This window comes from Dipodomys merriami, unplaced genomic scaffold, assembly GCF_024711535.1.
Source record: "Dipodomys merriami isolate MVZ:Mamm:240054 unplaced genomic scaffold, mDipMer1.0.p SCAF_239, whole genome shotgun sequence".
NCBI classification, from domain to species: Eukaryota; Metazoa; Chordata; class Mammalia; order Rodentia; family Heteromyidae; genus Dipodomys; species Dipodomys merriami.
The window spans coordinates 1,676,424-1,748,512 of record NW_027203815.1 but is presented as its reverse complement, the minus strand read 5'-3'; the positions used below and the strand labels follow the sequence as shown (position 1 = coordinate 1,748,512).

General features: G+C 36.9%; 1 non-coding gene and 1 pseudogene across 1 annotated transcript; one reads left to right on the top strand and one right to left on the bottom strand.

The window, feature by feature from the left end:
• Positions 1-7,711: 7,711 nt before the first annotated feature.
• LOC138835471 (U6 spliceosomal RNA) lies at positions 7,712-7,808 on the bottom strand (annotated as a pseudogene).
• A 45,844-nt stretch (positions 7,809-53,652) lies between these two features.
• Positions 53,653-53,759, top strand: LOC138835470 (U6 spliceosomal RNA). The gene has a single exon (XR_011374639.1). It is a non-coding gene; the product is annotated as a U6 spliceosomal RNA (small nuclear RNA).
• The last annotated feature ends 18,330 nt before the right edge of the window (positions 53,760-72,089 follow it).

The window sequence follows — 72,089 nt, the reverse complement described above, 5'->3', positions numbered from 1 at the left end:
TTAAAAATAAAACCAATAATATAGCAATTAAGAATTCTTAGAAGCCATTGGTTAAAAACTTTGTAAAAAGATGCCCCAAGTACTCAAGGAATATAGTTTGATGATACTATTTAAATACTTAAACTTTATCAGAGAAGCAAAAAGTTTAAAAACTGTTACAAAGTAAAGTAATAAATCAGAATATATTACTGTAATAATTATTAGATGGATTTTTAGTGGTAGTCAAATATGTAAGAAATGAGGCAATATGCCATTCAGTTGCACTTAAGTGAGAAAGAATTTTCTAGGTCTTTTAAAATATATCATAAGTTTAATGAAGAAATTATTCTGTTGCATCATATGATAATCAGATAAAGATTATATTAGAGCAAAATACAGATTTTTTTATGTTAATTTGGTTTTTGGATGTTAATGTATGTAGTTATTTTGGTTTTGGGAATTTCAACTTGGGGTATTGTTCTTACTAGTCTGGCATCATATAAGTGGTTAATATTAGGATAGGGGTTCCCTTTCCACAAAAACATGCACCTGATCTGTCCTTTTAGCCTTCTCATCATCATTGGCATCGGAGTTGCACACCAACTTGTCTAGCGTCCTACCTTGGATAGCCTGGATCCTGTAGTCCTTCCAATGTTAGTCTCTAGATCGTGCAGGATGGTGGAAATAATCCAATGCACTCAACTATAGCTTGAGAAGGAAGTCCACTAAACTTTGTCCTGGTTTCTGTTCTCAAGCCTCCTGAGTAGTTAAGAGTACAGATTGGAGCCCCTGGTGCCAAGCAGTAACAGTATTTTTAAAGCAATTAGACATATATATGACTTAGGCTTGTGATTACCTCAGGAAAAGAATAAAAGACCACTGAAGTATAGAGGAGAAACAGAATTTTAACTAGCTACTCAGAGGGTGAGTCAGCTTAGCTAGCTACTCAGGAGGCTGAGATCTGAAGACCACTGTTCAAAACCAGTCCAATCATGAAAATACATGCGATTATCTCCAAAAAACCAGAAGTGGAGCAGTGGCTCAAGTGGTAGAACACTATTCTTGGGCACAGAATTTTAGGGCAGGAATGATGAATGCATGAATGAACACATGCACATGCAAATGTGTGTACAGGCACATGTGCACGCGTGCACACACACACACACATACAGATGAGTATTTCAATGCAGAGTTTCTTTAATTTTTTACCTTGCTGTATTTATTTCCCTGTATTATTGACAAAATCAGCTAAGCACCTATTTACATACAACTCATCATGTTTCTCTAAAGTCTACTCTCCTTTCGTAAGCCTGCTTTTATTTGACCCAAAGTAAATTATTCAGGAGGTCAATTCATCTCCCTCAACTCTGTAATGTTAGATGGATGTTTAAGTTCTTCCTAGCAATATAATTTTGTGAAATCCTGCCTCAAGCAGCATATTTCTTTCATGAGAAGGGAAGCCTCTGAAAAAAAAAAATAAATAATAGGTTTTTCTCCTCCTGGCAAGCATCTGTAGTTTTAGTACCTTCATATAATCCATTATCTGTCTGTGTATGCCAAAGACGTCTGTGAAAACAAAAAGACCCTTCTCGGTGCATAGCATTCATATACCATCAATAGATATGAAGGTATGTTTTTATTATTTTGAAAATATCATACAGAGGATTTACAATTACATGGGCAATTACATGTGGCCTCCTCCTTTGTTTCCCCTTCTTATCCCTTCCCATCTCACCCCTCATAGCCTCCCAATATCCCCCTCCCCCCGCCACCAGCAAAGTTGTAAAGTTTGTTTTTTGACATAACATCTTGTACACCTCATTGTTGCAATGGGTCCAACTGTATCCCTATTTAAATGATTTGTCTTTTCACTTCCCCTCCACAAATTATACCAACAACAAATACAGTGAAAACAGGGGTTATATCGTGGGGGAGGGACATACAAAGCAACAAAAAATCATCTTATAAATATTTTAGAAACAATCGCATAAAATAAAAAAATATTTAAATACTTATCTTGGGGTTCTTCCACCTAACATCAATTAACCTTAGCTTTTCTGATTGTCTCAGATATATACTATTTATTGCAAATAAGGGAAACCATGGAGCCTATGTTTTAGGGCCTGGCTTTCTTCACAATATAATTTTTTCCCAGACTTTCATTTTCCAAACAAATGGGGCAATGTCATTTTTTCTGATGGAGGCATACAATTCCATTGTGTATATATACCACATTTTATTGATCCATTCATATACTGAGGGGCATCTGGGTTGGATCCATATCTTAGCTATGGTAAATAATGTTGCCATAAACACAGTTGTGCTGGTAGCTTTAATATGGTCTTGTTTGTGATCATTTGGGTAAATGCTCAAAAGTGGGATTGCTGGGTCATGGAGGAGCTCTATGTGTTTGATCTTGTCCAATGCTTTTTCTGCATCTATTGAAATACCCATGCAGTTCTGATCCTTGCTCCTGTTGATGTGATGAATTATATTAATTGATTTGCGTATATTGAACCAGCTTTGCATACCTGAAATGAATCCTGTTTGATCATGGTGTATGATTTTTTGGATGAATTGTTGAAGTCGATTGGCCAAAATTTTGTTGAGAAGTTTTGCATCAATGTTCATCAAAAAAATAAGGTTCAATTTTGTTAACTTTTTTGAAGAACCAACTCTTTGTTTTGTTGATTCTTTCTATAGTTTCTTGTATTCTAATTCATTTAATTCTGATTTGATTTTAATTAATTTTTTCCATCTACTGGATTGGGGTTTATCTTGCTGCTCTTTTTCAAGGAGATTCAGATGTCTCATTAAATTGTTGGTTTCAGATCTCTCCAATTTTTTTCATGTAAGAACTCAGAGCTATAAACTTTGCTCTGAGTCCTGCGTCCCAGAGGAGCAGATAATTTCTGTGCTCATTTTTTGAATATCTTGAACATTTGAACTTTGTTTCTAAGGTTTTCCATGACCTACTGGTGATCCAAAAGTGTGTTGTTCAGCCTACATGAGTTACTGGACTTTCTTTTGGTGTTTTGGCTTTTGGTGGTGTTGAGTTCTTATTTTATTCCCTTGTGGACTGAGACAATGCAAAATATGAATTCAATGTTTCTGAATTTTGACGTTTGATTTGTGACCTAAAATGTGGTGCATTTTGGAAAATGTTCCATGTGCTGCAGAGAAAAACGTGTACTGTGATGCTGCTGGATGAAATATTCGCTAGATGTCTACTAAATCGGTTGATCTATGCAGCTGTTTAGACCCGCAGTTTTTCTGTTTAGTTTTTTGCTGAGATGATCTATGTAGTGTGGATAGTGGTGTATATAAGTCCCCAACAATTAATGTCTTTGGATCTATGTGAGATTTAAAGTTATATTTTTTGGATAAATTTGGGTGCTTTATTGTTTGGCAAATAGATATTTAGAATTGTAATATCCTCCTGAAGGAGAGATCCCTTAATTAATATGTAGCAACCTTCTTTATCTCTTCTCACTAATTTTAATTTGAAGTCTATTTTATCTGATATTAGAATTGCAACTCCCACCTGTTTATGGGGGCTATTTCCTTGGTAGAATTTATTTCAGCCTTTCACATTAAAAATGTGTTTGTTTTTATGGGCAAGATGTGACTCCTGAAGACAGAAGATAGAAGGATCTTGCTTTTTAATCCAACTAGAGACTCTATGTCCCTTAATTCGAAAGTTAAGTCCGTTAATGTTGAGAGATAGTATTGAAAGGTATTTGGGAGTTACTGCCATTTTATCCACCTTCTTGGGGGTTGCAGCACCTGGGTTCTTCCCATGGTTCTTGGATTCTGTTTGGGTTTGGTTTCTTGGCCTTTATTGTGGTCTTGTTGGTTTTCTATATGTAGGAAATCTTTAAGAATCTTTTGTAGGACTGGTTTGGTGGAGATATATTATTTCAATATTTATTTGCTATGGAAGACTTTTATTTGACCTTCAGCTATGAAGGAGAGTTTAGCTGGGTACAGTATTCTTCGTTCATAGTTGTTTCTCTCTGTGGCATGGAATACATAATTCCAGGCTCTAAATTGTCTCTGCTGAGAAGTCTGAGTTGATTCTAATTGGTTTCTCTTTATAGGTGATTGTACTTTACTCCTTGACAGATTTAACGATCTTTTCCTTGGTCTGAATTTATCCTGTGTGGATTGTAATGTGACGATGGGATTTCCTGTTGTCGTTTGGTCTATTTGGGGTTCTAAAAGCTTCTTGTATCTGAATAGACCGTTTTTTTTGCATGTTTGGGTAGTTCTCTGCTAGGGTCCTGTTAAACAAATTTCCTAGACCATTAACTTCTGTCTCTAGGTGCTCCTCTACACACATTAGCCTCAGATTACGCCTTCTGATGGTGTCTTCCAAGTGTTGAATAGATCTATCATATTTCTTGAATTTATCTTGGAGGGTTGTATATTCTTTCTCTATAATATCTATGCTGTCTTCAATGCCCGAGATTCAATCTTCTGCATGGTCTAACCTACTGTCAAGACTTTCTACTTTGTTTTTTATCTTTTCCTTTTAATTGGTCGGCTTTGATGGCTTCGAATTCTTTGTTGGAGCTTTGTTTTAGATCTTGTATGAACTTCTATACTTCCTTAATTTGGTGTTCAGTGTTTATTCGCAAATCATTTAGTTAATTGGTTATGGTTTCCTTGGACTCCCATTCCTTCTGTTGGGCTCCATTCAGCATTCCCTTTGTGGTTTCCCTGACTTCTTTCAGCTGTCTGTTTATGGATTCCATGAATGTCTCTAGTAATCTTTGTCTATTCTCATCCCATTCTCCCAATTCTTGTATTACTCTTTGATTAGCTTCCTCACATTCATGCAACTCCTGTAGTTCTCTTTGTTCTCAGACTGCTCATGCAATTTCTTTCCTTCTCTTTGATTGTTCTCAGGCTGCTCACACAATTCCTTTATTTCACTTTGAGTGTTCTCAACCTGCTCACGCAATTCCAGTATTAACCTTAGAGTAGCTTCCTCATGCCCATGAGCTGTTTTGATCTTTGGTTTGCCTCCTCTCTCTTCCTATTATGCTCACACTGAGTCCTTTGCAGGTTTTCAATCTTTTCATTCACCATGTTTGCCAATAGTGTTTGTAGAGCTTTTTGGGAACTCTCCTCTGCATTATTCATTATCTGTTCTGTCACCTGATTATTTTGAATGGGAGTTGAGATACCCGGAATTGCCATTTTTCTTTTGTTTTTCTGGCTTGTTCTTCCCATTTGGTATGAAAGCAATGCCAGTTTTGTACTAGAACACCATTTTAAGGCAAGCATCATCCAAAGTCCTGTAATTGCACAGTCAAAAGTCTGCAGATACAATCTAATTCAAAAGATACAGTCTATTCAACATCAAAAATTATGTATTAATGGGCTCAGAACAGCAAAGAAGAATTTTACAAACCAGAAATTATTAGGTTTAGGGAGAATGGTGGGAACTTCACTAGCTGCTTTACTAGCTTTGACCTATTTCTTCATTGTATAGGAAAAGTGTGATTCAACTAATTTCAATAGTATCTGTTAAGAGAATTATCAAGGATTTAAATTATTGTCTGTAATTTGGTCAAAGCTATGTCTCTTTATGTAGGCTACTAAAAATGTATTTACTCATTTCAAGTAAATACATAAATTCTATTTCCATCTTTTTTAAAAAATAAAATTCTGTTTGCTCTATAAATTGATCAGAGGCATGGATTTTTGGCTAGCTATGTCATTGCACATCTTTGTCACACTTCTCTCTCTTTCATGGTTCTCATAGATAATATGATTGTTCCATAATTATCCTAATTTATTTTGCTTTTATATTTTTGGTTTCATCATTTCACTTTTTGCTCTGCCATTTCACAAATTATTTATATAGAAGGCATTATTTCCTATTTTTTCATTCCTAGAATAAGCTACACATGAAGAGATCACTCGTCCTCATTTTCAGTCTGTACCTTTGAATACGGAGGAACATCTTTCCTCTGCACTCCATCAATTCCCTACTCTCCAGTTAGAATAATTTTGAATAGTAAAATGTGAAAAAGAGAAAATAAATCGTGGTGAAAAAACATATACAGAAAATTCACCAGACATTTCGGACCAGTTCAAACAATGTGAACTATTAGGGAAATACATGGACACCTCATTCCCACTGGCACTCAAAGTCTCTGGTTTGGCAATTCTTAGGAAGATGAGGAACAAGATAAAAAAGTAAGGAATGGTATCAATTACAAGAAAAAAATGGAGAAGGATCTAAGCAAATTTCTTCATTGGACTGCTGCAAATATTCGGCTTACTACAGTGCAGAGACTACTTTCCAAAAAGGCCACTCATGTGAATACTAGGGATGATGATGAGTGTACCCCTCTTCATCTGGAAGCCTACAGTGGAAACTTAGACATTGTCCATGAGTTGGTGGCTCAAGCGGCCCATGCAATAACTGTAGATGACTGGACAACCCTGCACAGTGCACATACATAGAATAATACCAGAGTGGCTTCTTTCTTACTTCATCATGATACAGATACCAAACAGATACAGATACAGATACAGATACAGATACAGATACAGATACAGATACAGATACAGATACAGATGCCCAAACTAAAAGCCTCTTGACCCCCTTACATCTTGCTGCGGAGAATTGAGATAGCAAAAATATGCTGGATCTCCTTCTAAGAAAGGTTATATAAAACCAGGCCTGAAGTACAATTTAGAAGAAACTGCATTTGATATTGCCAAAAGGATAAGTATATATATCATTATGTCTATGAAGTTGTGGAAGGCTGAACAAATTGTTCTCCTAAGTCCTAATGGTCTGGTTAAGTTTCTTAAATTTCAAAAATGCAAGCTTATCCTTTGTGTCCATACAAAATAATTTCACAATCCAAATAAGAGCAATATCTTTTTTGTCAGACATGGGGCATGAACTCTGGGAATGGGCACTATCCCTGTGGTCAGCTCAAGGTGAGCACTCTACTGCTTAGGCCACAGCTCCACTTCAGGTTTTCTAGTGGTTTATTGGAGATAAGAGTCTCACAGACTTTCCTTCCTAGGCTGGCTTTGAACCGTGATCCTCAGATCTCAGCCTCCTGAGTAGCTATGATTACAGGCATGAGCGACAACCTCCTGGCAACACAAATAACTTACTGGAAAAATTCATGGATTCAGCGGAATTCTTCCAAAAGAATTGCCTGCATTGGATGTCAAAATGTATTCAAGTGTTTTTGTATACATGTATAATAATTCATACAGAGTTTGTGATTTTTTAATCAGAAATAATTTTAGCTTTATCTGTTGAAATGAGTAATACAGAAACTAAAGTATTTCTGGTGCTTTTCTGAAAAAGTATATGTTAAAATTTCCTATATTCTATGTTTGTATAATGTTCATAATGTATTTTATTCTCTCCTAGATATACTTGAATTTTACATTATTTAAAATATATAGGTTCAATAATGTGTCCTTTCAGATTGCATTCCATATAGAAACAGCTTAAGATTCCTTTTTGTCCTAGGTCCTAATAATTTTCTCTGGGATAAAATGACAATGTTATCTAATTTCAAAAGTTTTGTGAAGTTTATGCTATGCAAACGCCTTTCTTTCTAAGGTGAAGATTTAATACACTGATGTCAAACTAAATTTAATTATATGAATTAAGTGTATTGTTACACTTATAATTTTGTAATCAACTTTTTAATAACTGTTTTTCATTTCTTGCATCTGAAGAATGAAAAATATGGAATACTTCACAAACTTTCATATCATCCTTGTGCAAGTGCCATGTTAATCTCTGTATTGTAATTTGTGTATACATACTGCTGAAGCATGTAGTATTCTCTAAATTTAAGTAGTTAATGATGCAATCTTTATAGAGGCTTATATCTATGGGTGCCTATTATAACAAGGAAACCTTATGGTTCCTAACAATGCTATTTATCTTATTTCCTTAAAATTCTGTGAATAGTGGGGAAAAATTATATTGTCCAGTTGATTTATCACATTTGAAATCTTTTTTTGTCGATGACTATTTTAAGTCTTTTTCACTTGGAATTTGATCGTACTTTCAATTATTTATATCTAGGTCCGAAGGTGCTGGCTTTCTCAAATTAGCTTTGTGGAGCTAAAGGATTCAAAGTAAGCCTTGCTTAAGAGCTACTTCTAAATTCTTTAGCTGACATTTTCCCAAATGAGGTCTTACTTGCACAAAGGTCTACCTAACCCTTTACCCTTCTTCCATGTAGGAAAAGACCAACCAGACTATGTTACCCTGACAGCATAGATGGTCCTACTTGAACAAAACTAATCTTAGTTATAAGGGATCATAGAGAGATGAACAGTTCAGGCAGAACTGTTCAGACTAAAAGATATTTTATCAAAATACTATTGGTTATTATACCTACCATTTCAAGAGTAGCTAAAGCCAAGAAGGTGAGAAAATTGTTCATATGCATGTTAACAATGTCCTTTCCTGCCTACCTTCCAACCAAGCAGGAACTTACATTATTGCCTTTCTATCACCAAATATTTTCATAGTTTCAGGAGAAGTCCATATGTCTCTCCTTGTTATTATGCCTTAAATTGGTAATGTTTTAATCACAGTGTTTCCTCTTGCCTCCAGGCTGTAAATTTACAAATGGTAAAGCTTTAGGTCTAACTCTATCAAACAATGATGTAGAGATAATTGAATATTACTTTAAAACAGAGTTGCCTTTATTGCAGTAACCACAAGTGAACAATGCAAAATATGTGACATTTATTATATTACATATAGTTATATATTTTATATTTATATGTGCTGATTTTGTATTTCACACTGTGAAACTTACTAGAATTAGATGATAATTTGACAAATAAATTGATATTTATTTATTCAAGTAAACAGGATTGGAATATACATAATTAGGTTTAAAATATATATTAGAATAGAAAAAGTATCAATGCAATGTCTTTGGTATAAACTTGTGGTACATTCTAACTGTTCTTGGTCTTCTGAATTCACATGGCCAAAAAATTTTTGTTTTCCTCTAATCTATAAGGGATTTACATTGCTGCTCTGTTTATTGTTTTAACTCACTGGTCCCAAATTGTTTTTCTCCATATTTCTGAAGCATTCCTACAGATTATGCCCAAATTTGCTGATAAGATGTCTAAAAATATTCTTCTTCTTCAGTACCCATGGGTCACAGGATCCCAGATCCCAGTTACCTGTGTCATCAGATAACAGGGGCAAGACTTCTCACCAAGGACCATGCAACATGCCAACACAAAGTAATTGAAGACCCATCTCAGTTTCTCATTTCTTATATTTCAGGGCCCCAATTCCTTGAGATGCAAGAATTAGCAGTAAGCAATTTCAAAATGCAAGGCAACTTAAAATGAAGGATGAGATCACAAAATTTGAGAGAAGTATTATCATTCAAACATTCATCTTATAGATGAACAGCCCATATGATTGAACAAGATCACAAAGTGCCATAAGATTATTTTTGATTCCCCTTCCCTATGATTAATGAAAGATTTTAGTCCAGTATAAGTGGGCTAAAAAATAGCTCCTGAAAGGATAGATCCATAATTGGTCTACCAAGGCCCGGAAAAATTGACTTAGAAGTCAAATGTAATTCAGAAAAACATTGAGAAGTTCCTTAGTGCTTCAAAACATTGGGCCTTCAGTGCAACATGGTTCTGCAGAATGAAAATATCACTCTCAAACCAATGCTAATCTACATTTAATCTCCTGAAAGTGTATTCCTTTTTAAAATCACATTAGCCAAAATAACATTTGACAAATAGTTGATATTTAGTGACATTACAAGTTTTTCAAGTGTAGGGAACAAGTTACAATAGAGTTGAATTATTTACCCAGCACTAATGCCAAACACGTTCACCCATTCATTAAAGTGTAGAAATAGAACCACACACAACTTGTGTTGTTAAGTAGGGGCCTTCCAGAAGTGCATTAAGTAGATCAGCCTCTGAAATTTCCAACCCAAACTTTAGCTAATAAAGTAAATTTCATCATTTAATAAGGTACATTTTAAAAAGTCACAAATAGTTGCCTTATCATATGTTATTTTATGTTTCCCTATCTGTCTAAAATAGTAAGAAATGTTATTGTATGCTTACCCTATCTGTCCAACATAGTAAGAAATATGACTTTAAGTCTTGAATATGGGTTCTCATCAGAGATATGACAAAAATAAAATCTGTCTTCTATTTCTATCATATTCCTCTATAAGAATAAATTTTAGTTTTCTTCTTTTCCGAAAACTTATAGGTAGTAGAAAATATTATCCCATGTAAAATAAAACAATCACAAGATTGTACAAAGCCATTTATAAAAATTGGTAGTTAGGAATACATTCTAAGCCATTTTTAACATTCTTTTTGACTAAAGATTAATCTTCCAAATGGATGAAATAAAATCATGTTTAGGTGCTTCATGTCTCCAGACTTGCAAATTGTTACTGCCGATGAATGAATTATGGAAATATAAGCTGACAACAGTTCAAGCATATGCAGGATTGAAACTCCATGGAATGTATATAAACCTTTCAAAGTATTAACAGATAGTTTAACAGAATGACTATCAGGAAGTTGAAACCAGAGCGGAATTATAGTAAAGGCATAGAATGAATTAAAAATGAATAAGGGGCAAGTACAGCTAGAATACTCAATGTACACACGTGATAAAGGAAGTGGTAAATCAAAACTAAATCTTGGAGAAAGGGTTGCTTGAGAATGATGGAATGAGTGACTCTGATCCAGGAGGATTGGACAATTAGATCGACAGGTTTAATTGTAACAAACTGGCATAACCTTTTCAAATTCAGTTAAAAAACAGAACAAAAAACAAAAACACACAAAAATCACAACCAAACAGCAATCTCTAGGGTGTATGAAAATGACCTCTCAAAATTTTAAGCAGTTAATGAATAGCAGTCTTGAGAAAGCAAACAAAGCTGTTCAAAGAGGGAAGTTTGGGATAGGGGAGAATTTTTAACAGATTTAAATAAATTGTCTAAGGTTATAAATCACCTACATCTGCTGAAAATAGTATTTTTTTAAACGAGTTCTCTGTCTGAACTGGATAATCCATTCCTCATGCACACTTGATAGCTTGTGAAGATAGAATGGCAGAAACAAGAAAAAGAACCCACTACTACACTGGAGAGAAAACAATCTTCTATCTTTTCTCTAATCTCTCTTCACTACCCTTTTTTCATACTTTTAAGTCAATTGATTTTGAATAATATTTTCCTTCTTTCTTCTGGTAAAATAATTGGTCAAAGTAATTGATTAAATATTATTTGCCATTTTTTCAAGGAAATAGAAGAGTCAATCCAAAAATTCATATGGAACAATAAAGGACCCCTCATAGCAAAAATGATACTCAACAGAAAGAACAGTGCTGGAGGAATATTCATACCAAATTTCGAACTCTACTATAAAGCCAGAGTAATTGAAACAGCTTGGTACTGGCACAAGAACAGTCCTCAGGGCCAATGGAGTAGAATAGAAAACCCAGAAATGAACCTTCAGACCTATAGCCATCTAATTTTCTATAAGGGAGCTAAAAAGTGGAATGGAAGAAAGACAGCTTCTTCAGTATATGGCAAAATCGGTTAACTACTTGTACAAAACTAAAACTAAATCCTTATATATCACCCAGCACCAGAATCAACTCCAAATGGATCAAAGACCTCGGAGTCGAATCAGACACTCAAACCATTACATGATAGAATAGGAGAAACCCTAGGTCTCCTTGGTGCAGGCCGAAATTTTCTTAATAGAGACCAGGAACACAACAAATCAAAGAAAGGTGGGACAAATTGGATTGCGTGAAGTTGCAGAGCTTCTGTAAGGAAATGGGCATAGCTAGCAAGATCAATAGAAAGCCCACAGATTGAGAGAAGATCTTCACTAGCCCATACAATGGACAAGGGTCTCATATCTAAAATATACCTGGAACTCAAAAAAAATAAATAAATCCCCCAACAACAAATCCTCAAAGAAACAACTGCCCAATAAATAATAGATCCCAGGAGAGGAATTGAACATAAAAGAATGACAAAGTTCAGGTTAACTTTTGCTTTCCTTTTTACTGTACAAAAAAGTCCCTGATTTTTCTGTGTGTTTTTACTCATATAAAACTTTTTTGTAAACTTCTGGTTGAAAGTATTACAAAAGAAAACAATATGCCATTTGAAGGCCAGCATACAACAAATGGAAATAACTTTGTTTTAAAAGTGTTCTACTGCAAAGAAACAAAGATATGGAGGTTTTTAAAGTGTCTTATGGATGGATTTTTCACTCCTGAGATGATTCTCTTGTTGCAGGAGTCAGTTATCAATTCCTTTTGTCTGGTCCTGAGTTTACCATAGCAATACGGATTCCAAAAAAGCAGGATACAGTTGAATATGATCAGCAAAAACAGCCTCTTCTCAGATCAATACTCCTTTAAGGTAAGTCCCAAAGAAATACCCAGGGTTTGTATTGTTTGCTTGTTTGTTTATTTTGAGCTTTTTCTGGGGCAGGAACTCAGAGGCTGGACCCTGTCCCAGAACAGTTGTCTTTCTTTCCCACCTACCTCCAAAGCTAGTACTCTACTGCTTGAGTCAAAACTCCACTTCTGGCTTTTTTTGTGTTTAATTACAGATAAGTGTTTGACAGACTCTCCTGACTGGGTTGGCGTTGAACTAAGACAGTAAGAAAGCTAAATGATATCAACTGTATGGACTTCTCTTTTGAACCAAGAAATGTTAGATGAAGTTTATTATAAAGCTAATTAATATTTGACAATTTTTAAGCGAATATGTTCAGCGAAGTATCCATAACTTAAATAACTCAGTAAAAGTAGGTGCACTGAATCATTTGGGAATATTACTATTGAATTCTTCATTCCTTTATGAGAAACTTAAAACCATATTTGCACTTTTTGTTGGTTGTGGGGATTGAACACAGATCCTGGGCACTCTCTCTCAGCTCTTCAGCTCAATTTGAGGGTTCTACCACTTTAGCTACAGCACCACTTCTGGGTTTCTGGTGGTTAATTGAAGATAAGTGTTTCATGGACTTTCCTGACCAGACTGGCTTTGAACCACAATCCTCTGATCTCAACCTCCTGAGTAGCTAGGATTACAGGCACGAGCCACCAGCACCAGGCTCATATTTGCATTTATGTGCAGTTAATGTCACTCTGGAGACAAAGAATGGAAATCTGAATCAAATGATGTGACATTGCAGCTTTTCAGAATAATTGAGGTAGCAATAAATATGTCCTCCTTTTCCATTTTGTTACATTAACGACTCATGTGCTATGGGACCCTTACATTAGCATCCTCATTCATTTTTGTAGGTGTATTTAATATCAGGAAATGTTCATAGAGAAATGTTGAAAGACTGAGATTTTTAGAAAGCAAAGGAGATCAGGTATGAAAGAACAGCATAGAAGGAGATACATTTATTACACAGAGATTAAGAACTAGCCAAAGAGATTTAGAATGCTACAGGCAATGAGGAATAAGCCTAGTTGTTAACTAGCTCTTCAGTAACTAAAAATGGTTCCCTACAACAGTTTCTGCTATACCTTAGTTACTATCATTTTTTCCCTTATATCTGGAGTTATTCCTTCTCTTCTGTCACAACTGTTAATTACCTTTTGCCTTTTTGGTGCCATGACTGGCAAAAAAGTTTTCCAAATCTCATTTAGACTACCCTTCTCATTGTGATTAGCAGTGAACCCACTCAAAAGCCAGGAATCTTTGAATATCCAGAATTAATCTTCACCTCACATCTTAGCACATTCCTGGCATTAATTGCCGTGACCTAATAAACAAAAGCTTTTTGTTTTTTTTTTTTCAACACAGGATCCTAAGATAGGTAAAGTACATGAATTAGCGACTATTGTCAGGTATCAGTATGGAAGGAGCAATTATATATTCCAAGTATGGGTTCTTTATTTTGCATTTACTAAGTAAATATTCATTCTTGTTGTTGCTGTTGTTGTTTTCGCAATCCTGGGGCTGAAAGTCAGGGCTTGGGAACTCTGCTTTTTTTTTTTTTTTTTTTTTTTTTGCTCAAGGCTAACCCTCTACTACTTGAGGCACAGGACCACTTCTAGTGTTTCTTTTTCAGTTTATGTGGTACCTAGGAATTAAACTCAGGGTTTCATGAATGCTAGGCAACTACCATACCATGAAGCCACATTACCAGAACCCTAACTGACTTTTTAAGATGGCATTAAATTTTCATTCCATAACTATGTATCATAATTTTAGCCAAAAATTTTTGCTAGAAAAGGGCATTGAACACAGTACTGAGTCTAGTAAGGTGAGATGGAAAATGAATAACTGTCATGGTTTAGCTAAGGCAGAGAGGGACTTACTTCATGGAGCTGGCGCAACAGACTGAGTGAGGCAGCTAACCCACAGCCCACTTCCTGAATGAGAAGGCCACCTTGGTTACAGCCACATGGGGATGTTGGGCCACCTCCTCCAGCACCCATTCAATCAGTTCCTGAGAGAGATAGAGAGAAAGAAAGAAGTTCAGAATTACACTTAAGCCAGGTGCCATTGACTCAGGCCTATAATCCTAAGTAGAATAGAGGCTGAGATATGAGAATCGTGGTTTATACCCAGCTCGGGCAGGAACACCTGTGAGACTCTTATCTCCAAAGAACCACAAGAGAACTGGAAGTGGCACTGTGACTCAAATGGTAGAGTGTTAGCTTTGAGCTTAGGAGTTCGGGGAGCTGTCCCAGGCCCAGAATTCAAGCCCCATTACTGAAAAAAGTGGACTTCCCGCCACAAAAAGTGGACTGAATAGCACTCATTGTCCTAGGGTGTATGGCAGGGAAGTCATGCCGAGCTTCCTGTCAGCTGGGAGTCATGAGTAGTTCACCAGGCTTCCCTGTGCCTCAGTTTCCCCAGCTTCAAAACTGAACAAATTGAAGGATCCCCTAGCTCATGAGGATAGGGTAATAAAGAAAGAGAGCCATGTTTTGATTCATACTCCCAAACCTGTCATAACATTAATAACACACACCATCTGAGATCTTTCCCGGTATCTTCCTGTCATATGCTCACAGAATTACCAAGAACCGAATCTGACGCCCCCTCCTTCTATGCTTGGCCCTGATTTAGAGATCCCTCTGTATTAATCCATTTTTTCCTCACAAGTGTTCCATGAGGAGATTGAAGTCCAGTGGTTGAGGCCCAACCCAGAGCTTCACCTCTCGTCAAGAATGGGCTGCCGTGGACTGAGTTTGGGACAATACATATAAACCAATGACTGAGCGTGGCACTACATGTCTACCATCTCAACTACAGAGGACCGGGCCTGGTGTCTCATGCCTGTCACCGATAGGAGGACCGTGATCCAGCCCAGCCTGAGCATATATTGTCTCTATCTCAGAAATGCCCAAGACAGAAAAGCTTGGCTCGCATGGTAGAAGACCTGATGGGCAAGCCTAAGGACTTGAGGTCAAACTCTAATATACCTAAAAGAACCAGAGTCCCAGCGAGAAGCTCATTCCTATAATCCTAGGTACTCAGGAGGCTGAGATCTGAAGATCACAGCTCAAGAGTTAAAATAGGGTTGGCCTCCTCCATTAGAGTTCATCATGAGAAGACCCAGAGTCTGTCCTATGCTGTTGCAATCCATACTAGCAGGACTCATATCCTTATTAAGTGTTGGACATGCTCTCTGTCCTCCTGGGAGGCCACCCCCTGTAGGTTGCACTCCAAGGTGCTCCAAGCTCCCACTGCCACCAACCAGGACCAAGGGAGTACACAGCTCCAGGGCACACAGATCCCTCGTTCTTGTAATTTAACAGTGCTGAGACCCCTTCAAGCGTCTCACTCTTCCAGGCCCCCAAACCTCAACTGTGAAAACCATGCACACCCCAAAGTTATTTGTACTTACCTATGGATGTTCATTCCATTCATGTTTAGTGTGGTTATTCCTTGTACTTTTGTTTTATTTATTTCTTTACCATTGATTTTACTGTGATGACACCCATTCCATTTATTACATTGATTACATCCTACCACATGGCATCTAAATTTGTAGATGTTTTCTCCATCATGCCTGACACCCAGGACTCTCAGAGAAAAGGAAAAAAAAAGTTTCACACTTTGCTTCTTACTCCATGATCCAATTGTTGGTAGTGCTGGCATCTGAACTCAGGGCCTAGCAGGACCAATTGGCAAATAGTTCAAGGTGACCACACCAGCCTGTGAGCAACAAAGGGGTTAGGTCATTCCCAGGATATGACATAGATCCCCAGGGTGGGTCACAACAGTCATAAATTTGTAATTCAAACATAGGATCTATATTTACATATATGTGTGGACAATATCTTTAATTTGGTGTAATTCTTATTTTCTGCCTTATGGAAGTATTGTGTATTTTACTGAGTAAGGTGACAGATATAACAGTGCTTACATGGATGACAACATATTGAGATGTCTATAGGGTTTCCTATGCATTCTCCATCCTAGCTTAGACCCAGGACTTTCACAGAACAGCTGAATCGATGGGCTTCTCACATCAGGATCCATCTTTTGGCAATGTTGGGATTTGAACTAAGAACCTAGCTGGCCCAATTGGGGAAAGGGTCAAGGTGAGGACACCAGCCTTAGAGTAACAGAGATAGGCTGTTCCAAGGACCTGACATTGAGTCCCAGGGAGAGCCAGATAGTCGTAAATTCATAATTTAAACGTAGGATCTATATTTACATACATGTGTGGTCAGCATCTTGCATTCGGTGCACTTCTTATTTTGTGTCTAATTAATGGAGTTATTTCTATTTTACTGAGTATGGTGACAGGTATAACTGTGCTGACATGGATGATAACCTGTTCCAATGGTTATAGTGTTGCCTATGCATTCTACATCCTTGTTGAGGCCCGGGAGTTTTACAGGAGAGGAAAACATGTGCAACGACTGGCTTCTGACAACAGAATGAATCTTTTGTCAATGCTGGGATTTGAACTGAGGTCTGGGTAGCTCTGTTGCATTTTGGAAAAGGGGAAGCTCACCATCCTTGAATATTAGAATTTCAGGCCTGGTCCAAGGCCTGATTTGAAGCCCCAGTACTGGACAAAATAACAAGCCCACCTTTTTTAAACATAGGATTTCTCTTTACCTACAGGTATTCTATGCATCTTGCATTCATTGTAGTTATTCTTTTTATTTTTGTGGCTTAGTCATGGATGTATTGTGTATTTTATTGAATATGGTGATAGATATAATTGTGCTGACATGGATGACAAGCTATTCCCATGGCTATAGAGTTGTATCTACAGAATTGTCCATCCTCGCTGAGACCCAGGACTTTCACAAGACAGGACAACAGGTGGATCTATTGGCTTCTCACATCAAGGTTAATCTTTTGGTAGTTCTGGGATTTGAACTCAAGATCTAGCAGGCCCAATTGGTGAAAAGGTCATGGTGAACACACAGCCTGTGAGGCACTAAGGAGCTTGGCCGTTCCCAGGACCTGAGATGAAGCCCTGGTGGGGGCCAAAATAGTCATAAATTCATCATTTAAACAGAGGATCTATATTTCCATACATGGTTGGGCAGCATCTTGCATTCTGTGTAGTCATTCTCTATATTTTGTGTCTTATTCATTGATATATTTTGTATTTTCTTGAGTATAGGTTGACAGATATAACTGTTGTGACCTAAATGACAACCTATTCTCATGAGTATAGAGTTACCTATGCATTCTCTATCCAAGCTGATACCCAGGACTTGCACAGCAGAAAAAAACTGGTGCAATGACAGGCTTCCCACATCAAGGTGAATCTTTTGGCAGTGCTGGGATTTGAACTCAAGGCCTAGCAAGCCCAATTGGTGAATGGGTCATGGTGAACACACAAGCCTAGAGCCACAAAGGAGTTGGGCAGTTCCCAAGAACAGAGATCGAGCCCCAGGGAGTTCACAATAGTCCTGAATGTATCATTTAAACATGGGATACATATTCACATCTGTGTGTGGACTGCATTGTGCATTTAGTGTAATTATTCTATTTTGTATGCTATTCATGGATGTATTGTGTATTTTATTGAGTATATGATGACAGGTATAACTGGGCTGACATGGATAACAACCTATTCCCATGGCCACAGGGTGGCCCATGCATTCTCCATCTTAGCTGAGACCCAAGACTTGCACAGGAAAGGAAAACAGGTGCAACAATTGGCTTCTGACATCAGGGTGAATATTTGGTACTGTTGGGATCCTAAGTCGGGGTCTAGCAGACCCAAGTGACAAACTGTTCCATGTCACCAGCCTGTGAGCCACTAATGAGCAAAGCCTTTCCCAGAACCTGAGATGGAGCCCCTAGGTGGGGGGCATGTGGAAGGGCACACAGCAGTCATCCATTCCTAAGTTGAAGGTAGTATGCAAATAAGTACATATTTGTATAGAATAGGAGAGATGATGACCTGTTATGGAATCCAATCCACCATGTATCTACCAATTCTTGGAACTTACCAGATGACTCCATTTCATGGCTGTGATTTTATTGTCACGCTTTTTCAACACTTCTTTACAAATAAACAATACCCCATGATTCTTGCCTATCATTTCCTACTCACATCACGCACGAGTTACTCATTCAAGTATGAGATCAATACTGGTCCAGAAACCAGTATCTCATGATTTCCTGCCATTGCCTTCTCATAGCGTTGCTGAATTCAAGGTTCAAGTGTGGAAAACATACTCCTTATATACATTTTAAAGCTTAGATTTATACTTCCATACAGATGTTCAGTCCATATTGTGTTTGGTGTGGTTATTCATTTTATCTCTTGTTTTATTCATTTATTTACCATTTATTTTATTGACTCTGATGACACCTATACCATTTATTACATTTACATACTATCACATAGCATCTAGATTTGTAGATATGTTCTCCATCATGCCTGACACCTAGGACTCTCCCAGAAAAGAAAACATGTGTCACACTTGGCTTCCTAATCCAAAATTAAATATTTGGCAGTGCTGGGATCTGAACTCAGGGCCTAGGAGGCCCAATCCATAAATGGGTTACTGTGAGCACAGCAGCATCTAGCCAACAAAGCTGTCAGGTAGTTCCTAGGCGCTAAGATTGTGCCACAAGTTTGGCCCAAACAGCAATACGTAGATAAGAAGATGGTAGTATACAAATAAATATATATTGGTAAAGAGTGCCAGAGAAGTCTCTCTATGATTGAATGACATCTACTACGTTCCTACCAACTCTTAGGTATGTACTATATTGCCATTGAAATAATATTATACTTTTCATGCTTAATAAACTATTAATTAAGATGAATCAGCATCCTAGGATTATTGCATCCAATTTTAGACTAGACAAATTCATGAACTACTCATTCAATCGGTATTCTTAGGGATAGGAAAGAGTCTCTTGTGGTCTCCTGCCATTGGTAGGTGTAAGGATCAGGATTTGAACCCAGAGCCTATGTTGACATGTTGGCTTATGGCTTCCCTGATAGCCTGCCAGCCATCAGCAATGGCAGGTTATGTCCACTTTGCAACCGTGTCATTCAGACCTAGGATGGTCACCATGCAAAGAAAAAAATTATAAACCCACCCAGCCCTCTACAGATTGCCACTTTTTCTGCTGTCCCAGTTTTTTTAAATTCCTGCAAGCCCTCTGGGCCTAGGGTCCCAGGATAGGCTATGGGTCCCAAGGCTGCACCCCAGCCTAGGGAGATCAAAGCTCAGGCAGAGTTGCCACAACCTGAGTGTAAGCCCTGTGGTTGGCAAAAATAATTAATTAATTAACTAACTTAAAAAAATAAAGCTCACTTTTTTGGAATTTCTTCCAGTTTTCTTTCCTAGCCTGGGATTTGAACTCAGGGTCTTGCTAAATCCGTAGAATTGTGAGGGAAGGTGCAGAGTTGCCAGTACTTGAGTTCAAACTCCATGCCAAGTCAAAAATATTTAATTAAGTCACTGAACTCAGCAGGCAAAGGTAGCTGTGGACATGGGAGGGATAGGATGGTAGGGGAAAACAAAGGAGGAGGCAACAATGCTCAACAGGAAATGTACTCATTACTTTGCTCATGTAATTATGACCCCTCTGTAAAACATTTTACAATAAAAAACGTACAAAAATTAATTTAGTGCTGAAGAAGCATTTTGGGGGTAAGTGAAGGATGTCTGAATAGCTGTACAAAATTATACACTGCTTATTTTTAATGTTCAGTATGTAATTGAGTAAACATAACTGCTTCCAATACAAATATTAAGTCACTGTCTTGGAACTGAGGCCAGTATGTCTGGCATTGATAGGATTTGAGCTCACCATCCGGGTAACTCTTTTACACCATTTGTGAAGGGAAAGCTCACTGTTCTTGAGGAAAAGAAATTCAAGCTAGAGTTCCCAGGGCCTGAATTAAGGCCCTGCAAGGGAAAAATATTTTTTTATACATGTGTAATATATGATATATATACATATGTATGTTTATTTCATATTATGATTATTATTATTGATTTTGTATTATTTTATTTTTATTTTATTCATTTTATTGTTTATTGTATTTAGTATTATTATACACACAATTTTAATTATATTTTGTACATCTATTATAAAATTATACCCAATTATTTAGGATATTGACTCATTTTTATTCATACTTTATTGTGTTTAAACATGATACATAATTAAATGGAGTCATTTGTCACAGTCATCACATATATAGAGTCTGTTTCAGTATGAGCTTTGTCTTATTTATCTTTGAAAAACTTCCTATAAGGACTTCTTTAGATGATTTATACTCAGAAGCCTTTCCTTGCGGATCGGCAAGTTGAGGGATAAAATTGGAATGTTGGGGCTGGGAATGTGGCTTAGTGGTAGAAAGCTTGCTCAGCATGTATGAATGCCAGGGTTTAAATACTCAGTACCATATACTCAGACAAAGCAAGAAGCTGTGGAGTGGCTCAAATGGTACAGCACTAGGCTTGATAAAAGAGCTCAGAGACAGTACCCAGGCCCTTAGTACAAGCCCCAAGTTTAGCAAAAAGAACAGGCCAGATATCGGTGGTTCACACCTGAAATCCTAGCTTCTCAGGAAGCTGAGATCTGAAGACCACAGTTTGAAGACAGCCTAGGGAAGGAAAGCCTGTTATACTCTTACTTCCAATGAACCACCAAAAGACCCTATTTGGAGCTGTGGGTCAAGTGGTAAAGGGTTCACCTTGAGCTGGAGGGCTCAGCGACAGTGCCCAGGTTTTAGTTTGGGACACACAACAGGAAAAAGAGTGAGGGATAATCAAAGTACTTTTCCTATTTGCTAATTATGGAGAACATTTTCTGGAAAATGAAAGCTGTTGTACACCAGAATGGAGTCAGAGCTCAAGATTCAAGTGTAGCACATCCATATGCCCAGCCTCTCAGACTCTAGCATTATAACCTTGTTTCCTACAGGGTTCTGAAAGGTCCATTGTTGAAAGGCTTAATATACTCCCAAAGCCCTTTGTGATAAGCAGTTGATTTGTGTTGAAAAAGCTGTTTTTAAGAAAAAAAATCAATAAAACTGATGGAACACTGGCAAGAGTAACTAACAAAATAAGAGAGGAGACCCAAATCATTAATATCAGAGATACCACAGGAAAAATTATAACAAACATACAAGACATCCAAACAATCATAAAGAAATAGTTCCAGACTCTACTCACAAAGGAAGGAAAACCTAGCAGAGATGGAATTACTATAGAAATACAAATTACTAATCCCCCCTTTCCTTTTCACACATGCTTCTCCACCATGTATGGTGGGGGCAGCAGTTCAGTAAATAAACGTCTTTTCCTGCCTTAATCGTGTGTGATATTCTCTTCCTACGCTAACTAATGAAACCTGCCTATTTCATATATCTAACATATGGGACCATGACTCAGATTGGGTGTTTGAGTTGGAAATGTTAGAATTTCCTAACCACCATTTTCTGTGAACCAAACTGCCTTGAGACACCACGCAAGACTTTTCCCCAATACCATTGCTGGCCTTCACATTCATGTCCACACCACTTCTCTACTCTGGTGAGTGAAACTAGTCTCTATGGCTCTCAGTTGCTCAATCTCTTTTCAGATATGGCACCACACCAGAGAGCTCCTAAAGGCTGTTCACCTCCAAAGCAGAGGATGATTGGTTTGGGGGGCTTGGCCATTTCTCTCTAGTGGGCTCTGGGAGAAGTCAGGAGGCCACTTCTGCCAGGTCATCTCTCCTTCACTCACCAGACTGACTCTCCTACACATTTAATGGTGTGTTGGGAGTCATGCCTGAGCTGTGAAATCCCTTTGAAATGCCTCTTGTGCTCACTGGGTATCAGAGCACCTAATATTTTATGCTGTTCTCAGATTTAGACAATTTTTGCTGCTGCAATGGTACATGATCAGAAGTCTGTTTACTATCAAGCTCTTTTTGCTCTCTGCTATTCATGTCCAACTTTCTATATCTCTCCCTATCATTTCTACAACTATTTGTATTGTGCTCTGAAGAGTGCGACATGGGCTGGGTCCAGGGGATCCCCTCTAGGTTCCCTCTAAAAGGCTAGCCAAACTAGGCTTCATTTTTTGTTCAGGCTTTCTTTGCATTTTTTAAAAGATATTTGCCTTCTTGAATTCACCATATTGGCCAAATGGTGGGTTAAGGGTTTAGCTGCCTCCAATCCTTACCCTTCCTCCAAGCTTACTTCTCCTCCATTCATCTATTCAAATGTGCCTTGCTAACAAGTCGCTCTTTTCACAGACCCTGCTAACTGAGGCCTAACCATCTGACGTGCTTTGTTACCAAAGATGTCTTATAATTGTTGTCAAAAATTTTAGGTTTTGAGTTTTGCCTTTTTTGTTTTGTATTGTGTACTCTAGTACTGACTACGTGATTCTAAAATATTGGTATATCTGTGCTAAGATTCTCCCATCTAACAATTTTGTCATTGAATAATATTTGGTCAATTCTTGATAAGGACCAGGTAAGCTCGACTTATTCTACTTGATCTCATTGTTGCATTAACTGGAAATAACAAAGGGCTTTTGTAGCAAAGATTGCAATTCAAAGCCAGCCAGGACTGAAAAATCTCTAAGACTCCATCTCCCAACTAACCTGCAAAGAGCCAGTCTGGAAGCATGGCTCAAGCCTCTTATCTCTAACCAGCAAACACTGCAAGTGTTATATAACTCAAAATGGTAGAGTGCTAGCTTTTAGCAGAAGTGTTCAGGGAAAGTGCCCAGTCCTTGAGTTCAAACCTCCTTGAATACCAACTGGGACAACCATCCCAGCAGTGAGCACCCTTTTTCATAATTATCAAAAGGCTGTAATGTAAGGTCTGAACAGGGACATCTCTCCTTCTTGGCTAAGTTTCTGCCCAATATCTGTTACATAGATAACTGGCAGACCTGGAAGCAGTCACCTTCCCCTCCTGCTGGGTTCCATCCTGGGCGACCTCGGGTCACCAGCCTCCCATCTGAACTTAGGAGGGTCTCAGACACTGAGGTCACACCCAGATCCATTGTGGCATTACCTTTCTACCATCTGGCCACATCTCTTCCTGTCCTTGGCCTAGATAAGTCCTGGCCCAGACATGGGTTGCCCCCCTTCTTTTTCAGCCATGTTTCTCCACCATGCATGGTATGGGCAGCAGTTAAGTAAATAAAATTCTTTTCCTACCTGAAAAAAAAGAAATACAAATTGCCCAAACAGAACCAAGAAGAAATAAATCAATTAAACATGTCAATATCTTACAATGAGATAGTAGAAGTAATCAGAAATCTTCCAACAAAAAAAATCACAGGAATTGATGGATTCACTACAGAATTCTTTAAGATTTTTAAAGAGGAACTAATACCACACTACTCAAGCTCTTCAGAGAAATAGAAACAGAGGAAGTAATCCCAAACTCATTCTATGAAGCCAATATCACATTCATCCCCAAACCAGGCAAAGACACAACAAAAAATCAACTACACACCAATCTGTTTGATTAAGACATATGCATAGCTCCTCAATAAAATTGCAGCCAACTGAATCCAGAAACATATATAAAAAATCATACAATATGACCAAGTAGGCTTCATCCCATAGATGCAGGGATGGTTTAACATATGTGAGTCAATAAATGTAATCCATCACATCAATAGATCCAAGGTCAAGAACCACATGATTATCTCCACTGATGCAGAAAAATCTTTTGATAAAATTCAGCACTCATTCATGTTAAAAGCTCTGAAAAAATATGAATAGAAGGAACATTTCATAAGACAATAAAAGCCTTATATGGCAGATCAAAGGCCAATATTATACTTAATTGGGAAAAACTACAACCAATTCCCCTAAAAACAGGAACAAGGCAAAGATGTCCACTCCCTCCACTCTTCTTCAATATAGTTCTGGAATTCTTAGCCAGAGCAATAAGGCAAGCAAAAGATATTAAATAGATCCACATAGGATAGAAAGAAGATAAACATCTCTTTTTGCAGATGGCATTATTTTATAAATTAACGATCCCTAAAGCTCCATCTCCAAACTCTTAGAGCTTATAAACAAATTTGGCAAAGTAGCAGGATACAAAATTAACTCACAAAAATCAGTATCCTTTCTGTACAGCAACAATGTACAAGTAGAAAGGGAAATCAAAGAAAAAACTCCATTTTCAATAACCTAAAAAAAAGTATCTAGGAATTCACCTAACCAAAGATGTAAAAGGTGTATTTCATGAAAGCTATAAAAGGCTAAAAAAGGAATCATAGAGTTTACCAGGAAATGGAAAGAAATGGGAAAAATATTTATCAGCAATATATCAGACAATGGTCTAATATCCATTATATATGGTGATCTCAAGAAACTAACCCTTCACAAACCTAGCAAACCAATCTTGAAATGGTCAAGGGAGCTAAAGAGAGACTTCTCAAAAGAAGAGATAAAAACGGCAAAGAAACCCATAAGGAAATGTTCATCATCCCTGGCTCTAAAGGAAATGCAAATAAAAACAACTCTGAGAATACCACCTTTCCCCAATCAGAATGAATGGCCCACATCCTAAATTCAGCCAATGACAAATGCTGGAAGGGATACAAAAAAGAAACATTACTGCATTGCTAGTGGGAATATATACTAATACAACTTCTTTGGTAAGCAGTCTGAAGGTACCTACAAAAGCTAAATATTGACCTCTCCTATGAACTGGCCATACCACTCTTAGGCATCTACTCTGAACAACAGGAACCAGTATACAAAGACACACACACACACACACCTATGATTATTGCAGCACTGTTCACAATAGCCAAGATTTGGAAACAACCCAGATGAGCCATAAGTGATAAGTGGACCCAAAAATTGTGGGACCTATATACAATGGAATACCTTACAGCCATTAGAAAGGACAAAATGATGGTATTTTCAGGGAAATGGATGGAACTAGACCAATTTATTTGAGTGAGGTAAGCCAAGAACAAGACAAACGGCACAGGGTCCAACTGATACGTGGATGCTAAGGCCAAAATGCAAGAAGGTATGACAAAGTAAACAGGAATCAAGAAACAAAGGACAGCCACTCATTTTGTTGTATCACCATTAATGACTCCATGTTCTTGACCATTTAGATGGTGGAAATATGCACGCAATGAAAGGAAGCCCGGAGGAGGAATAAAATAAGTAGGAAATGGAACAACATACAACAAAGGGGCCCATCAGCTGCACTGGTCAGAGAAGAAAAATAACTAAGCAACCCAAATACAGTGATGGGAAGGGAGGAATGAAAGAGAAAGAGGGAATAGCCTACATTAAGCAAAAGGAAAAAATGTAAACATCACCTGAGGTGGGAAAAATAATTTGGATTGTCAAAGCTCATAGAATTTACAAACTTTATACCATGAAAACAGTAATTTGCCTTGTCAAGGTTAAAATGTGTCTGTGACTTTAACTAAGAATCACAATTCCACAGTACTTTGAAATATGTGAAATATATGTAATCACCTATCTCAATTTTTACAAAAAAGTGTGAGAAGGGAAAGGTAATGAGGGATGGGTGACAATGTTGTCAGACACCTTGTATAAGTATACTGTTTTGTAGAATAGGAACTTCTTTGTACAACTACTTAAAGATAATAATAATAAGCGTTTTAAAATAAACATTAGGATGAAAATAAAAATTTCAAGTATAAAATAAGGAATTAAATCCAGTTGGAAGGAAATTTTCTTTGGGGAGAGTAATTTAGTTTATTCTATAGCAAGTCTCACTTCAGAAATAAATTCAAAAACTAGACCTCAGGTAAGTGAAATAAGCTAAGAAATGGAGTTGAAAAAAGAAAGAAAAGAAACTCCACCCTTCTTTCTTGCCTGGACAACTGGTGTGGGAGAGCAGGAGGGGAAGAATGCCAATTGGCCACCAGGCCAGAGAAGTGTAGGCTTGTGGATAGTGGAGAAACCTAAAGAGAAGAAAGAAGTGATGGAAGGGAAAAAAGGGAAATGAAGGAAAGATCAATAAAGAAGGAGGGAGTAAGGGAAAAGGCAAAAGCCTTACTATTGAAGTTTTGAGCGTGGAGATGATAATTAGTGGGGTTGGTAGTTTGCAAATCAATTAACTACGTGTGGGGTTCCCCATTGGACGTCTGAGATTTTGTGGTTGGGGCGGGCCTTTCACTAAGTGTACATCCCAGGACAAGGTAACTGCAGGCCCATTTCTAGTGTAAATAAAGTTATCTTCAATGTGCCTCATTGGATTGTCTTGTGTTTTAATCAATATTTAATAGACTCAAAGGCCACGAGTTTTGTAAAATATTATAAGGTCATAATAATTTTGAAAAACCCAATGGGACAATGATATCACAATGGCAATATGACGTCACAATATCAAGTTATAATAATATTTTGATGTTATAATTAGTTGGTGATGCCATAATGGTGATAAGGTCACAATAGGTTTATGATGTCACAATAGGTCACAATAGCTTTATAATGACAGTTATGATATCAATTATGATGTCTGTTCCTCCCTGGAGAATGTTACCCTGCCCAGGTAGGAAAACTCAGCCCACAGAGGAGTGACTTTCTTCACCAGGTAAACAGAGCCAGAGGCTCCCCCTCCTTACAGAAGACTAGACATACAATTGAAATTCAGCAAACATAAACCCTGAGAAACAGTCCAAGCTGGGCTCTGTGAGTGTCTTAGGAGCTAACACCTCAGGAAAAAGCTACTGTTTGCTGAAAGGCCTCAACCCTACCTAGAACCTAGCCTCATCACAGCATCTCCAAACTAAAGGAAACAGCCAACTCCCTCTTTTGTGATACTCAAAGCAAATCTCCTACTGAACTAGCCTGGGAGGAGGATCACAAAATCATGTCTAATACAGAGCAGTTTCTGCCTGCCCAAACAGAGTTAAGAAACCAATCAAATACCACAAGCAGACCAGAGACTCCATCAAGAGACTAGTTAGGGACACAGAGGATATACAGATCTTCTTATTCACCCCCCCCCCCAAAAAAAAATCAAGGAACTCTTTTTTGAAACTTTTCTTAAACTTTTATTTTTATAATGTGTTTTCTGTTAATCTTTTTTTCTCATAATTTTTATTTTTGGTGTGTTTGTGTGTGTGTGTGTGTGTGTGTGTGTGTGTGTGTGTGTGTGTGTGTGTGTGTTTAGTCTTTTTTTACCTTTTGGTCATTTTTTATAGTTTTCATTTTTTTCTCTTTCTTTCATTTTTGTTTCTGCTCATCCCCAGACATATACCTGTCGTCAATTATTGGACCTTATTCCCCATTGTGTACATACTTAATCCAGAAATTTATTACTCAATTCACAACTTCTTAGGCTTAACTGCTTTAAGAGCAGTATTATCTCTTAAACCTACATAATTATCAAGTAACTAATTTAATTTTTTTAAAATTTTTCATTTTTATGTTTCCTTTCTATCCCTTCTCTCCTCTCATCCAATCCTTTTCTATTCTCAATATCATTTCTTTAAACTTACATAATTTTAAGTGTTTCACTTCTTAAATTTAATTTTTTTTTCCAATTTTCTTGTTTTTATTTTAATCTCACACCTATCATTCTGTCCAATCGATTTCCCTATCTGAGATTAGGATTTGGTAAAGTTACTCTCGTTTTACCTCTCCACATCCCTCTAGTCCTATTGGTCCCCACATTTCTTCCTAAAGATAATAATTTCTGGTTTGCCAAATCATTTTTTGCTGTTTGTAGCCCATTAACACATAGTTGTTTGATGTTGAATAGGTTGTATCTGCAGCAATTTTGATTGTGAAACTACAGGACTCCAGTTGATGCTTGCCTTAAAATAGTGTTCTGGTACAAAATTGGTGTTACTTTCATACCAAATTGGCAGACCAAGCCGAAAACCACAAGAAAAATGGCAAGTCTAGGTATCTGAACTCCCTCTCATGATAATCAGGGGACAGAATAGTTAATGAATAATCCAGAGGAGATCCCAAAAAGCTGTACAAACACTATGGGTATACATGGTGAATGAAATGATTGAAAACTTGCAAAGGACTAGTTTGAGGATGATAGGGAGCCAGAGAAGGCAAACCAAAGATTAATAAAGGAATCTTGTAAGCATTAGGAAGCTACTTAAGGATTAGATTAATGCAGGAATTGCATAAGCAGGTTGAGAAAAATAAAAGAGAAATAAAGGAATTGCGTGAGTAGGCTGAGAACAGTCATAGAGAATTATAGGAATTGAGTGACCCTGAAGAAGCTAATCAAAGAGTAATACAGGAATTGAGAGAGCAAGATGAGAATAGAAAAAGATCAATAGAGGCATTCATGGAATCCATAAACAGACAGCTGAAAGAATTCAGAGAGATCACAAATGGAATGCTTAATGGAGTACAACAGTAAGACTGGGTGTCCAAGGAAACCATAACCAGTCAACTAAGTGATTTGAGAATAAACACTGAACAACAAATTAAAGAAATAAAGATCATACAAGATCTAAAACAAAGTAGAAAGACTTGACAGTAGGTTAGACCATGCAGAAGATCGAATCTCGGGGATTGCAGACAGCCTAGATATTATCGAGAAAGAACATACAAGTATCCAAGAAAAATCCAAGAAATATGATCGATCTATTCAACATTTGGAAGGCACCATCATAAGGAATGATCTAAGGATAATGGGTATAGAGGAGCAACTACAGAAAGAAGTTAATGGTCTAGGAAATTTATTTAACAGAATGCTAGCAGAGAACTTTCCAAACGTGCAAAAAGTTAGGCCTATTAAGATACAAGAAGCTTTTAGAACTCCAAATAGACCATAGCAGAACAGGACTTCCCATCGTCATATTATAATCTGCAAAGGATCAATTCAGACCAAGGAAAGGATCTTTAAAACTCTCAAGGGAAAAGAACAATCACCTATAAACAGAAATCAATTAGAATCACCTCAGGTTTCTCAGCAGAGACGATTAGAACAAGAAGAGCCTGGAATGGGGGAATGCCATGTGCTAAAGACTAACAATTATCCACCAAGAATACTGTACCCAGCCAAACTCTCCTTCATTACTGAAAGTCAAATAAAAGCTGCCCATAGAAAAGAAAATTTGAAACAACTTATCTCTACCAAACAACCCCAACAAAAAACATTAAATGTATCCTGCACATAGAAATCCAACACGACCACAGTAACAGCCAAGAAACAAAATCCAAGGGAATAAAATTAGAAATCAACACCAAAAGCAAACAAAGAAAGTCCTGTACAACATGGAGGCAGAAAAACAAACTGTTGAATCAACTGTGGGTCATGGAGGAGATTAGAAAGGAAATGCAAATGTTCATGATATTCAACAAAAATGAACACACAAATTACCAGCTCCTTTGGGACACAGCAAAGGCAGTACTCAGAAGCAAGTTTATAGCTCTGAGGTCCTACAGCAACAAATTAGAGAGATCTGAAACCAACAATTTAAAAGACATCTGAACCTCCTTGGAAATGAGCAGCAAGATAAAACCCAATCCAGTGGACAGAAAGAATTAGTTAAATTAAATCAGAATTAAATGAATTAGAACCCAAAAACACCATAAAAAGAATCAACAAAACAAAGAGTTGGTTCTTCGAAAAAATTAACAAAATTGACAGATCCTCAGCAAATCTTATCAGAAAAAGAAGAGAACACACCAAATAAACAAACTCAGAGATGAGAATGGAAACATCATGACAGAAAAAACCAAGAGTCCGAAGAGTATAAGGGAATACTTCTCAAACCTTTATGCTAATAAGTTTGAGACCTGGCAGAAACGGACCTTTTCCGAGCCAATATCAACATGCCAAAACTCAGCCAAGATGAATTATATCAACTTAACATGCCCATATCAAGCATAGAAATAGAAACAGCAATAAGAGACCAGGATCATATTGATTTACAGCAGAATTCTACAAGGCCTTCAAAGCAGAGCTCCCACCAATATTTCTCCAACTCTTCAATGAAATTGAAAGGGAAAATTCACTACCGAATTCATTCTATGAAGCCATTATAACCCTCAACCCAAAACCAAGCAGGAACTCATCAAATATAGAATTATAGACCCATTTCTTTGATGAACATTGATGCAAAATTTCTCAACAAAATTTTGAACAATGGACTTCAAGAATTCTTCCAAAAAATCATACACAACGATGAAACAGGATTTATTTCAGGGATGCAAAGCTGGTTCAATATATGCAAATCAATTACGATAATTAATCAAATAAAAGAGCAAGGATAAGAACCACATGTTAGGGCTGGGAAGGTGGCTCAGTGGTAGAGCAGTTGCCTTGCATGCTTGAGGTCCTGGGTTCAATTCCTCAGCACCACATAAGCAAAAAGAAAAAAGCCGGAAGTGGCGCTGTGGCTCACGTGGTACAACGCTAGCCTTGAGCTGAAGACTTGAGGGACAGCGCCCAGGCCCAGAGTCCAGGCCCACGACCAGACCCCCCACCAAAAACAAAAGAACCACATGGCTATCTCAATAGACACAGAAAAAGCATTTGACAAGATTCAACACTCCTTATGATGAAGGTTCTTGAAAAATTAGGAATCCAGGAAACATTTCTCAATACAATAAATGCAGTATATGACAAACCTACAGCCAGCTTTATACTTAATGTTGGAAAACTAATCCATTTCCTCTTAACTCAGGAACAAGACAAGGATGTCCAATCTCTTCACTTCTCTTCAATTTAGTATTAGAATGCCTACCTACAGCAATAAGAAAAGATGCAAACATAAAATGGATCCAAACAGGGACAGATGATATAAAACTCTCCCTATTTGCAGATGGCATGATGTTGTATTTAAATAATCCCACCAACTCCACTCCCAAATTATTCATGGTGAGTCAAATGGTTGGCAAAGTAGCAGGGGAAAAATTAACTCTCGAACATCAATGGCTTTTCTGTATGCTAACAATGAGAAAAGCATGGCTGAAATAAGGAAAACAACTCCATTCATAATAACCCCACAAAAAATACAACACTTAGGAATTAACTTAATCAAAGAAGTGAAGGATCTTTATGATGAAAACATTAAAAACCTGAAAAAGAAAATCAAAATGGAAATTAGAAAGTGGAAAAGTCTCCCAAGCTCCTGGATTGGAAGAATCAGCATTATGAAATTGGCAATAATTCCCTAGGCTATCTACAAATTCAGTGCGATACTTATTAGTATCACAAACTCATTCCTCAAGAAAATAGAAGAGGCAATCCAAAAATTCATATGGAATAATAAAAGACCCCGAATACCAAATTTCAAACTCTACTAAAAACCATTGTAATCAAAACTGCTTGGCACTGGCACAAGAACAGACCTCGGGACCAATGTAATAGAATTGAAAACCCAGAAATAAACCCACACTCCTGTAGTCACCTAATCATCAATAAGGGAGCTAAAAAATAGAATGGAAGAAAGAGAGCCTCTTCAGTAAATGGTTCTGACAAAATTGGTTAATCCGTTGTAGAAAACTAAAGCTAGATACACATATATCACCCTGTACAAGAATCAACTCCAAATGAATGAAAGACATCGGAGTCAAAGCCGACACATTGAAAACATTGGAGGACAAAGTAGGAGATAACTTATGTGTGAAGTGTGAAGTGAAAGTAGTTTGGAAGATTTCATATAAATTAGTACATGCTACTTTAGCATTATATATATATATATATATATATATATATATATATATATATATATATGTATATATATAAATTCAAATCTGTTATTTTATTTTATTTTTAATTTTTATTTTTTGTGAACATACTGTGCAGAGGGGTTACAATTACATGGGCAAGATAATGAGTACAATTCTTACCAAGCATTGCAGCCTCCTCCTTTGTTTAGCATTCACATCCCTTCCCAGCCTCCCCCCACACCCCCCACCCAATTCCCCTCCCACCTGAACAATATTGTAAAGTTCGTTTTCGACATGACAACTTGTACTTCTCATTGTTGCAACAGGTCCACCTGTATCCTTAAACGATTTGTTTTTCCCCATCTCCTCCACAAATTATACTGACATCAAATATAGTAATATAGTGGGGGAGGGACATACAAAGCAACAAAGAAATAATCTTATAAATGCGTTAGAAACAAATGCATGAAAGAAAAAAAACATTTAAATACATATCTAAGGGTTAATTTTCTACCATCACATCATCTGACCTTTTCTGCTTGACTCATACATATACTAGATATTGCAAATAAGAGAAACCATGGGACCTATGTTTCTTTGGGTTTGGCTTACTTCACTTAATATAATTTTTTCCAAGCCTTTCCATTTACTAACAAATGGGGCAATGTCATTCTTTCTGATGGAGACATAGAATTCTATTGTGTATATATACCACATTTTCTTGATCCATTCATCTAGTGAGGGGCATCTGGGTTAGTTCTATATCTTAGCTATGGTAAATAATGCTGCAATAAACATAGTTGTGTTGGCATCTTTAGTGTGGTCTTGTTGGTGATCAATTTGTTAAATGCCCAAAAGTGGGATTGCTGTGTCATAGGGGTGCTCTATGTGAAGTTTTTTGAGGAAACTCCGTACTGCTTTCCAAAGTGGTTGAACAAGTTTACACTCCCACCAACAATGAAGTAAGATTCCCTTCGGTCCACATCCCCTCCAGCATCTGTTTTTGTTAGAGTTCTTGATTTTTGCAATTCTAACTGGGGTGAGGTGGTCTGTCAATGTTGTTTTGATTTTCATTTCTTTTATGGCAAGGGAGGTTGAGCATTTCTTCATGTGTCTATTGGCCATCCTTCTTTCTTCTTCAGAGAAGTTTCTCTTTAAGTCTTTAGCCCACTTATTTATTGGGCAGTTGTTTCTTTGAGGATTTGTTGTTGGGGATTTAATTTTTTGAGTTCCAGTTATATTTTAGATATGAGACCCTTGTCCGTTGTAAGGCTACTGAAGATGTTTTCACAATCCGTTGGCTTTCTATTGATCTTGCTAGCTATGTCCTTTGCCATTCAGAAGGTCTGCAACTTTATGCAATCCCATTTGTCCAACCTTTCTTTGATTTGTTGTGTTTCCTGGTCTCTATTAACAAAACTTCAGCCTGAGCCAAAGAGACCTAGCATTTGTCCTATTCCATCCTGTACTGTTTTCAGAGTGTCTGGTCTGACTCCCAGGGCTTTGATCCATTTGGAGTTGATTCTGGTTCAGGGTGATATATAAGGATCTACCTTTAGTTTTCTACAAGTAGTTAACCAATTTTGCCCACACTATTTACTGAAGGGGCTGTCTTCCTTCCATTCTATTACTTTAGCTCCCTTATCAAAGATTAGTTGGCTATAGGTCTGTAGGTTCATTTCTGGGTTTTCAATTCTATTCCATTCGTCCTGAGGTCTGTTCTTATGCCAGTACTAAGCTGTTTTTATTTCTATAGCATTATAGTAGAGTTTGAAATTTGGTATTGATATTCCTCCAGTAGTGTTCTTTCCATTGAGGAGCATTTTTGCTATTCTGGGTCTTTTATTGTTCCATATGAATTTTTGGATTGGCTCTTCTATTTCCTTGAAGAATGACCTTGGAATTTTGATAGGTGTCACATTGGGAAGTATTACCATTTTCATGATGTTAATCTTTCCAATCCAGAAGCATGGGAGGTTTTGCCATTTTCTAAGTTCTGTATTGATTTCGTTTTCAAGATTTTAAAGTTTTCATTATAGAGGTGCTTCACTTCTTTGGTTAAGTTAATTCCTAGGTATTTTATTTTTTGAGGGGCTATTACAAATCGAGTTGCTTTCTAATTTCAGTCCCACTTTTCTCCTTGTTGGCATACAGAAAATCCATTCATTTTGGGGGGTTAATTTTATACCCTGCTATATTGCCAAAGCTTTGTATCAGCTTGAGTAACTTGGGAGTGAAATCTATGGGAACCTTTAAATACAAGATCATATCATCTGCAAAGAGGGATACTTTTATTTCTTCTTTCCCTATTTGGATCCCCTTTAGGTTTGCATCTTGTCTTATTGCTGTGGCAAGGCATTCTAATATTAGATTGAAGAGAAGTGGAAAGAGTGGACATCCTTTTCTTGTCCTGAGTAATGAGGAAATTTTTTTAGTTTTTCACCATGAAGTATAATGCTGGCTGTAGGTTTGTCATATACAACTTTTATTGTATTGAGGAATGTTCCATGGATTCCTCATTTTTCCAAAACCTTCATCATAAAGGGGTGTTGGATCTTGTTGAATGCTTTTTCTGCATCTAATGAGATAACCATGTGGTTCTTATTCTTGCTCCTGATAATGTGATGAATAATATTAATTGATTTGCATATATTGAACCAGTTTGAATCCCTGAAATGAATCCTGTTTGATCATGGTTTATGATTTTTTGGATGAATGGTTGAAGACGATTGGCCAAAATTTTGTTGAGAAGTTTTGCATCAATGTTGATCAAAGAAATGGGTCTATAGTTCTCTTTGTTTGATGAGTCCCTGGCTGGTTTTGGGATGAGGGTTATGATGGCTTCATAGAACGTGTTCGGTAGTGAACTTTCCCTTTCAATTTCATTGAAGATTTGGAAGAGTATTGGTTTGAGCTCTGATTTGAAAGCCTTGTAGAATTCTACTGTAAAGCCATCTGGTCCTGGACGTTTCTTGGACGGGAGGTGTATTATTGCTGTTTCTATTTCAATGCTTGAAATGGGCATCTTAAGCTGTTTTAACTCATCTTGTTTTGGATTTGCCATGTCAGTGTTTGCTAGGGAAAGGTCCATTTCTGTCAAGTTCTCAAACTTTTTAACATAAAATTTTGAGAATTATTCCCTTATAATGTTCTGAACCTTGGTTGTTTCTGTGGTGATGTTTCCATTCTCATCTCTGAGTTTATTAATTTGGGTGTAATCTCTTCTTTTTCTGATAAGATTTTCTAAGGGTCTGTCAAGTTTGTTAATTTTTTCGAAGAACTAACTCTGATTTGTTGATTCTTTCTGTAGTTTTTTTTGTATTCTAATTCATTTAATTCTGATGTAATATTAATTGTTTCTTTCTGTCTACTGGATTGGAGTTTATCTTGCTGCTCATTTTCAAGGAGGTCAGATGTCATTAAATTGTTGATTTCAGATCTCTCCAATTTGTTGATGTAGGAGCTCAGAGCTATAAACTTGGTTCTGAGTACTGCCTTTGCTGTGTCCCAGAGGAACTGGTAATTTGTGTGCTCATTTTTGTTGACTAGCATGAACATTTGAATTTCCTTTCTAATTTATTCCGTTACCCACTTTTGATTCAACAGTGTGTTTGTTGTTCAGCCTCCATGTGTTACCGGACTTTCTTTGGTGGCTTTTGGTGTTGAGTTCTAATTTTATTCCCTTGTGGTCTGACAGAATGCAAAGTATAACTTCAGTTTGTCTGAATTTGGACAAGTTTGCTTTGTGGCCCAAAATGTGGTCTATTTTAGAAAATGTTCCATGTGCTGCTGGGTGAAATATTCGGTAGATGTCTGTTAAATCTAGTTGATCTATTCAGTTGTTTAGATAGTACTTTTTCTGTTGAGTTTTTGCCAAGTTGATCTAACTAGTGGGGAAAGTGGTGTGTTAAAGTCCCCAACAATTAATGTCTTTGCATCCATTTGGAATTTGAGGAAAAGTAGGGTTTTTTGGATAAATTTGTGTACTTCGTTTTTTAAGAACGTGGATATAATGAGAATAGGGGGGGGATAGAAAGGAGATGTGAAAAACTTAAAAGTAAAAATGCTTAATATATTATATAGGTATAAAGAGGTCATACTGCTATTAAGGAATTTAAGTCTAAGAGGTTTAGAAATTAGTAAGAAATTTGTGCATTAAGTGTGCACACAATGGGGGATAAGGTCTAATAATCGACTACATGTATATCTGAGGATGTGCAGAACAACAATTAAGTCACACAAAGAAGAACGAAAGAGAAGAAAAGGTGAAAAAATAAGAAAGAAAGCAAAAAGATCAGAAGTTCAGTAGAATTAAACAAAAAACAAAAAAAGAGAAAGAAAAACGCACACAAATATACCCCTAAAATAAAAATTATAAGAGGAAATAAAAGATACTAGAAAGCAATTTTTTTCAAAAAAGGTAAAAAATTAAAAATTAAAAAAAAATTAGAAAAAAATTTTTATAAAAGGTACAAAAAAAGAAGAAAAAAGTTCTTTGATTATTTTGGAGAGGTGGGAAAAATCCTGTATCACCCTCGTGTCCATAAACATCTTCTTGTTGGAGTCTCTGGTCTTGTTATGGTGTTTGATTTTCCTGTGGCTTGGTTTGTTTCTTAAGTCAGATTGTTTGAACAGGCAGAAAAATGCTTTGCTTTACCCAGGATTTTGTGATCCTCCTCCCAGATTAGTTCAATAGGAGGGAGATCTGCTTTGAGTATCACAAAAGAGGGAGATGGCTTTTTCCTCAAGTTTGGAGATGCTGTGATGAGGCTAGGTTCTAGGTAGAGTTGAGGCCTTTCAGCTTTTCCTGGGGATGAGCTTGTGAGAAACTCACAGATCCCAGCGTGGAGCCACTCTCAGGGTTTATGTTTACTGAATTTCAATTGATTGTCAAGGCTGCTAAAGGGAGGGCCAACCTCTGGCTCTGATTACCCAGTGAAGAAAACCACTCCTGGCTCTGGCGACCAGAGGTGGGTGACTTTTCCCTGGGTGGAACTGAGTCTGGCAGGTCAGGTCAGGTTCTTCCTACCTGCTAAATGACTCTAGTTTTCTTCCAAGGCCTGAGTTGGAGCTAGCAGCTCTGCCGAGCTTTGTCGGTATCCAAGATGGAGATCTCTGGTAGTGGGCAGGGAGTGGTTGGTGGCCTTCCCTCCTCTGCTCCCTGAGAAGGAGTAACGAAGTTAGGTTTCTACTCACACCGAGTCTTGGTTCCTGGGTTGTCTCTGGTCTGCGAACTGCAGGATGAAGATGTCTGCTCCTTGTCGGTTCTTGTTCTGCATCTTGCCCCTTCGTCTTGGACTCTCTGTGTTGCTGACACAGCGGCAGCTTCTGGCAAGTGCTCAGATCTGTCTCCTTGCCTGGATTTTCCCTCTGTGGCCTAACTCTCTGTCCTGTGATTGCAAAGTTTGTGTGATTCTCTGGCTTAGTACTGTTCCCTGGAACTCTAAAACTGCTTTCTATGCGAGAGCTTGTTTAGTATCCAGCTTCTCCTCTGCCATCTTCCAGGTTTTAGTCCTTTTTAAATTACTGCCTGCATAGTGTTCTATGAGATGAACTTTTCTTTACCGTATCATAGGAAAAACTTATTCTAATTCCAACTTGGGCTGTAGCTAGTTTATTCCCTCCCATAGAAAACTATCTGTCCAGTCTTCTTTATAGGTCAACAAATGCTCATTTACTTGCAGAAGTCTGCCAGTGAGTCAAACCTAACTCACCCAAGTGAGGTGAATTCCTCTCCCATGTTTCCCTTACATTAAAAATGGTAAATATGTGCATGTTTAGCCATGCACATACTTTTAAATGGAAAGTGTGGCTCCTATTTTCCATAATGTGAATTAAGCAGAGGAATCAGGATAAGAAGTGAAAGTGCCTTTGAAAGAGTCTTTGACCTTGAAAATTTTCCTGGGTATGAATTTTTGGAGAAATATCCCCATTCAAAGAGGAAGGACGCATTTTTTATATTGTCCTGGTACTTGGGTTTGAACTCCTGGCTTGAATTTTATCTGGGATTTAATTTTCAATGTTTGGACTATACCACCTGACCCCCACCTTTACTTCTTCCTTTTAACAACAATGGAGAAAAGAATCTCTTAGGTTTGTGTACTTGGAATACCTTTGAATTGCAAATGTCACATTTGAACCTACCTAGTAGCTAGGTGTAAGCCACTGGTGCTCTGCTAGAACTCACTTCTTAAAAATAAATCATCAAAAAAAGAGAAAAAATAGTTTTTCAATTACTTGTGTGTTGTCTGATAAACCAAATCACTTGCTACTGGAAGATAGAAAACATGAAGTTAAAGAATAATATGGAGGATGGAAACACAAGGAAAGAAGAAGGAAAGGAGGGTAAATGAGAGGAGGGGAAGGGAGGATGTGAGAGGAGGGGGATGCTGAGTAGAATTGTCTATAAGGTATTATTAGACAATCAGTGCCTTTGAATTTATGTAGCCATAGCTTTATATTTTTGGTAGTAATAAGTTGGAATATAAAATACCAATATACAGGTAATAACCTGTTAGTGTGCTTCCTTCTGCACCAAGGGGTGACACCGTGATGTACTGTTACAAAGAAGGCAAGAGTAAGCAGTTTAAATGATTCTCAGAAACTATAATTTACATGCCCGGAATACTCCCTTGTATGGTGAAGTCAAGCATCACTCATTCCCTAATCTAGTCTTCCTCTCAACAAGAATAGCACAAACGGAAGAGGAAGGATATACCTGAGTAATGATCATCTCTCTGTTTTCCCTCTTCCTTGGCCTCTCAAACAATAAAGTCAAAGGAGACTTAACCTGAACTAATGGAGGAAATGGGAGGAAAAACTTCAGTTTAGCTTAATGTGAAAGTTTTAAAATACTTGGGGTAGTGTTTCAAATACTGAAATAATATGTTTGTAATTAGTAATAAAAGGTAACTCTAAATGTATTGAAAAGTTAGAAGACTAAAAGGCTCATTCCATAATGGAATCTACATAATTAAGCTGACTCATGTTTCTATCATCAGAAATTGAAGACTGTTCCTAACCTTACAATACTAGATAAATTACCCTCGATATTCACTTAAAGTGTTTGAATATGATGCAGAAAATATTACTCATGTAACTGTAACCCCTCTGTACAATAAAAAATGGATAAATAAAAAAATTAGATTGCTGAAATGATAAGTGATGGAAATTCATGATGAATAGCATAATGCTGAGAGCTTGGAAATTATTTTACTTCCATCTTCTGTGTGTGGAGGAGGAAAAAAGCTTTAATTGATGACCCTGAAGACCCAATTCTGAATTTAGGACAGAAGGTGAATAGTAATGGAGACCTATCTCAGCCATTCAGAGATTAGAAAAGTGGAGAAATAGCCTCATTTATGTAGGTCAAACATGGAAGAGAGAATGTTGCAAGCCCAAAGCCAAATGCCAAAACGGCAGAGAAATTTAACAAAATACCATGAAGTTGAAATAAGTCTTAAAATGGTGAGCTGGGCTTAAGGTGAGTAGGGCAGAAGAATGGACAGGGAAATGGTGGCCTAATACAGTCATAACACTCAATGTGCATATGTGAGAATTTAAGTAGTAAACTTGAAGGGATAGGTGTCGTTGGGGTAAGAGAAGGACGAAAAGTGGAACATTTGACAATGATCTAGATGAACTGTACATTGAAATGGACATACACTTTATTCAATTGAAATGCACATACACTTTATTCAACACTAACATGATGAAGCAAAACTCCTTTGCACAACTTGCTAAAGATGAAAACAATTTTGAAATTTTATTATGAAGAGACCAGCAGCATAAACCTTTAGAGATAAATAAGAGGGTAGCATTGACATATTGTTGAGGCTTGTGTTCCTTTCAATATACAAAAATTAATGTGTTAAGTCTGCTGCAAATGTAAATTTTATTTTGCCAATTTGTTTTGCAAATTGCTTAAAACATAGAGTAGCAAATTCCACTATCCCTACACATCCAGTAAAAAATTCTTATAGACTTTTAGCTTTCTCAGTTTTTTCTAAATAACTTAATGTAATGCATTGGGGCTAATTTCATTCTACATTTAAGTGTAAATTTCAAAAACCCTAAATTCTTTTAAAATGCTCTCACTTGGACATATGTATAGATAGATAACTGATGTGGGCAGAATCAAAATTATTCAGAAGGTTGTAAATGGATGCTTACCTAATTTTCTCTCTTCTGGATCATAGAATACAGACTGTCCTTGTTAGGAAAATGGAGGAGACTGGAAAAGGAAGAGGCCGGACTTGATCATCAACAGGTGAGGACAATTTATTGATGAACAGCTAGGGGCACAGCCCTTCCAGCAAGTTTGGAGGTTTTGTGAGGGAGCTGGGACAGGATCTGGGTTTTTATAGGAGGTCTGAGCAAGGAGGTAGAGGCTAATGAAAAGCCCCAAATTCAAGGAATGTGGGGGCCTTTCAGTTGGGGCAACAATGGGATGTTTAAAGCTGGGATTAGGTGGATTGCCCTGCCTACACTTCAAAGGAGTTCACATATACCTGGGATTTTGACTGGAGTCTATATGGGCCTATGACAGTAGGGTGGGAGTCAATCCTTCATATTCCATCTTTAGATACATAAAATGATAGGGCTAAGGGAGGAGAGGCAAGTTCTTCATATAGGATCTTTGGATACTTAAAAAGAATTGGGCTGAGAGAGAAGTATCATGGAATTATGAGAACAAAGAGAACAAAGCGGATTCCATCATTTTGAACTCTGGAGTATAAAAGATGGAGGGGCATAGTGGTCTTTTCTAACTATTTCCAGCTGGCATGGGGGTGTCAAGGAGTTACTGGGGCTGCAGTCTTCAGGTCCAGGTCTGTGCTCTCTCCAGGGCCCTGTAAGCTAAGCCTCTGGTTGCCTGCAGTAATAGGATGGCCTTGACTTGGTCCCAGGTCTTGAGTGAGGGCAGTTATCCTGTTAGAGAGAAACTTGGAAACGCTGAGCTCAAGCAAAAGTCTGACAAGGTGGCAGGACAAGTTGATATGAGTCACATAGGAAAATACACCCTGGGAACAAGTCAGAAAAGTTCCATTTGGATGATGAGCCCATAACCAGTCAGAAACTAGGACTGGATTGGAGTAGTTAAGGACCTGGTGAGAGACCGTGATCATTTCCTATAAATAGCAGGTAACAAAAGCAAGAATGTAAATTCCTGTCCAGTTAGAAGTTAGACAGATGTGGATATTAGATGGACAAGCTTCGCAAATTGTTTCTATTGACCTCCTGGCTCTGGTTAATTTTGAAAGGGCAGGCACAAAGTGGCTGATGTGACATCATCTTCTCATTCTTTTCCACTTTGTCCTGGGATCTAGGTGCTTGTGGCTGAGATATGGGCTTTGAACTCAAGGCCTGAGCACTTTCCTTGAGCACTTCTGATCGAGGCTAGCATCCTACCACTTTGAGTCACAGGCAACATTTAGCATTTGGCTGGTTAATTTTTTGAGACAGCTTCCAGCCTGGCAGTTTGCAGATTAGTTGGGAGATAGAGTCTCAGAGGGATTTTTCTGCCCGGCCTGGCTTTGAACTGCAATCTTGGCCAAAAACCCTTCATTATTTCCAGTTAAAGCAAAAAGGAGATCCATGGGAACAAGTAGAGCTTAGGTGCATCCCGTCAAGAATTGATCAACAAATACTTGGAAGAACTCTGCAATGACAAAACTTAACAGATGGGATGAGAATTTGAGCATAGCTTGGCTTCCTGGAAAACCTGATAACCAAAGTGTATAAGAGGCTCTCCTGGCCTATACATGTTTCAATTGCATAGCAACATATCTGGCTTTTTCAGATCAGACTGGGTAAAGTTTACAGAGAGTGTCCCACAAAAGTCTTAGTTTTTGTAAATGTAAAGCAGTCTTTTACCATTAATAAGCTGTGTGTGATGGAGTCAGGCAGGAGTCCAGTGTACTGTGGTGGAGGTGGGATGGTCCAGGCAGGATCTGGGCTAGGCTGCATCCCTCAGATGAATGATCAAATCTCCTGTTTAGTTGCTTACAAAATTATACACAGACTGCTTAAAGACACGACTTTAGATGAAAATAGAGAATGACATGCTAGTTTTAATGTTAAATCACAGCCAAAAATTACATACCAACTTTACTCATAAGCTGTCTTTTAAGGCATACTCATACCATCTCATACATACTCGAACTTTCTGAGGACAGAAACAGATACGTGGAACAAACAATTTAAGTCAATTCTTACCTCCTTACTGGTGTCAAAGTCAATGTTTAAAAAAGCAAGCTTATTGAAACTTCTAGCTTTTTCCAGTAAACAATCTTATTTTTTCAGGATTAGTTTATAACTATGAGTTATTTTTAGATATAACTGAATTTTTAATAGAATCAAATATAATTCTTACTATTATGCAGTATTTCACAAAAATCCACTGTAATGGACTTTCCCCAAGGTCAATTATTACATACTATCTCAAACACTATTATTATTACATTGCATATTGCATATAGTGTGAAGTGAAAGTAGTTTGGACCATTTCATAGAAATTCTAGGTGCTATTTAACATTATTAATTCACACCTGCGGTTTTAAACTAAGGAAAAAATATTTTAGAGTTAAAATCAAATATGAATATATAATGTGTCTCAATTAAACCAAAAATTCTGAGTTCATACAGACTAAATTATTTTCTTTCCACTAAAGAATTTGAAGTAATGCCATTGGAAATATTGAGGCAAGAAGTAGCAGACTTCAAATCACGTCAAACGACGTCTCTGTTATTCTGCTAACCCCTCCACTAAGAAGACCTCCCTGTTCCCAGTTGCCACAAAACTTCAAGCTTCTCTCTTCGAATTCAATTTGGAAAAATCCTAAATCACTGATTCTTTCTGCATTTTCTGTTATATGAAACAAAATATAGACAAAAAACAATTGAAATAAAATGCACACATATATTGAAGTCATCACAGCTGGAAAAACAACCAACAAATAGAAACTTGCCCAACACCAAAAATATATTGTGCCCAGTTTATTTTTTAAACTACAAAACTTTCAAATACATGGTAATTTGAGTAGAGCTATAAGGATAACTGTCTCTCAAAAATAAGGTTGTGTTAATTTGTAATTAAATTTATCTGTATACACCTAATGCAGCAAATACCTTGAATGGATCAAATTGTTTCAAACGAATGTATCTGTATATGAAGTAAGATCTGCATATATTTAAATTAAAAATGTTACAGTATCAAATCAAAAAGGTCATGACATACTTAAAAATTCAGAAATGCATTTAGTATGTCCAAAATACTCATAATGAGAACTAAATACTACAGACTTAACAACAACAAAATATGCAAAGAATAGAATCTGAGAAGTGCACATGAGTGTACATAATTTAAAAGTACTCTAAATTAGACTGCTTATAGTAGACTGAATGTGGGTTATCTAAAGGAAAACATCAGCACATTTTATAAATGGATTTAAAAATCTCAGGAAAAAAGAGAATAGAAGAAGTTTCTGGAAAATATCATTTAAATAAAGGGTGGTCAAAATCTAGTACTGACAAAATTGCATACCTATTTATTTAGATCCAAAAAAGACCCAAGGTACTCGAGGTGATTTGAAATTTTGGCAAAGTAGTAGAATACAACTGTATTATGGATGCTGACTCTGGCATGGAATTCATTTCCTTTGATCTGACAAATGAATAAATCAAAGAACATAAGTTCTCCAACTAAATATCAAGATCTAACTAAACATATAACCATAAAAGTCATCATGCAAGCCATATTGCAACTGGTATAAAAGAAAAATAAGTCATACTGATTCCGTATTTATTGTAAATGTTTATTGTTTTCATAAATTAATTCCTTATTCTTGCATTTTTAAAACATTGTGTTAAATGATGTATATATTGATAACAAATTTTGGATGCCTCCTTAAATTTTGTTCAGAGTATAATATCTCACTTCAATTCCTAATCCATGAAATGATGTAGTTTATAAAACATGTGAATAACCACTGTTTATAATACACAAAATCTCATAAGCATTATTTCAGGAAGCATAGGATAACATTTGGATATCGTGGTCTCATGATTTATGAGGCCTATCTGCACGAGTATAGTTGTACCTAGATTCCTCAGCCTAAATTTAGCCACTGTTAATAAATGTTTATATCTTTATCTGTCACCCATCAGAGCTTAAACCTGTGTATAAATTCTAAGGAAAATCATAAGGTAAGAAGTTAGCTTTTCTGGATATAAAGTAAACAAAATGCAGCATAGAGTAACTCATTGGTCTAAAGTCAACCTATTTCTATAAAACATGTAAATCATTTTCTTACATGAAAGGATTCACACTGACGTGTATAATTACAAGAAGAAAAATGATCAATATTCACAGTGGGACAAAAATACCGTAGGTGCCTACAAGACTGCACCTTTCTCTAGACACTGCATGTGATGTGAGCGGTTTGCAACCCTAGTGACTGTAGAAGATATTGGACCATAAACAAAACTGACAATTGCATAAACCCAGTCCTCTATGATAGATTTAGCAAGACCTATCTTGGAGATTCTTGTTAAGGACATGATGAAAATTGTATAGTTCGGTTGTTATTATACATGTCACTCAGCCATTAACTATATTTAACATAGTTCCTTTTGCTCTAACATATTTTCTTGACACAGAAAACTGTTTTTTGTTTGTGAAAACTTGGCTGTTCAAAACATAGACATGGATTTTTAATCCTTTTGAAATTACTGTCTGCATAGTGTTCTATGAGATGAGCTTCTCTTTACCATATCATAGGAATAAACTTACTCTGATTCAAACTTGGACAGCAGCTAGCTCATTCTTTCTCCTAGAAAACCATTTATATAGACTTCCTTACAGGTAAACAGTCCGTAATTTACTTGCAAAAGTATGTCAGTGAGTCAAACCTAACTCAACCAAGTGATGTGAATTCCACTCTCATGCTTCCTTTATATTAAAAATTGTAAGAATTGTTCAGCACTGGGCATACTTTATAATGTGAAGTGTGACTCCTATTTTCCATAATGTGAATCAAGCAGTTGAATCAGTTTAATATGTGAAAGAGACTTGCAAATAGATTTGGACCTTGAAAATTGTCCTGGGTATGAATTTTTGGAGAAATATCCCTTTTCAAGGACAAAGGATTCATTTTTTTAATATTGTGCTGATACTGGGCTTTGAACTCCTGGCCTTGAGTTCTATCTGGGCTTTAATTCTCAATGTTTGCTCCATACCACCTGGGCCACAACTTCACTTTTTCCTTTTACCACAATTGGAGAAAAGAATCTCTTAGGTTTGTCTACTTGGAATAACTTTGAATTGCAATTGTCAAATTTGAGCCTACCCAGTATCTAGGTGTAAGCCACTGGTGCTCTGCTAGAACTCACCTTTTTTTATTCAGTAGACCTGCTGGCAAGAGGCAAGATTAGAACTCCACGTGGCTGGGAAAGGCCTGGGAATGACAGAGAGTTGGGAAAGAGAGAGGAAAGAGCCAGAAAAGGGCAGAGAGAGCAGAGAGAGAGTAGAGAGAGCTAGAAAAGAGCAGTGAAAGAGCTAGGTAGCAGAGAGAGCTAGAATAGAACAGAGAGATCTAGAACTCACTTCTTAAGAATAAATAATCACAAAAGAGGAGAAAGAAATATTTTTCAATTATTTATGTGTCATGTGATGAACCACATCACTTGCTAATGGAAAAGAAAAAGAGAGAAGATAGAGATGAATATGGAGGAGAGAGACACAAAGAAAGAAGGGAAGGCTGGGAAATGAGGGGAGGGGAGTGGAAGGGAGGATATGAAAGGAGAGGGTAGCTGAGTGGTATTGTCTACTCCTCACTAAGTTATTGTTGGGCAATCAGTACCTTTGCATTTATGTAGACAAAGCTTTCTATATGTGGTAGTAGTAAGCTGAGATATTAAATAAAAATGTACAGGTAACAACCTGTTAGTGTGCTTCCTCCTGCACCAAGGTAGCCACAGTTAGGTTACTGTTACAGAGAAGGCAAGAGTAAGCAGTTTAAGTGATTCTGCGAAACAATAATTGACATGCCAGGAATGCTTCCTCGTATGATGAAGTCAAGCATCACTCTGCTCCAGTTTTCCTCTGAGCAAGAATAGAAGAAACAGAAAAGGAAGGAGATACATGAGTAATGATCATCTCTCTGTTTATCCTCTTCCCTTGGCTTCTCAAACAATAAAGCTAAAGGAGACATTCTGAACTAGTGGGGAAAATGGGGGAAAAGTTCAGTCTAACTTATTGTGAAACTTTTAAAATAATTGGAGCAGCATTTCAAATACTGAAATAAAACGTTTAAAATTATTAATAAAAGTAACTCTAAATTTATTAAAAATTTATAAGACTACAGGGCTCAATAAATAGTGTTATCTGCATAATTAAAACTCACTGCTGCTTCTATCATCAGAAATTGAAGGTCATCCAATACTAGGTAAATTACTCTTGATATTCACTTAATCTGTGTGAATATAATGCAGAAAATATGACTTTAAATTTAGACTGCTAAAGTAATGTGATGGAAATTCATGATGGAACCATAATGCTAAAAGCATAGAAATTATTTCCCTTCCATCTTAAAAGTGTAGAGAAAAAAAGAGCACTATTGGATGGCCCTGAAGGTCAAATTCTAAATTTAGGAGAGAAGGTGAATAGTAAAGGAGACTTATCTTGGCCATTCAGACATAAGAAATGTGGAGAGAAATATACACATTTATGTAGGTCTAACATGTAACAGTGGATGTGGCAAGCCCATAGCCAAATGCCAAAGCTAGAGATATTTAACAAAATACCATGAAGTTAAAACAAGTCTTAAAAGGTGATCTGGGCTTGAAAGGAGCAGGGCAGAATAATGGACAGGGAAATGGTGGACTAATATAGTCAATGTACATATAGCACTCAATGTACATATGTGAAAATATAAGTAGGATACTTGAAGGGATAGGAGGGGTTGGGGTAAGGGAAGGAAGAAAAATGGAAAGTTTGACAATGATCCAGATGCACTATACATTGAAATGCACATACACTTTATTCAACACGGACATGATGAAGTGAAACCCCTTTGCACAACTAGGTAAAAATAAATTTTTTGAAGTTTTATTATTAAGATAACAGAAGCATAAACCTTTAAGGATAAATAAGAGGATAGCATTAACATATTTTTGAGGTTTGTGTTCCTTTCAATATACAAATTTTAATAAGTGTCAAGTCTTCTGCAAATGTAAATTTTATTTTGCCAATTCTTTTTGCAAATTGCTTAAACTGGAGAGTACCAAATTCCAACATCCCTTCATTCAATTAAAAAAATTCTTATAGACCTTTAGGTTTCTCAGTTGTTGCTAAATATCGTAATGTCATGCATTGGAACTAATTTCATTTCATATTTCAATTTAAATTTTAAATGACTAAATTCTTTTAAAATCATCTCACTCAGGCAAAAATATGGATAAATAACTGATGTGGACAGAATCAGAATTATTCAGAAGGTTGTAAATGGATGTTTACCTAGTTTTCTCTCTGCTGGGTCATAGAATACAGAATGTCTCCTAATTGGAAAAAGTTAGCCTTCCCAGGTTTTCTGTATATAAACAAGACATCAACATTTCGTTATTAGAGGATTATTCATGATGAGCTATATGTTGATTAATAATGACTGAGCATGTCAGAAAGTTGAGGAAAACCATCTACACATCACTGAGGTTCTGAATTGTGCTTCAATAAGTGTTCTGAAAACTCCCCTTGAGAAAACTCGCAGCTGCATTTCTTAAAAGTCCCTGGGTTTGAATAAATACCTTAGGGTTCATTTCCCTAACATCACCTTATCTGACCTTTTCTGCTTGACTCAGACATATACTAGATATTGAAAATTGTTTCTAACACATTTATAAGATTATTTCTTTGTTGCTTTGGATATCCTTCCCCCACAGTATAGCCCCTGCTTTCACTGTATTTAATGTCGGCATAATTTGTGGAGGGGAAGGGGAAAAACAAATCGTTTAAATAGGGATATAGGTGGACCCATTGCAACAATGAGATGTACAAGTCATTATGTCGAAAAATGAACTTTACAATTTACCATAGCTAAGATATGGAACCAACCCAGATGCCCCTCAGTAGATGAATGGATCAAGCAAATGTGGTATGTATACACAATGGAATTCTATACTTCCATCAGAAAGAATGACATTGCACCATTTGTTAGGAAATTGAAAAATTTGGAAAAAATTATATTAAGTGAAGTAAGCCAGGCCCAAAGAAACATAGGTCCCATGGTTTCCCTTATTTGTAATATCTAGTATATGTGAGTCAAGCGGAAAAGGTCAGATAATGTGATGTCAGGAAAATGAACCCTTAGTTGTGTATTTTAATGTTTTTTTTCTTTCATGCATGTGTTTCTAACGCATTTATAAGATTATCTCTTTGTTGCTTTGTATATCCCTCCCCCACTGTATAACCCCTGCTTTCACTATATTTGATGTCAGTATAACTTGTGGAGGAGATGGGGAAAAACCAGTTGTTTAAGGATACAGGTGGACCTGTTGCAACAATGAGAAGTACAAGTTGTCATGTCCAAAACTAGCTTTACAAAGTCGGTGCAGGGGAAGGAGGGAAAGGGGGGGAAGGAGAAGGATTGGGATTGGGGGGAGGGGGGAGGTTGGGAAGGGATGTGAAGGGTAAACAATGGAGGAGGCTGCAATGCTTGGTAAGAAATGTAGGCATTATCCTGCCTACGTAATTGTAACTCCTCTATACAGTATGTTCACAAATAAAATAAAATTAAATTTTAAAAAAGAGTTGTTACTTTAAGCTTCCTTTAGGTTTATGCTAACATCCATCACCTTACTTTTAATCTGTGTATATCTTTATATTCACTAATGTTAGTTTCTGTCTTTTAATTTGTATATTTGGACAATTTACATTTAAAGTGGTTATTGATATAGTTGGGTTAATACCTGTCATATTTGCAACCATTTTGTATTTACTTCATTTGTTCTTTCTTTTTTGAAAAAAAAATCTTCCCTTCTCCCATCCATTGTAACACTGCTGCCATTCATTTCACTTAATACCCTATACCTTTATTTGATTATGTTGAATAAATAAGTATTTATTTAATAAGAAAAAAAAAGAAAAATGAACTTTACAACTTTGGTGCGGGGGTGGGGAGTAGCCAGGAGGATTGGGTAGGGGGGCGGAGGGAGGATGGAAGGGATGGGAAGGCAAAACAAAAGAGGCTACAATGCTTGATAAGAAATGTACTCATTATCTTGCCCATGTAATTGTAACCCCACTGTACAGCATTTTCACTATAATAAAAAAAAGTCTCATAATAGTATGGAGTGCCATACTATTAAATGATGCTGTATTAGCTCCTTGTTATAACTTGCAGACCGGTCTTGGTGATGAAATTTGTGCTTTTCAAAATTGCTGTCCCAATTCCACCTACAAACTTCAGACAAAATTTATTTGAAAAATTTGAATCTGTTGATAGTGCATATACTATTATTTTTCATTACAAACATAGAATGCAGTAAAAAATTTCATAGCAATTACACTGCACTAGATTGTGGGCAGATTCTTATGTAAATAATTTACTGTGTTCATGTAGAGAATTTTAATATCCAAAGTTTTAATATACCTCTGGTCCTAAAACCAATACCTTACTGATATTGAGTGACAAATACAACTTCTTATAAGTACAGAAGTTTTCCTTGTATCTATCTATCTGTCTGTGTGTCTGTCTATCTATCTATCTATCTATCTATCTATCTATCTATCTATCTATCTATCTATCTATCTATCTATCTATCTATCTATCTATCTATCTATATGTGTATACATAAAATATAATGTACTGAAATGTTACAATTACATAAGGAAGGTAATGAGTTCATTTCTTTCTTTTTATTGTGAAAATACTGTATAGAGGAGTTACAATGACATGAGCAAGACAATGAGTACATTTTTTCAAGCATTGTTGCCCCCTCCTTTGTTTCCCCTTCCTATCCCTTCCCACACCCTCCTGCAACCCCCACCTGATCCTCCCCCCACCCCGACCAAAGTTGTAAAGTTCGTTTTTTGACATAAAGACTTGTATATCTCATTGTTGCACTGGGTCAAACTGTATCCTTATTTAAACAATTTGTTTTTTTTCCCTTCCCCTCCACAAATTATACCAACATCAAGTACAATGAAAGCAGGGTTTATACCATAGGGGAGGGACATACAAAGCAACAAAGGAATCATCTTATAAATATGTTAGAAAAAATCCCGTGAAAGAAAAAAAAACATTTAAATACTTATCCTGGGGTTCATTTCCCTATCATCAACTTCTCTGACCTTTTCTGTTTGACTCAGACATACACTTGTTATTGCAAACAAGATCACACTACAGCTACCAGCACAACTATATTTATTGCAGCATTTTTTACCATAGCTAAGATATAAGCACATTTTTATTGAGCACTGTTACCCCTCCTTTGTTTTTCCCCTACCATCTCTTTCTTTCACACCTCTCTAACTCCCCCATTCACTCACCCCCCGCTGATAGAGTGTATTGTACATCTCATTGTTACAATGCCTCAACCTGTATTCTTTCCTTATATCTTAATTGAAGTAATGCTGGCTTGATTTATGCTGATTCTACTTGTGTAGACACACCTAAAATCACTCACCAATCCAAGAACACATAAATGAAACATCATTCTTTGTCAGTTCGTATAATTTTATTCTACACATTTATTGACTGGTTACAAATTATTTTCAAACTTTAATACATTAAAAATACTTTCTTTTTTTCTTTATTTTCTTGACCAGGAAATCAGCAAGAACTCAGTCAGCATTTCTCACATAGGGCTTTTCACGTGGGCTGCTTAAATGTATATGTAGAATCCAGTCTTCTGAGGACTCACTGTTTTGCTTAGGAATTGATGCTGCCTGTTGGAAGCATCAAGTAAGCTCAAGGAACCTCAAGGAAGCATGCCATTTAAAGCCTTATAACTCTATTCTTTACTAGGGTATTCTCCTGATGCTTTGGTTGTTGAGAGTGTCTACAAGAGCAAGCATTCTGTGAGGAGCAGGGAGACACCATATGACTTATACTTACTGAGATTTCCGAGTGACTTGCTATCACTTGTACTGCATTTTACCAGTCAAATCTCTCAAAAACCACCTGATTTAAGAAATAAGAGGAGTGGTAAAAAACTCTTAGGGACAAATACATCTTCAACATATATTGTTCCAAGCATTCCGTGTAAGGCATATTCAACAACTAGTGAAACTTGTGTTGGCTGTACCTAGTTGTCTTTCTCCATGTGTGCATGTATACATGTGTATATGTATGCGTGTGAATAGTAACATACATGTATACATATATAAGAGCATATACACACATATATGCATATATAAGTAAATATACACACATAACTATATGTGCATTTATCAGTTGTTCAGTGATTTACTCTCTAGTTACCAGCAAGTTCTCATTCTCACAAAGTGTACAAGATAAATTGCTCTGAGGATCTGTGCTCTATGATGTGCATCCGTTGTACTCACTTCGCCCATTCCTTTGTTTTTCATCCCTGTGAACAATTTCTGTCTACTTTCCATAGGATAGCTTTGTTTTCATTACAGGAAGTTACTAACTGATAATAAAAGAAAAAGATTGTTAAAAAAAAGTACTTTTAGGTTACATGTTAAAAGTATCTTATTTATCCCAATGATTCCTATGAGATAAAATTTATATAAATAGTAGTAAAAGTGAGATCTGGTGTTTTGCCATTTAGAATAGCAAAGAATAATATCACGTCCTTTTATAACTTTTAAAGAATGCAAAAGTAACTGATGGTCACTATCATGTTGCCACAAAACCCGTGGATCCATAAGGATAATAGTAAACCAGCAGAAATTCTAAGTTGCAGACATGGAGCATGAAAAAAAGAGGAAATGAGAGAAAGTGAAAGAGAGAGAGAAATATCATAATACTTAAAGTGTATAACACATAAACAAGAGAAGTATGAGAATATTCATATTTGATGTATTATAACCCATCAACATGAAATATGTTATTTTGATAAAAAATAAAAATGACGCAGAAGAAATTATAAATGGAAAAACAATCTTCACAGAAGCAAATTCTCAGAGATATTTCATGACTTTGTAAAGGATAAAGTGGCTGAATGTTAGTATAAATTTAGAAGTACGACAATTCACAAAAATATAAAAAGATATTCATATTTTTCATTATAAAACCCAAAGCAGAAAGCAAATATTGTTTAGATGATTTTTTTAAAAACACAGTTTCTCAGGTGTGGGGAAGGTGGCTCAGTGTTAGAGGGCTGGGCTTCCATGCATGAGGTCCTGGATTTGGTTCCTCAGCACAACATAAGCAGAAAAAAGATGGAAGAGGTGCTGTGCCTCAAGTGGTAGCGCTAGCTTTGAGCTGAGGGACAGAACCCAGGCCCCATGACCAACAAAATCAACAAAACAAAACAAAACACAATCTCTCACTTTTGTGACCTCAACTCAGCAATACCGCTGTGTCAGCCTAGGGCTAAGATTTTAGGTGTTTACATTTATCAACACTCCTGATTTAGATTCTATTTGTTCATTTTTAAATAAATATTTTGTTCTTAATTTTCCTCTTTGTAAATTCACATGCACATATAAAAATTGGTATGTACATCACAGTAACCTTCTCAATGATGACCTCCTAATGATTACTTACAAAAAGTTGTACTATATTACATCAAGTAAAAATGAAACCAATAATTAAATATTAAAAATTAAAAACATAATAAAACAAACCGATAACCAGTGTTTTCAGCCTTTGAAGTATACTGCATATTAGATTTTACTATTTTCTCATATTCCTGTAAATTTAACTCTGGCTAAGTTTATGATGTTCAAAAAGAGTTTTATAGAATATGAGTAGTCTTTAACATTAGCCACTAAGATTACCATTTATTGCTCTTCTCATCATTTGTTTATGGCTTATATCATCATTTGTTAGGAATCCCTAAAGTTTTAAAAGAAACTGTGTAGTTAAAGTCTTAACTCTTCACTCTGCTTCTTTACAAAAAGACTTTGCAACTTCTCATTAATAAGGTTTCTATAAACTCTGAAATGTACATATTTAATAGTATATATCTGATACCATAAATCTTAAATACTTTGTAGAAAAGTTTATACCTGCCAAACAGTCCTAATTTTGGCATATATAAACAAATTCCCAACATTAAACATATTTAAAACATTAAAAATTTTAACAAACCTTAACACTTGCTGCAGTGTTCATTATGACAGGTGCCTTGAATAGAATAATTGAATTCCTCCTCCTACAAATCTCTTGAACAACAAATATCTGGAATTATTTTGTTTTTGACATATCAATTTAGACTTTACACTTATATGTGTGTTTATGTAAGAAATATTTGGTTCTAAAATTTCATGACAATTGTTTTCAACTTACTTTTTGTTGAATTGTCTAGTTTAATAAAATCAATTACACTTTTTATATAAAAATGTTCTGTGCTCAATTCAGCATCACATACACTAACATTGGAATGATTCAGAGAAGATTATCATGGCCCCTGCACTGGGATAACTTGCAAATTCCTGGATCAATCCATATTTTTACAACAACAGATGCTGGAGGACATGTGCCCACCCTGGAATCGTAAGGCATTGTCGGTGGGAGTGTAAACTGTTCAACAACTTGGGAAAGCAGTCTGGAGGTTCCTCAAAAGACTACATAAAGATCCTGTATGACCCAACAATACTATTTTTGGGGATTTAACCAAATGATCACAAACAAGAACATACTAATACTACCAGCACAACTATGTTTATTGCCGCATTATTCACTATAGCTAAGACATGAAATCAACCCAGATGCCCCTCAGTAGATGAATGGATCAAGAAAATGTGTTATATATACACAATGGAATTCTATGCCTCCATCAGTAAGAATGACATCGCCCATTTTGTTAGGAAATGGAAAGACTTGGAAAAAAAAACTTTATTAAGTGAAGTAAGCCAAGTCCAAAGAAACATAGGTCCCATGGTTTCCCTTATTTTCAATAATGAATATATGTCTGGGATAAGCAGAAAAGGTCAAAATCTATGTGCATACGAAGAGATAAGATGATTAAGGGAAATGAACACCAAGATAAGGACACAAGTGGTTTTTTTGTTTTTTTGTTTGTTTCTTGCTATTGTTTCTAACGTACTTAAAATGTGCTATGTGATTTTTTGGTTTCTTTATATGTTCCTCCTCCACGCTATAACCCCTGTTTTCATTGTATTTGAAGTTGATTCCCCTACATCTTGTATGTACGCTTCTCTAATTTGGGGAGGGGAAGGGGAAAAATGCTCAAATAAGGATACAGTTTGACCCATTGTAACAAGGAGATATGCACAAGACACTATGTTGAAAAATGAACTTTAAAATTTAGGTGGGGAGAAAAGGGGAGGGGAGCATAATTCTGGATGTGGGAGGGAAGGGATGGTAGGGGAAATATAAAGGAGGACATAACAATGCTTATTAGGTAATGTACGAATTACCTTGCTCATGTAAATATAACCCCAATATTCAATATGAATATTGAATTGAGAGAGTAAGAGAATGGAGCAAATATGAATAAATGTGCATGTACGTGTTACCTCATGCATGCCCCCACACACATATGCATGTGTGTTGGCGTTCTCAGAGTTTGAAATCAGGGTTTCAAGGCCTTGCTAGGCCTTTCCTCTCTAGATTGTTGAGCTACAATATGAGCTACATCTCCATTGCTGGCTCTTTGCTAGCTCATTAAAAAATTTGAAAAATAATTTCATGACTTTTTTGCCCTGATTGGCTTCCAACTGTTATCCAGAGATCTCAGGCTCCTGAGTAAATATCCCGAGTAGATAGGATTACAGGTGTGACCAACCAATACAAGGCTTTCAGAATAATTTTAAAAAATGAAGAAAATTTACTTCATGGGGATCTGTTTTATCATCTCCTACTTTGAAAGCATTTAGGAGTGATTATCGGTGAATTTATTTCTTTTTTGGATTCTTAAAAGACAGTAATGGATGATATTTAAAATTTTCAGTACTTTTTAAAAAGGATAATGGAACCGTGAGACAGAAGAAATTTGCCTCTATTTGGACCTCAATTTATCGGCTCAGCTCTGTGCATGATAACACAATGTCACCAACACAGTCTGTGTTGAAGACAAAATGTGACAGAAAACAATCACCATGGGCAATATTTTGTATGCTATTATTTCTTGGACAATATGACTATTGAATTGAGAGAGTAAGAAAATGTAGAGATTTTACCTACCTTTTTTGTATTGCTGAAAGACCTTTGGAAACTGACTCATTTCCTTCCTCACAGTGTGTCTTTGGGCCATGCACTTACTGCCTTTAATTACAATTTTTCTCAACACTAATATGGTAATAACATTAGTTTTATAACAAATGTTATCTTAAGAATTTAGAAACAATAAACTCGTGAAATACTTAAAATAAACTTCTATGAATGAGCTTTGAGTTGAGCCAAGAGATTTTTAAATACTAAATAGAATACAACAAATATTAGAGAAACCATTACATGCAGTGAGCAACCAGAAGTAATGTTATCTATTGACCATACTCTGCTTCCAAGGAAGACAGGTGGATAAATTCTCATGCTGTAAATCAAACTGGTTATCTTATATTTTGCTAGTGTAAAAATACCAGGGAGAGAATCATCAAGGAATGTTGTAGACTGAGCTGAAGACCATATGAAGATGTGCAAAACTGATAAAACATAAAAGTATCTGAACAGTATATTGTGTTTTACATCATTTAAGTTACATCGTAAAGATAAGGAAGACCGAGAAGAATGAAGTGTCTTTTTGATATTCTATCATATGTCCTTATAAAGATGAACTCTTTCCTCATTCTTGTAGAGGCATCATAAGATAAGAGGAACTGTATTTTTGTTTGCTTTTTTCCATTTATTCTTCATTTTGAAATCTGAACTACATGAGATAGAAGGAAACCAAAGGAAATTATTCACACAGGTTTAGAGAGAACAATCAACGTAAAATAAATAAAACACATATAGCCTTGTAAAAGGTCTACCTAAATTAATTTATAAAGTGTCAAGCATAAACAGAAAATAATTTAAGCAGTATCATGTTATTGAAATTGAAAAATGTTAGGAATTTAATTTTTTTCCTTTCTACTACCTTGAATTAATTATTGACTTTGTATAGAGAGATTAAAGATGAGATTAACAAGAAACTTGATTAAAAATGGACAAAAGTTCTGAATAGACATGTTTCCCAAAAAGCCCTGAATATCGCAAGTCGATTTACAAAGTTGTGTTTAATAAAACTTCTATGCTGGCTTAATGCTTTGTGAACAGAAGTCATTAGAGAAATGCAATTTAAAATTACAATGATACAACTTCATAACTATTATAACTCTTATCAAAAAAAAACAAAAAACGAAGGAACCAGATGTTGTGGTATAGGCTTGTAATTACAAGCATTTAGGAGTTTGGAGTAAAAGGATTTGAGTCTATGTCCAGTCTTGGCTATTGCACACAGTAAAATCCTTCCCTTTAAAAAACTCAAAATATAATAATGTTGTCTGGTGAGAGTGTGGAGAAAAGGAAATTTTCTACACTTGTGGTCAAAATACAGGTTAGAATTCTCCTTGTAGAAAGTAGTATGCCGTTTTCTAAAGAAAAGTTGAAATATCTGACCCACCAATCATGTGATTATTTCTCTCTGGGTAACTCATAAACATATCTGTAGTTCATTGTTATTCACATTATTCACAAAAACAGCCAAGATATAAATCGAAGTTCAGTGTTCAACTACAGATTAATAAAGCAACTGTGTGCATGCACAAATATATATTTCTGTTTCATCCTTAAAATAGCAAGAGACTTCTCCCATTAGCCAAAACTTATAATGACCTCAAAGATCTATTCTATATGAGGAAAAATGTTGTCTTCTGATTTTTGTACACACACACACACACACACACACACACACACACACACACACACACACACACAAACCAACCTCAAACATTAAGGGAGAATTTTTTTTAAGTGAAGCAAAGTGGAATTTCTGAGGCATTTAGTTCACAATGTAGAAGATAGTAGATATACATGATGATGAATAATACAGTTGTAAAGTATGACATGAGGATATAGGGGACAACACTAGTCTTACATAGGAATGAAGCTAAGTAAGTAGGAGTTGTTCTTCCTAGTAGGGTTTGCTCTTTTAGATGTTCTTTCTTCAGTAAAGGATAAGAAGAACATTTTTAAAAATATATCTGCTTATTTGCAGAAATAATAACAAACAATATAGCAATAATGTTGGATGCTCAACATAGAATAAAATGTCAAATTAAAATACATGAGATTATCCTTGATGTTAACTAATTAATACAAATATGGAAAACCATGGGACTTATGTTTCGTTAAGTCTCGCTTATTTCACTTAATATGATTTTTCCCAAGAACTTCCATTTCGTTGCAAATGAGGTGGTATCAGTTTTCTGATGAAAGGATAGTATTCCATGTGTGCGTGTGTGCATCTCATTTTCTTGATCCATTTATCTACTGAGGGGCATCTGGGTTGATTCCATATCTTACCTATAGTAAATAATACTGTGATAAACATAATTGTTCTGGTAGCTTTAGTGTGGCCTTGTTTGTGGTCACCTGGTTAAAAATGGGATTAGTGGGTAATAGGGGAGCATTATTGTGTATATAAAGGATAAATTTAGTAGATAAGCAGAATAGCTCTATAACTATATACATTTGACCATATAAGGTGATTCTAAGTGAAATGAATTCCAAGATATGTTCTTTGTTTTTATTGTTCTTAATATACTATGTGATTCTTTTTCATCCTTTTGTGTTTTCCCCAACTATGGTTTATACCCTGTAGCCACTGTATTGGATTTTTATACCCTGGTTATTGTAAATATGTTTATCTGAACTAGGGAAGGAAAAGGGAAAAATGGTGAGACAAAGGACAAAGGAGTAACCTATGCAACAGTGAAATACACAAGACAACATGTTGGAAATAATCTTGGAGGGGCCGTTTGGAGGGAAGAAGGAGAAAAATGGGTGAAGGGATAACAAGTTAGAAAAGAAATGAACCCATTACCTTATTTATGTAACTATAACCCTTCTGTACACTAAATTGACACTAAAATTTCAGTAAAATATAGGATATGGTACTGGGGAAAATACTGTACTATACAAAGATTAGAACAGCTGTGGAGAGCAGTAATTTTAATTTAACATAGCAAGTAATAAACTAGCATACAGATTTTCAGCCTCATATCAGTCATTAAAAAGGGAAAACAAAATACACAATCAGCAAACCAATAGAGATAAAATAGAAAAATAAACAATTAAGACAAAACTTGGACCAAAAATAACAAATGACACAATTAGGAAACCAATAACAAGCTGGTAAGTTTTAAAATATTACCCATAATTTTATTAAATGTTGTTTACATCACAATTTGTTAGAACTATGGTTAAAATCACAGTTTAGTACTATATCATTTTAATAATAGATTACTTATTATTGATTTCTTAATGTATATTTAATATATAATTTTACTTTTAGCTGCTACAGAAAAGAAGAAAGTGAAACTAGTTTCAATAATATATTTCATGCATAGTGAAATTGACAAACATTAGAATATAAACAAATAATGTATCATTGCTGCTTTAATTCTGGGAATTATTGTAATAATTCAAAGTGCATTCTACATTTAGCACTCATCTTAACATCAAATAATAAGTTATTGCACATGACTCGGTATCAGGTGGAAAGGTTCAGCACTGTGGGAAAATTTACACCACACAGTACATGAGGGTATGATTCCTCTCATCTAGTTTAAATTATGGAAATTTGATTTCTACATGCATGTTAAATTCCTGTGTAGGTGACATCTATAAAATTACATACAATTATGTACAAGAGGAGTATTTCAGATGACACATAAAAGTCATATTCATTAGTTAAATTTTTATTATTCTGTACCAAATAAATATTTATAAAGAGACTGAATTTCTGAGTAGATGGTGTATGTGTGCCAGATTACACGTATTGAGGCTTACTTTATATTTCTAACATTGTTTCTACAATTGAATTTAATTTTCCATAATGGGTTAAGTATATTATATTGGATATATGAAAGTAAACTGAATGTTTATTCCATTGATCCTTTGCCAGTTGTCTAATCCCAATATAAATTATCCATGTGTTGGAAGTAATGAAAATAACAATGGATATAAGCAAGATAAATCATTATGTAGTAGACAATTATTTTCACCTTTATTTTGATAGTTGGTACTCTTTTACACAACAGAATATTCTTGGGGAAATGTGCTCCAGGCTGACCACAACTGTAGAATATTATGGTTTGATCTATCATAAAATAAGGAAGGAAGGGGAATCTTCCTTCCAAAAGTCTGCTCCAAGGGATGTGATCAGTTTTATGGTGGAGACTTGGAAATGAACATTTTTCACAGTCAACCCTGAAAAGCCAATTTGATAGACCATTTCTGTATGTGGTTATATAGAATTATTTATGGCTTTGCAAGTATGCCAGATTCCCTCGTTTTGAGAAAATTAAAACAGGAATTCAGTCAGCTGTTCTTTGTATCTTTAGGAGAAAAATCCATTGAATATAGGTCAAGGGATCACTGGGGCCCAAAGAAGCTAATACTTTGAATAGTAATCCTAGACCTCTAAAAGAAAACAAATAAAGAAAACAAACAAAAAACTCCAGTAAGCACAGCTAGTCAGGGCTGCTATCACAGATGACATGAAGTCAGGCAAGAAATAGAAGCTGAGAGTCATTTAGCTAATAACTAATATAATTTTTTATGAGGCAGACTGCAATGAGACTCCAGAGAGAGGGTCATAAAGACTGATGAGAGAGACTGAAAATGGTCATATGAAGATTGGAAAGTAGAATTTCTTCTAGAACTAATAAATCTTATAAAGCTTGTGTATGAAAGAACAAGACAGCAGACCAAATTCCAGAAATGCACAATTTCTTAGATGTCAGCTTAGTGAATTATCAATGGAAATCTTTGAAATCTTAAATATTTGACTACATGTGGAAGAAGGACAACTGCTGAAGAGAAAGAAAATGTCATCAATCTGTTAGGAGGTCCAATATCACATTAGGAAGTAATCAAGCAATGATTTGTAATAAAAAGAGAAAAAAAATATTCCAAATGAGGGATTCATTTGTTTTGTGTAATAGTTCTTGATGTAGGTGCTAGCAATTTAACATACAATTGATCTAGTCCCACAGCTGAGTTCATATTGACTGCAGTAATCCTACATGAAGGAAAAGAGAAAATTTACAAATGTCTGATGAAATGAGTTGAGGTTGAAGTATCCTAATAGTGATACTGAGGTTTAGACAAAGGTGAAGAGGTGGATTTTCTTTTCTAAAAATACCTCATTTTCAGCCTGGTGCCAGTGGATCACAGCTGTAATCCTAGCTACTCAGGAAGCTGAGATTTGAGAACTGCGGTCTAAAGACAGTCCCTGAGACTTGTGTCTCCATATAACAATCAGAAAATCAGAAGTGGCACTGTGGCTCAAGAGGTAGAGCACTCACCTTGAGTTGAGGAGCTCAGGGACAGTGCCCAAGCCCAGACTTCAAGCCCCTTGACCAACAACAAAAAACCTCCCTTTTCTTGGACTACCTACATCTTTTCTTAACATTCAACAAAGAAGCCATTTTATAACCCACTACATTTAATTCCTATCCTAGCTACTGCAAGTAGAATGATTTGGTATCTTATGTCAAAAGGTTCGTATTTGTGGAAACAAACCCAGCAGTGGTAACTTTTTACCATTCCTTGAACTCTGGGCCTCGGCCCTGAACATGGTTATGCTAGTAGCTTTCATGTGAGCTTGTTTGTTATTTATTGGATTACTGCCCATGAAGGAATTACTGAGTCTTAAGGGAAATCTATATTTAGTCTTTTTAGAAAACTCCGTACTGTATTCCACAGTGGTTGAGCAAATTTAATTTCCCTTTAACAGTGTAATAGAGTTCCCAATTGGCTACATCCATGCCAGCATTTGCTATTGTTTGTTTTCTTGATATTGGCCATTCTAACTGGGACTAGTTAGAATCTGTCTTGTTTAATTGTAGATTTGTGGGTATCTTCTAGCTATCATAAATGAATGAATCCATGAAACCTATATTGATCTGAGTCTGCATTTCGTTCTCTATGCTCTTAGTATAATTTTCCCAAGCATTTCATTTTCCTTAAGACTGGTGAAAAGTCATCCTTTCTGATGGGTGAATAGAATTTCAGTGTGTGTGTGTGTGTGTGTGTGTGTGTGTGTGTGTGTGTGTGTGTGTGTGTGTGTGTGTAAGATGACTAAAGGCCCATGAGTTCACTTGAAAGCCTTCTGTTTCGTCTGTAATTTTGTAATTCCATACTAAATTTGGACTGCTTTCTCTACTACATTGAATAATATTGTTGGGATTTTGATGAGTATTGCATTGTCAATTGCTTGGGGGCAGTATTGCGGTTTCATCATGTTAATTCTGCCAACCAGAAACATTAAAAGCTTTTACATTTGTTTGAAACTCCTTCAATTCCCCTTTTTATATTTTTAAAGTTTTCAGAGAAGAGGTCTTTCACATTTTTAGTTAAAGTAATTACTTTCTAGTTTTATTGTTGTTGTTGTTGTTTTGTTTAGATTTGATTTAATTTTGAGGCTAATACATATGAGGTTGTTTTTTAGATTTCAGCACAGATCTTTCCATTGTTGGTAACACAGAAAAACTACTGATTCTTGTGTGTTTTATACCCTGCTACATTGCTGAAATTTAGCATCACCTTTACTACTTGAGGGAGGAAGCTATAGGGTCCTTTAAATGCAGAATCATTTCATCTGTAAAAAGGGATAATTTACTTCTTTCCTATTTGCATCCCATTTATGTTTTTCTCTTGCATATTGCTCTTGCTAGAAAGTCCACTACCATATTGAAGTGTAGTAGAGAGAATGGACATCCTTTTGTCATTCCTGATTTTAATGTCTTCATGCTTCCACCGATAGGTAAATGCTAATTATCTCTGTCATATACATGCTCTGTATTATATTGAGGAATGTTCCATGTATTCCTAGCTTCTAAGACCTTTTAATCATAAAGTGGTATTGGAGCTTGTTCAAAGCTATTTCTACATCCCTATAGACAATCATGTGTTTCTTGTCCCTTCTTCTGCTGATGGTTTGTATGATGTTTATTGACAAGAATATTGAATCCTAATGTATCCTAGGATGAATTTTATTTGATTATAAAATATGACTTTTTTGTTAGCTGCTGAAATTGGCTGGTGAGAATATTATTGAGAAGTTCTTCATCATTGCTTGTCAAACAGTTCGGTTCATAGTTCTCCTTCTTTGGTGAGTCCCTATGTTATTTGGGGAAGAGTCTAATTCTAGCTTCATAGAATGTGTTTGATAATTTCATTTCCCTTTCTATTCCATTGAAGAGCTAGATCTGAGTGTTGTAAGTTCTTTGCAGGCCTTAATTTCATGATAAATTCATTGAGTCCTAGATTTTTCTGGAATGGGAAGTGATTTATTGACATTTCATTTTCATTTCTTCTTATGTGTCACTTCTTGGTTCAGATTGAGTATAGAAAAGCATCAATTTTTCCAGGATTCTTCAGGTGATTGGCATAAGGTTTTCAATGTTCTCTCTTATAACCTTCTCAATTTTGCTTATATCTGTTGTTTTGTCTCATTTTTGTCTCTAATTTTCTCTATTTGGATGAGTTCTTTTATTGTTTTGGGTATTTTTTATGAAGGTGAGATACAGAAGGGTGGGTTACAGTTACATAAGTAATTACTGCATTTTTAACATTGTTACCCCTTCCCCATACTTTCCTGCTTCCCCCAACCCTGACACCCCACTCCCACAAAGTTGTAAAGTTCATTTCTAACATAGTGTCTAGTGAATATCATCGTTGCTTTGGTTAATCTTTGCCCCACGATTTCTGTGATTTCCCTTCCCTTCCCCAAATCAGATTCACATGTGTAAAACAAAGGGTAAAGAAATCAAAATCAGTGACTCAAGGGAATAAACCAAAGGGTAAAAAATACATAGAAATAGCTAAAAACAGTTCACTATACAATCATCTTTTATCCATTTCTTGGAGCTCATTTCCAAATGAGTGAAAACATGTAGCCTATGATTTTTTTGTGTCTGGATTATTTGACTTGTATGTTTCCAAATGATTCCATTTCCTTACAAATGGGGCAATATCATTCATTCTGATGGAAGCACAGAGTTTTGTTGCGAATATCTATGACATTTTCTTGATCCATCATTGCTGGGTCGTAGGGGAGCTCTATTGAAGAACCTCTATACTTGTTTACAATATATTTGAACAAGTTTACATTTCCACCAATAGTGCAGTAATGGTCCATTTTGGCCACATTCCCCACCAGCCCAGTATCTGTTATTATTAGTTTTCTTCATAATGGTCATTCTAACTGGGGTGAGGTGGAATCTCAATGTTGCTTTGATTTGCATTTCTTTTATGGACTGAAATGTTGCATATTTCTTCATGTGTCTATTGGTAATTCATATTTCTTCTTCAGAGAGGTATCTCTTTAAATCTTAAGCCCACTTATATTATAAGGGTTGTAGTTTCTTTGAGGATTTGTTTTTTGGGGGGCAGCGTGAACTTTTGAGTCTTTAAGAATATTTGAGATATGAGGCCATTGTGTGTTGCAGAGCAACTAAAGTTCTTCTCCCAATCTGTATGCTTTCTATTTATCTTTCTATCTACATAAGGTCTCTTTTTAGTCAGCTTTGGTAAGGGTCTGTCAAGTCTGTTAATTTATTGAAAGAACCAGCTCTGTTTTGTTGGTCTTTGTCTTTAGTTATTTCTGATTTAATTTTTTCATTTATTTCTGTCTACTTGGTTTTGGACTTGTTCCTCTTTTCAAGGAGCTTGAGGTACATAACTAAGATACTGATTTGAGATTTCCCCAATTGCTTGATGTAGGCATTCAAAGTTTTACATTTTCCTCTAAGTACTGCATTTAATATGTCCTAGGGGAGCTGGTATTTTGTGTGTTCATTTTTGTTAAATTCCAGAAACTTTCAGATTTCCATTCTAATCTCTTCAGTGCCCCACTGGTCATACAGCAATGTGTTGTTCACTTTTCATGGGTTTGACTTTTTTTTTGCTTTAGCTGTTCAATTCTAATTTTATTCTGTTGTGGTCTGACAAGATATGAGAATTCAGTTAATTTTTCTTTCAACTTGGACAGAATTTCTGTGTGACATAGGATAGGTTCTATTTTGGAGAAGCTTCCATGACCTGCTGTGAAGAATGTATAAACTGATACTGAATGTGTATTCTGTAGATGTCTATTAGGGCTAGGTGGTCAATGTAGTTATTTAGGTCTTCAGTTTCTTGGTTGAGAATTCCAGTTTAACCAATCCATGGATGACAATGGGTTGAGATGTGTTTTTAGGTTATGTAATATTTGGTTGATGATGTGGCGTGGTCCAGGATTCATGGCATTGATATTTAGACAGGTTATATCCTCCTAATTGATGTTGCCTTTATCAAAATGTAATGTCTCTTCCTACTAATTTTAATTTGAATTCTATTTTATCTTATGTTAGTAATTCTACTGTGGCCTGTTTATGTTGTCCACTTGCTTGAAATTTTTCCTTCCAGCCTTTCAGTTTGAGTATGTTTGTTTTGTCAATAACATGTATCTCTTGTGGACACTGGATGGACGTGTCTTGTTTTTTGATACTACTATCTAATCTATGTTTTCTAGTTGGAACTTTCAGTCCATTCATATTGAAAGTTGAGACTGTGAAATATCTAATAATTCCTGCTATGTTATACACCTACTGTTAAGAGCTGTGCCTCATCTACTCTTAATATATTTACCTTGTTCTCTGGTAGGGAGCATTTTATATAACCAGTTCCTGTTCTTCTCATCCTTCTTTATGTAGGAACTGTCCTGAATTTCTTACCTTCCAGGACTGTGAACTTCCCCTCTCTCCACAGTGCACCAGAGTTACTCAGACTCCAAGTTCAAACCCCAGGCCTGGCAGAAATAAAGGGCACACATTCCAATCCAGGGAGCTTCATTAGTCCTTTTAAGATTTTTAGGTTTTTCTTATTTATTTATTTATCTTTTTTTGCCAATCACATGGCTTGAACTCAGGTCGTGGCAACTCTGCCTCAGCTAACATCACCATAGGTTGGAATGGTGCAGCCTCTGGACCCACAGTCCATCCTGGGATCCTAAGCCTCAGGGGATGACAGGAAAACAAAATGAAAATGGCATCAAAAAAAGCTGTGAACTGCGGATGGTTAGTGGTTTCTCGGGTTTCCCTTCCTTTTGTGGTGACCATCCCCAGCCCAAATGGCAAGGCTGCAACCTGTAGATCACCTGGCATTGCTGAAGGTTGGAGGGCTGACATCAAAACCATAGGCCAACCTGGACACTTAGGCCCTGAGTTTGAATCCCGGTTATGCCTCTTACAAAGGGCTGGAGAGCCTACGAAATTATTGCCTGTCCCTAGGAACACCAGAGGAATGTGATCTATGTCATGGTTGGATGAGTAGTTCATCAATCAGTTTAGCATAAAATTAGACCCAATAATCACAGGACACATGTTGACTTTAATTCATAGTTTATTATGCATTAAAAGAACACTATTGATTAAATGGAGTCCTCACTAAAGAGCTGAGACTCCATAGGAATGTAGTATATGTCATTGAATACCATATAGACATTTCTGACAGTATCTAAATATCTAAATTTATTTGTATACCATCATCTGCATAGAAAGTTATTGCTATGTTTGCCAAACCTAGGGCTTGATCCCAGGTACTGGGATCCACTTGGCAGTTGAATGGGCTAATGGCTCCGTGATAACACTCACCCATTCATGAATTGTGCCTCCTTGGCCCTTAGTTTAGGTCCCATCATTGCCAAAAATTTCTTCCTAGTGTAAGATTCCATGTGTGACACCTGTTTTCTTTTTCTGTGCAAGTACTAGGTGTCAGGTATGATGTACATCATATATCTGCAAAGCTACATGCTATGGAATAGATTGGAATAAATATAATAAATGATATAGGTGCACTGATAGTCCAGAAAATAAATGCTAAACCAATCAATAATAAAATATAATGAATCACTCCAACAAACACCATATAGCCTGAATATGTAGATGTAAGTATAAATCATATATTTAAAATGTCTATAAATGTTACGTCTTTCAGGCTGGTGCTTGAATTCAAGTCTAGGGAAGAGTTGCGAAGTTAATGTATGATTCACATAGGAAATGATAGGCAAGACCTTTGGCACAACCATAATTTTTAATTAAGACTTAATGAAGTGTGACAATACTTACATTCAGGAAATTGAGGCATTGGGAAAGATCCAAGAATCAGTACTCACATGGTAGATAGGATTCTAACACAACTTGCCACATCTCTTTCCTTATACAATTAGGTATTTATTAGCACACAAGTTTCAGCTTATGAATGGATGAATATGGTGCACCAGCCCCACCCCAAGGCTGAATCTCAGGTTATGGGAATGGCCTAGCACCTTTGAGCTCACAGGCTGGTGTGCTCATCTTGATCCATTCACCAGTTTTGCCTGCTAGGCCCTGAGTTCAATCCCAGTACTGCCAAAAGATTCATCCTTATGTGAGAAGCCCATCAATCCACTAGTTTTCCTGTCCTGTGAAGTCCTGAGCCTCAGCGAAGATGGAGAATGCTATATAGGCAACTCTATAGCCATGGGAATAGGTTGTCATCCATGGCAGCACAGATATACCTGTCACCATACTCAATAAAATACACAAAGTCGCAGTATCAGCTCCCGAGTCTGTGCTGCGGCCCTGGCCGGTCAGTGTAGGAACCTTCTCAATAAATTTGCTTCTTTACTGACAAAAAAATACACCCATGAATAAGACTCAAAATAAAAAATAACTACATTTAATGGAAAATGGATACCACAACTGTATGTAAACAGAGATCTTATGTTTAAAATAGGTGGGCTTGTTATTTTGTTCAGTGCTGGGGCTTCAAATCAGGCCTTAGACCAGGCCAGACATTCTAGTCTTCAAGGATGTTGAGCTTCCCCTTCCCCCACAGTGCAATGGGGTTAAACAGACGTGAGTTCAAATGACAGCCCTTACAACAGTTTCATCCTGATGTCAGAAACCAGGTGTTGCACCTGTTTTCCTCTAGTGTGGAAATCCTGGGTCTCAGATAGGATGGAGAATGAATGCATACACAACCCTATAACAATGGGAACAGGTCATCATCCATGTCACCACAGTTACACCTGTCACCATACTTAGTAAAATACACAATACCTCCATGAATTAGACACAAAATAAGGAGAAGGAGAGCACTGAATGCAAGATACTGTCCACACATGAATGTCAATATAGATCCTCTATTTCAAGGATGAATCTATTTCTATCCTGTCCCTACCTGGGGCTCGATATCAGGTCCTTGGAACAGCCTAGCTCCTCAGTTGCTCACAGGCTGTGACCTCTCATTGACCCTTTCACAAATTGACATGCTAGGTTCTGAGTTCAATCCTAGCCGTACCGTAACATGAATCCTGATGTGAGAAGCCCATCAATCCATCTGCTTTCCTGTCCTGTGAATGTCCTGGGTCTCAGCTAGAATGAAGAAGGCATAGGCAACTCCATGGACATGGGAATTGTTACCATTCATGTCAGCACATTTATATCTGTCATCATACTCAATAACATGCAAAATGCATCCCTGACTAAGACACACACTGAAAGCATGATACATTCCACACATGTACGTAAACAGAAATCCTATGTGTAAAATTGGTGGGCATATGATTTTTGCCAGTGTTGAGGCTTCAATTCAGGCCCTGGGACCAGGCCTGACCTTGTAGTCTTCTTGGATGGTGAACTGCCCCTTCCCCTACAGTGCAACACAGTTGACCTGAGCTGAATTCAAATCCCAGCTCTGGCAGTAAAATGGCACAAATTCTGAACTAGGGTGCTACATTCATAATTTTTTTAATTTTTTTCCATACTCAGGGCTTTAACTCAAGTAGAGACAATTCTGTCTCACCTCCGATCATCCTCGGCTGCAGACTCTGGACGCACAGAGCATCCTCGAATCCTAGGACCCCAGGGCTTACAGGAAAACAACAACAACAACAAAATGACCATGAGAGGAAAAACACAGCAGGGAGTTCCATCTAATGTTTTTGGTTTATTTTCCTTTGCATGGTGACGTTGCTGGGTCTGAACCTGGCGGCCTGAAGATTGAAAGTGACTTGGCATGGCTGAAGGCCTGCTGGATATCGGAAGAGCCCCAGGCCAACCAGGAAACTGAGGTCCCAATTTTGAATCCCGGTCCACCCCCCTACATTGAGGGAATGACGGGAGATCCTGAGACATGAGTTTCAGGACCCAGTAAGAGTCATGGAATGCTATTGATCTCATCCTTGAATGAGTAGTTCCTGCAGGATGCAAGTAGGAAATGATAGGCAAGACTCATGGAGTACCGATTACTTTTCATGAAGAGTTGATGAAGCATGACCATAATCATCACAGTCATGAAATGGAAGGATAGGGGAAGATCCAAAAATCAGTAGTCACAGGGTAGATTGGATTTCATCAGAGGTCGCCATCTCTCCTACTCTGTTGAAATTTGTGCTTATTATCATAATATCTTGAGCTTATAAATGGATGACTATTGTGCTCTCCAGGACCCTGGCCCCTGGGCTCGATCTCAGGTCTAGGACCGGCCTAGCTCCTTAGTGGCTCACAGGCTGTTGTGCTCATGTGGACCCATTCGCCTATTGGGAATGCTTGGCCCTGAGTTCTGATCCTAGCAGTGCCAAAAGATCCATCCTAATGTCAGAAGCCAGTGGTTACATCTATTTTCCTTTCCTGTGGGAGGCCTTAGTCTCAGCTAGGATGGAGAATGCATGGGTCACCCTATGCTCCTGAGAATAGGTTGTAATCCATGTCAACCCAGTTATATCTGTCATCATATACTCAAGAAAATACACAATACATCCATGAATAGCATACAAAATAGAGAGGATCACTACACTCATTGCACAAGAGTCCACACATGGATATGAATGGACATCCCATGTTTCAGTGATGCCTTGAGGACTATTGTGGCCTCCCTAGGGCTAGATCTCAGTTCTTGGGAAGGGGCCAGCTCCATAGTGGCTCAAAGGCTGGTGTGTTCACATGGGCCCATTGGGAAGTTGGGCCTCCTAGGCCCCCAGTTTGAATCCCAGCACTGCCAAAAATTTACCGTGATGTGAGAAACCAGTCATTGCACCTGTTCTTCTGTGCTGTGCAAGGTCTGGGTCTCAGCTAGAAGGGAGAATGCATAGGCAACTGTATACTCATGGGAATAGGTTGTCATGCAGGTCACCATAGATATATCTGTCATCCTATACTCAGGAAAATACACAATACATTGTGAATAAGACACCACATAAAGACAATGACTACACCGAACCCAAGATGCTGCCCACCCATGTGTGAAAATAGAGATCCTCTGGTTTAATTATGAATTTATGACTATAAAGGCCCCCACCCAGGCTTGATTTCAGGTCCCAGGAACAACCTAGATGCTTAGTGGCTCACAGGCTGGTGTGGTCACCATGACCCATCCACCACTTGGGCCTGCTAGGTCTTGACTTCAAATCCCAGCCCTACCAAAAGATTCATCCTTATGTAAGAAGCCAATCGTTGCACCTGTTTTCTTGTGCTGTGAAAGTCCTGGGTCTCAGCTAGCATGGAGAATGCTATATAAGCAAGTCTATACTCATGGGAATCGGTTGCCATCCAGGGCAGCACAGATATACCTGTTACCATACTCAATAAAATACACAATGCATCCGTGAATAAGACTCAAAAAAAAAAAAAAACAATTACATTGAAGGCAAGATGCATACCACACCTATATGGAAGTAGAGACCCTATGTTTAAAAAAAGGTTGGCTTGTTATTTTATCCAGTGCTGGGGCTTCAAATCAGGCCTTAGACCAGGCCAGACATTCTAGTCTTCAAGGATGTTGAGATTCTCCTTCCCCCACAGTGCAATGGGGTTAAACAGACCTGAGTTCAAATGACAGCCCTTACTAAAAGTTTCATCAAGATGTCAGAAACCAGTTGTTGCACCTGTTTTCCTCTCGTGTGGAAATCCTGGGTCTCAGAAAGGATGGAGAATGAATGCATACACAACCCTATAACCATGAGAACAGGTCCTCATCCATGTCAGAACAGTTATACCTGTCACCACACTCAGTAAAATACACAATACCTCCATGAATTAGACACAAATTAAGGAGATGTGCACCGAACACAAGATGCTGTCCACACATGTATATCAATGTATATCCTATGTTTAAATTATGAATTTATGCTTATCCTGGTCCTCCCTGATGCTCAATGTCAGGTCTTGTGAATGGCCTAGCTCCTCAGTTGCTCACAGGCCAGTGTCTTCACCTTGACCCTTTTGCCAATTGGACCTTCTAGGTTCTGAGTTCCAAATCCTCACAGTAATGAAACATGAATCCTGATGTGAGAAGCCACCTGTTTTCCTCTCCTGTGAAAGTGCTGGGTCTCATATAGGATGGAGAAGGCATAGGCAACTCTATAGACATGGGAATAGGTTGCCATCCATGTCAACACAGTTATATTTGTCATCATACTCAATAAAATACAAAATCCATCTCTGACTAAGACACACAATAAAATGAATAACTACACTGAAAGCATGATGCATTCCACACATGTATGTAAATAGAGATCCTATATGTAAAGTAGGTGGGCATATGATTTTTGCCAGTGCTGGGGCTTCAATTCAGGCCCTGTGACCAGGCCTGACCTTGTATTCTTCAAGGATGGTGAGCTTCCCCTTCCCCCACAGTGCAACAGAGCAACCCAGAACTGAGTTCAAATCCCAGCTCTGGCAGTAAAATGGAGTGAATTCTGAGCTAGGATTCTTCCTTTGTAATTTTTTTAACCAGACTCGGGGCTTGAACTCAAGTCGTGGAAACTCTGCCTCAGTTCCGATCATCCTAGGCTGCAGCCTCTGGACCTACAACCCATCCTCGGATCCTAGGACCCCAGAACCTGCAGGAAAAAAAAAAAAACCGCGAGGGGAAAAAAGTGGTGGGAAGTTCCACCTGGCGCTTTTATGTTCATTTTTTCTTTAGCATGGTGACCATATTGGGTTCGAAATCGGCAGCCTGCAGAGTGAAGGTGACTTGGAGTGGCTGAAGGTCTGCTGGCTCTCGGAGAAGCCCCAGGGAGACAGGATATCAGAGACCTCAAGGTCGAATCCTGGTCGTCCCCTTCCATTGTGGGAATGGCGGGAGATCCTGAGATACTCGTTTCCAGCACTTGGAAGGGTCGTGGAATTCAATCAATCTCATCTTTGAATGAGTACTTTCTTCAGGATGCAAGTAGGAAATGATAGGCAAGACTCATGAGGTATCGATTATTTTTCATGAAGAGTTGATGAAGCATGACCATAATCATCACAGTCATGAAATGGAGGCATCGGGAAAGATCCAAGAATCGGTAGTCATGGGGTATATTGGATTCCATCACAGGTCACCATCTCTCCTACTGTATACAAATATGCATACTACCTTCAGCTTATGAATGGATGAGTATTGTGCTCTCCCCCTCCCATTCCTGGGGCTGGATCTCAGGTCCTGGGAACAGCTTAGCTCTTTATTTGCCCACAACATGGTATCCTCACATTGACCCTTTCTCCTATTGGGTCTGCTAAGCTGTAAGTTCCAACCCCAACACTGCCAAAAGAGGAATGCAGATGTGAGAATCTAATCCGTCCACTTGTTTTCCTGCCTTGTG